Raw genomic sequence first — 72,089 nt, 5'->3', positions numbered from 1 at the left:
GGCAGACAAGGATGAGGCTTATACTTTTATCAGTATATTTCTTTATAAATACTATAACATTGCTGCTCTTAGTTCACATATTAAATTTATCCATCTATCCCTTCAACAAATACTAAAATCTACTTTTAAACAGACACCTCTTAAATATATAGGGAATGCAGACAATATTCCTTGACTCTGCTTAGCTGACATTTTAGTAATATAAGTAAAATTGAAATTTTTGTAATTATGTTTAAAAAAATAAAGAGTTAAAAAGTTTCCTCCCTACCCCTAAAAGATTACCTATGTGTCTCCTGGGGTACATGTAGCTCTCTCTATGCACTATTAACTCTTGTTAGTTCTATTTTTATTTGTTTTGTTTTTTGTTTCTTAGTTTTGTGCCCTTTTTTGTTGAGTTGATCCTCAAATTTTGGTGATTCCTAGGTATGCTATCTTTGTTTTTGCAACTCTTTTGGATAGCCTATACATGTGTATATATATATATGGAGAAGGCGATGGCACCCCACTCCAGTACTCTTGCCTGGAAAATCCCATGGATGGAGGAGCCTGGATATATGCTGTTCTTCTGTACAATAGGATCTTTTCTGTGTTCATAAAGAAAGAGAAAATGTGCTAAGATGAACGTGCCGTTCATTCATTTTCCGAGTAGGTCATCTTTTCCCCCTCCTAGCAAAGCCAGGACCTTTCCTTGACACCTTGAAAAATATCACATCTTCGGTGTACCTGTCTGGCAGCAGATGCCTCTACAGTGTGCTGCGGGACTAATTGGAGGAGAATAATTAGAGGACACTGTGCAAAAAATAGTTAACATAGCAAACCTGAAACTGCTATCCTTGAAAATTCTTGCTGGGAAGCTGGTCTTTGTCTGAGGTCCGGAAACTTGGCAGGTAAGCAATTTCCTGATACAAAACTTTCCTTAAATGACAAAATTACTCACTGTACCTAAACTCTAAAACAAAGTGGGTTGTGCTGAACATTTATTTTTCTTCTGAGTGCTAATTTGCTTCAGTCGTGTCTGACTGTTTGTGACCCTATGGACTGCAGTCTGCAGGCTCCTCTGTCCACGTGATTCTCTAGGCAAGAATATTGGAGTGGGTTGCCATGCCTTTCTCCAAAGGATCTTCCCAAGCCAGGAATCAAACCCATGTCTCTTATGTCTCCTGCATTGGCAGGCAAGTTCTTTACCACTAGCACCAGCTGGGAAGCCCAGTGCCCCCTGGATGTGCACCAGCCCACTGCCATTCCCTTCTGCAGGGGATCTTCCAACCCAGGGACTGAACCCAGGTCTCCTGTATTCTAGGCAGATTCTTTACCACCTGAGCCACCAGGGAAGCCCCATTTTCCTTCTGCTGCTGCTGCTATTGCTGCTGCTGCTAAGTCACTTCAGTCCTGTCTGTCTCTGAACGACCCCATAGACGGCAGCCCACCAGGCTCCCCCTGTCCCTGGGATTCTCCAGGCAAGAACACTGGAGTGGGTTGCCATTTCCTTCTCCAATGCATGAAAGTGAAAAGTGAAAGTGAAGTCGCTCAGTCGAGTCCGACTCTTAGCGACCCCATGGACTGCAGCCTACCAGGCTCCTCCATCCATGGGATTTTCCAGGCAAAAGTACTGGAGTGAGGTGCCATTGCCTTCTCCGCATTTTCCTTCTAGGGGTGTACAATTGTGGCACCACTAAGCAGAGGATGGCTACATGCCTGGTTGCCAATAAAAACCTTAGCCAGTCTCTAATGAACTTCCTGGAAAAGGTCAGTTTTCATTCCAATCCCAAAGAAAGGTGATGACAAAAATGCTCAAACTACCACACAATTGCACTCATCTCACACGCTAGTAAAGTAATGCTCAAAATTCTTCAAGCCAGGCTTCAGCAATATGTGAACTGTGAACTTCCTGATGTTCAAGCTGGTTTTAGAAAAGGCAGAGGAACCAGAGATCAAATTGCCAACATCTGCTGGATCATCAAAAAAGCAAGAGAGTTCCAGAAAAACATCTATTTCTTCTTTATTGACTATGTCAAAGCCTTTGACTGTGTGGATCACAATAAACTGTGGAAAATTCTGAAAGAGATGGGAATACCAGACCACCTGACCTGCCTCTTGAGAAACCTATATGCAGGTCAGGAAGCAACAGTTAGAACTGGACATGGAACAACAGACTGGTTCCAAATAGGAAAAGGAATACATCAAGGCTGTATATTGTCACCCTGCTTATTTAACTTATATGCAGAGTACATCATGAGAAACCCTGGGCTGGAAGAAACACAAACTGGAATCAAGATTGCCGGGAGAAATATCAATAACCTCAGATATGCAGATGACACCACCCTTATGGCAGAAAGTGAAGAGGAACTCAAAAGCCTCTTGATGAAAGTGAAAGTGGAGAGTGAAAAAGTTGGCTTAAAGCTCAACATTCAGAAAACACAGATCATGGCATCCAGCCCCATCACTTCATGGGAAATAGATGGGGAAACAGTGGAAACAGTGTCAGACTTTATTTTTCTGGGCTCCAAAATCACTGCAGATGGTGACTGCAGCCATGAAATTAAAAGACGTTTACTCCTTGGAAAAAAAGTTATGACCAACCTAGATAGCATGTTGAAAAGCAGAGACATTACTTTGCCAGCAAAGGTCCATCTAGTCAAGGCTATGATTTTTCCAGTGGTCACGTATGGATGTGAGAGTTGGATTGTGTAGAAAGCTGAGTGCGGAAGAATTGATGCTTTTGAACTGTGGTGTTGGAGAAGACTCTTGAGAGTTTGGACTGCAAGGAGATCCAGCCAGTCCATTCTAAAGGAGATCAGTCCTGGGTGTTCATTGGAAGGACTGATGCTAAAGCTGAAACTCCAATACTCTGGCCACCTCATGCAAAGAGTTGACTCATTGGAAAAGACTCTGATGCTGGGAGGGATTGGGGGCAGGAGGAGAAGGGGATTACAGAGGATGAGATGGCTGGATGGCATCATCGACTCAATGGACGTGAGTCTTAGTGAACTCCGTGAGTTGGTCATGGACAGGGAGGCCTGGCGTGCTGTGATTCATGGGGTGGCAAAGTGTCGGACATGACTGAGCGATTGAACTGCATGCACACAGCCCTTTGCACATGTTATCACAACTCATTGCTGAAGCCGTGCAGACTGTGTGACTACTGGGAGAGAATTCTTGGAAGCTTCCACTGGTTTCCTCCAAACTCTACTCATGCATTTTTCCCCTTCACTCTTTCTGCTTTGTAATTTTTCCCTGTAGTAAATCTTGGCCGTGAGTGCAATTATATTCTTAGTCAGATGGGTCATTCTAATGAATCATCAAACTTGGGGATTGTCTTGAAGATGCCCAATACAGGGGCCCGCCTACACAGCCACCCTAAATTCAGTGCCTCAACCAACTAATATCTCCAAATTCCTTCATTCTAACATGGTTCTCTTCTTAATAACATCCAGAGCCATTCTCAGATTTTGTAACATTCTTCTCCTTTGTGCTTTGCTCAGTGATTTCTTCTGTCAATTCAGCACCTCAAAATTTCTGGTCCAGAGAACAAGATGGCAGAGGAGTAGGTGGGTGTGGAGTGCATCTCTCTCCATGGATACATCAGGAATACACCTTCAGACACAGGGGTGCAGGCAGAGCACCAGGTGAGAGCAGACAGGAGTACCTGACCAGCAAAAAAAGAACACATAGAACCACTCAAAACTCAGTAGGATGAAGGAACTAGGGAAAACAGGAGTGTTACCAGGACTGAACATGCCCTTGGCAGGTGGGGGAAGCAGGGGTCCAATCCCTACGTCTGGGCAACTGTCTGAGTCAGAGGAGAAACATTTAAGGCTGAGAGTGAAACAGCTGATTTATGGCAGCCTAAATGGAATGAGCATCAGATGGTCCTTGCTGCAGCCATACATACCCCAGACAGGGAGCAGGTCTCCTAGAAGGTGCAGTGGGTGGGAACCGGAGCTTAGGAATCATGGAGCAATCCCAGGGTAAGGGCTTCTATTGACTGTGGAGAGACGGACCAAGGGGATATGAGGGAGGAGATTGTGGTGGGATATTCCTGTGGAGGAAAACCAGGCAGCTACAGAAGCAAGGTGATACTGCTGAGTCACACGTGGTGAGTGGAGCCATCACCATACCTCTCTCTCCCCACACAACAGCATCAGCAGCTGAACAATACAGAGGCTGGTCCATCAAGTGACTGACTCACCGAACTACAGAGCAGGACCCCAGGGTGCTCCTTTAAGTGACTGCTGCACTGATCTACAGAGTAGGACCCCAGGCAGGAGGGCCCCTCTAGGTGCCTGACACACCGAACAACAGAGGACCCCAGGCAAGAGAGCACTCTAAGTGCCTGAATGGCAGAGCTATGGAGAAAGGCCAGCCAAAGAGACTTCCGATTGCCAGCCACCAGAGGCTTGAAAAAAGGCTCTGATAGGGCTGTAACTCCTGTGGCTGAGGCACTCCGTGTCCCTGTACACTTGGTACTGCCAGGGTCCCCTCAACCCAAACAATTGTGCCACCTTCAAGCTCAACCCTCACTGGGGCAGAGCTGCCACAGGCAAAAAAAAAAGTCTTGTGTCTATGCACATGGAGTAGCCTCAGTTGTGTCCAACTCTTTGCAACCCTGTGGACTGTGGCCTGCCAGGCTCCTCTGTCAGAGGGGTTCTCCATGCAAGAGTACTGGAGTGTATTGGCCAATACTGGTTGTCATACCCTTCTGGAGCACAATATTTCCTGCTGCCCTGGCCACCAACTCCCCTGAGTACCTGGTGCTGCAAAAACGCCTTCAACCCAAGCAGCTGCACCACCTCCACACCTGGCCCTCACTGGGGCAGACCCAAGTCCTCCAGGGCAGCCCCAGGAGCAAACCCCAGTGGACAACCCACATGCAGAGGTGGAAATAAAACCACAGTTGAAACCCAGGGGCAGTGTTGCCAAGGAAGAAGACCCAAAACCTTCCCACCAGCTGTACAAGCTGCAGATTAAATCCACACGATCAACTAAGCAGACTCTGTGTCTACAAAATATATAAAAAACATTGAGAGCTCCCACAAATGAAAATGCACTAGTTCTGATAGTTGTGGTCATGGGAGGCAAGAACAGGAGTAGGAGCAGATTAGAATCTGAGCTGCCCCCACAGCAAGTTTGGAGATCAGCACGGTGTTAGGGGGTATCCTAGGGAGGTGAGGTGGACTGTGACTCCCAGCGAGGGAAAGGACCCAGACCACAGTGACTCAAGAAAAATATTTATTATTCTTATGTTTTGACTTGGTTTATAGTTTCTTTTGGATTTTTTTCTTTCTTTTCTTCTTTTTTTCATTGTTCCCCCTCTGTTGTAGTTGTTGATTTTATTGGCACTATGAAATCTAATTAAGCTTTGGAGTTTTTTTTAATCACACTTTTTATTGTTGTTATAAACCTCTGCTTCTGTAGAGTTCTCCTTTTTTTCTTTCTTTTTCTCTATCCTCTTCCTTTTATTTTTTATTTTTTCTCTTCTTTTTAATTTTTTAAAACCTTTTATTATTTTTTCTACATTTATTCCTTTGTTTGCTTTCCTTGCTGTTCTTTTCCCCTTGCAGTTAATCTTTAATGTATATAAAACTTCTTTATCTACCCCTATTTGACTTTGCATATCTATTCTTTCTTTCTTTTCACTCTTTTTTTCCCTCTCAACATATGTGTTAGTTTGGTTTTCATTGCTTTACTCCCCACTTGGCAGCTTGCTGGAGTTTTGTTTTCCAGTTTGTGCTTTAGTTAGTTTTGTTCTTAACTGGTAGATATAATTTTTGGTTTCCTTTGTTCACCAGGTCAATATACTGTATATTATTTTTGTTGGACTGTTTTGATTTTGATTATGGATGTATATGTATATATGCCATTATTTTAATTATTATTTGCCTGATTTTTTGACCGCCATTTGTCTGGGGTTCACCTTTGGTTTCTCGATTTTGGATATGTGTTTTAATCTCACTTAACACCAGAACAAACCACCTGTGGAGTCTTTGTTCCTGACAAGAGATCAAGCCCTGAGCCTTTGGAGTGGGAGCACTGACTCCAAGACCCTAGACTACCAGAGAGTTAACCCTAAGGAGTATCAAACAGTGAGAACTCCCACGAAGGAAATCACTTGAATACAAGACCAGGCATCACCCAACCACCAGTAGCACCCTTTGCAGGACACCTCATCCAAACAACAAACAACAAAAAAAATACAAACCCAATCATCAACAGACAGGACTACCACCTCACTCAGCCTTGCCCATCAGAGGAAAAACAAACAAAAAAACTCAGCATAAATCTCACAAACCGCTGCACCAGCCTTGGGGGACAGAAATGAAAAGAAAGAAAGAATTCAGCCTTGGAGCCTTGGAAAAGGAGACCTCAAACACAATAAGTTTAAAAACAAATAATGAAAAGGCAGAGAAACACTGCACAAATGAAGAAACAAACTAGAAACACGGAAGTCCAAATAAATGAAGAGGAAATAAGTAAACTACCTGTAAAAGAATTCAGAATAATGATAGTAAAGATGATCAAAAATCTTGAAAAAAAATGGAGAAAATGCAAGATTCAATTAACAAAGACCGAGACAAATTAAAGAATAACATACAGAGACAAACAACACAATTACTGAAATTAAAAATACTCGAGAAGGACTCAATAGTAGAATCTCTGAAGAAGAAGAATGAATCGGTGAGCTGGAAGATAAAATGGTGGAAATAAATTCGGAAGAGCAGAATAAGGTAAAAAGAAAGAAAATAACTGAGGATAGTCTCAGAGACCTCTGGGAAAATATCAAATGCACCAACATTTGAATTATAGGAGTCCCTATAATTCAAAGAAGAAGAGAAAAAGAAAGGGTATGAGAAAATTTTTGAATAGATTATAGTTGAAAATTTTCCCAACATGGAAAAGGAAATAGTCAATCAAGTCCAAGAGGCAGAAAGAGTCCCACACCAGATAAACCCAAGGAGAAACACACCAAGACACATACTAATCAAACTAACAAAGATTAAATACAAAGAAAGAATATTCAAAACAGCAAAGGAAAAGCAATAAGTGACATACCAGGGAAACCCCATATGTTTAACAACTAATCTTTCAGCAGAAACTCTGCAGGCCAGAAGGGAGTAGCAGGATATAAAGACCTGAAAGGGAAAAATCTACAACCAATATCACTCTACCCAGCAAGGGTTTCATTCAGAATTGATGGAGAAATCAAAAGCTTTTCAAGACAAGCAAAAGTTAAGAGAATTCAGTACCACCAAACCAGCTTTACACAAAAGTTAAAGGGAATTACATAGGCAAGAAATACAAGAGAAGAAAAAGATCTACAAAGTCAACTCCAAACAATTAAGAAAATGTCAATAGAAGCATAAATATCAATAATTACTCTAAATGTAAGTGCATTAAATGCTCCAACCAAAAGACACAGATTGGCTTAATGGATACAAAAAACAAGACCCATATATAAGCTGTCTACAAGAAACCCACTTCAGACCTAAAGACACATATAGACTGAAAGCAAGAAAATGGAAAAATATATTCCATGCAAATGGAAAGCAAAAGGAAGCTGGAGTAGCAATCCTCATATCAGACAAAATAGACCTTAAAGAATGTTACAAGAGATAAGGAAGGACACTACATAGTGATCAAGGGATCAGTCCAAGACGAAGACATAACAATAACAATCTTTGCATCCAACATAGGAGCACCTCAATACATAAGACAAACACTAACAAACATAAAAGGAGAAGTTGACAGTAACACAATAATAGTAGGAGACTTTAACACCTCACACACCAATGGACAGGTCATCACAACAGAAAATTAATAAGGAAACACAAGTGTTAAATGATACATTAGATGAAATGGATCTCATTGATATCTTCAGGACATTCCATCCAAATGCAGAAGAATACACCTTGTCAAGTGCACATGGAACATTCTCCAGGATAGACCCCATCTTGGATCACAAATCAAACCACAGTAAAGTTAAGAAAATTTAAATAATATCAAGTATCTTTCCTGACCATAATGCTATGAGACTAGATATCAATTACAAGAAAAAAACCTGTAAAAAACACAAACACATGGAGATTAAACAGTACATTTCTAAATAATCAACAGGTTACTGAAGAAATCAAAAGGGAAATAAAAAAATTTCTAGAAACAAATGATAATGAAAAAAATAACAACTCAAAACCTATGGGATAAAGCAAAAGCAGTTCTAAGAAGGAAGTTTATAGCAATACAATCCTACCTCTAGAAATAAGAAAAATATTGAATGGACAACCTAACTTTACACCTAAAACAACTGGAAAAAAAAGAACAAAAAAATAGCAGAATAAAATAAATCATAAAGATCTGAGCAGAAATAAATGAAAAAGAAATGAAAGAAACAATAGTGAAGATTAGTAAAACTAAAATCTGGTTCTTTGAGAAGATAAACAAAATTGACAAGCCTTTAGCCAGACTCATCAAGAAAAGAAAGAGAAAAGAATCAAATCAAAAAAATTAGAAATGAAAAAGGAGAGGTTACAACAGACAATGCAGAAATACAAAGGATTATGAGAGACTATTATGAACAACTACATGGCAATAAAATGGATGGCCTGGAAGAAATGGACAGATTCTTAGAAAAGTTCAATCTTCCAAGACTGAACCAGGAAGAATTAGAAATTATGAACAACACAATTATTGAAATTGAAGCTGTGATCAAAAATCGCCAAAAAACAAAAAGCCCAGGACCAGATGCTTCACAGACGAATCCTATCAAACATTTAGAGAAGAGCTAATGCTTATCTTCTAAAACTCCTTCAAAAAATTGCAGAGGAAGGGACACTTTAAAACTCATTCTATGAGGCCACCATCACCCTGATACCAAAAATGGACAAAGACAACACACAAAAAAAGAAAACTACAGGCCAATATCACTGATGAACATAAGTGCAAAAATCTTCAACAAAATTTTAGCAAACAAAATTGAACAACACATTAAAAAGCTCATACACCATCATCAAGTTGGGTTTTTTCCAGGGATACAAGGATTCTTTAATATATGCAAATAAATCAATGTGATACAACATATTAACAAATTGAAAGACAAAAACCATGTGACAATCTCAATAAATGCAGAAAAAGTCTGTGACAAAATTCAGCAGCCATTTATGATTAAAACTCTTCAAAAAATGGGCATAGAAGGAACCTATCTCAACATAGTAAAGGCCATATATGATAAGCCTACAGCAAACATTATTCTTGATGGTGAAAAACTGAAAGCTTTCCCTCTAAGATCAGGAACAAGACAAGGGTGCCCACTTTCACCACTATTATTCAACATAGTTCTGGAAGTCCTAGCTTCAGCAGTCACAGTAGGAAAAGAAATAAAAGGAATCCAGATTGGAAAAGAAGTAAAGCTCTCACTGTTTGCAGATGACATGATCCTGTACATAGAAATCCCTAAAGATATTATCAGAAAATTACTAGAGCTAATCCATAAATTTAGCAAATTTGCAGGATCCAAAATCAATAAACAGAAATCATTTGCACTTCTATATACAATGAATGCATTTCTATAACAATGAAAAATCAGAAAGAGAAATTAAAGAAGTAATCGCTTTCAACATTGCAACAAAAATAAAATATCTATGAATAAACTTTCTAAAGGAGAAAAAATAACTGTACAGAAAAAATTATAATACACTGATGAAAGAAATCAAAGATGACATAAACAGATGGAGAGATATTCCATGTTCCTGGGTAGGAAGAGTCAATATTGTGAAAATGACTATACTACCAAATGCAATCTACAGATTCAATGAGATCCCTATCAAATTACCAATGGCATTTTTCACAGAGCTAGAACAAAAAATTTCACAATTCATATGGAAACACAAAAGACCTCAAATAGCCAAAACAGTCTTGAGAAAGAAGATGGAGCTTGAGGAATCAAGCTCCTGACCTCAGATTATACTACAAAGTTACGTTCATCAAGACAGTATGGTACAGGCACAAAAACAGAAATATAGACCAAAGGAACAAGACAGAAAACCCAGAAATAAACCCATGTACTTATGGGTACCTTATTTTTGACAAAGGAGGCAAGAATATACAATGGGGCAAAGACAGCCTCTTCAGTAAATGGTGCTGGGAAAACTGACAGCTATGTGTAAAAGAATGAAATTAGAACCCTTTCTAACACCATACACAAAGATAAACTCAAAATGGATTAAAGATCTAAATATAAGACCAGAAACTATAAAACTCTTAGAGGAAAACATAGGCAGAACACTCAATGACACAAATCAAAGCAAGATCCTCTATGACCCATCTCCTAGAGTAACGGAAATAAAAACAAAAGTAAACAAGTGAGACCTGATTAAACTTAAAAGCTTTTGCACAGCAAAGGAAACTATAAGCAAGGTGAAAAGACAACCCTTAGAATGGGAGAAAATAATAGCAAATGAAACAACTGACAAAGGATTAATTCCAAAATATACAAGCAGCTCATACAGCTCAATACCAGAAAAACAAACAACCCAATCAAAAAGTGGGGGAAAGACCTAAACAGACATTTCTCCAAAGAAGACATACAGATGGCTAACAAACACATGAAAAGATGCTCAACATCACTCATTATCAGAGAAATGCAAATCAAAACTACAATGAGATATCACCTCACGCTGGTCAGAATGGCCATCATCAAAAAGTCTACAAACAATAAATGCTGGAGAGGATGTGGAGAAAAGGGAACGCTCTTGCACTGTTGGTGGGAATGTAAATTGATACAGCCACTATGGAAGATGGTATGGAGATTCCTTAAAAATCTAGGAATATAATCACCATATGACCCAGCAATCCCACTCCTAGTCGTGTACCCCAAGGAAACCAAAATTGAAAAAGACACATGTATCCCATTGTTCAAAACAGCACTATTTACAACAGCTAGAACATGGAAGCAACCTAGATGTCCATCAACAGATGAATGGATAAAGAAGTTGTGGTATATATACACCGTGGAATATTACTCAGCCATAAAAAGGAATGCATTCAAGTCAGTTCTGATGAGGTGGATGAACCTAGAGCCTATTATACAGAGTGAAGTAAGTCAAAAAGAGAAAGATAAGTATCGAATTCTAATGCATATATACAGAATCTAGAAAAATGGTACAGAAGAATTTATTTACAGGGTATCAGTGGAGAAACAGACATAGAGAACAGACTTATGGACATGGGGAGAGGAGAGGAGAGGGTGAGATGTATGGAGAGAGTAACAGAAACTTACATTGCCATATGTAAAATTGATAGCCAACTGGAATTTGCTGCATGGCTCAGGAAACTCAAACATGGGCTCCATATTAATCTAGAGGGTGGGATGGGGCAGGACATGGGAGGGAGTTTCAAAAGGGGGGGATATATGTATACCTATGGCTGATTCATGCTGAGGTTTGACAGAAAACAACAAAATTCTCTAAAGCAAGTATCCTTCAATTAAAAAATAAATAAATTTTAAAATAAAGACAGAAAAAAATCAATTATCAAAAAAAAAGTTAAGAAAAATAAAAAATTTCTAAGTGTAAAACAAAAAAAAAAAAGGAAAAACCTTCTGGTCCAAAGAGAGCACTTGTTGTTTTGCAACAATGATTTGGATTAAAAAAAAAAAAAAACTTCTCTATCATTTCTAAATATTTGGGATGTGCTTCAATTCATTTTAGCCATTATGTGTATAGGAATTAGTGCCAAGAAATATTAATACAAAAAATATATATACAGTAATTGTATATACACACAGGTATATTTATGTATTATACATTTTATGTATATTTTATTGTGACTTTTTTATTTCATTACCACATAACTTTTTAAACACTAGTGTTAGTCACTCAGTCATGTTTGACTCTTTCTGACCCATGGCCCATGGATGGTAACCCACCAGGCGCCGCTGTCAATAGAGTTCTCCAGAAGAGAATACTGGAGTGAGTAACTACTCTTTTCTCCGGGGGATCTTCCCAAACCAGGGATCAAATCTGCATCTCCTACATTACAGGTAGAATCTTTACTACTAAAAACTGCAAAAAAAAAAATGGGATATAGGAAAATAAGTATAACAGAAAGATCAGTTATAGCTAAGAGTACACCTGTTTATTGGAGACTAAAATGTTAAATTGTAATTACCATAGAAATATAAACAGCTGCAAATTCAACTGAATTCAACACATATAATGAATTGCCTCTTGAGAAACTTGTATGCAGGTCAGGAAGCAACAGTTAGAACTGGACATGGAACAACAGACTGGTTCCAAATAGGAAAAGGAGTACGTCAAGGCTGTATATTGTCACCCTGCTTATTTAACTTAGATGCAGAGTACATCATGAGAAACGCTGGGCTGGAGGAAGCACAAGCTGGAATCAAGATTGCCAGAAGAAATATCAATAACCTCAAATATGCAGATGACACCACCCTTATGGCAGAAAGTGAAGAATAACTAAAGAGTCTCTTGATGAAAGTGAAAGAGGAGAGTGAAAAAGTTGGCTTAAAGCTCAACATTCAGAAAACTAAAATCATGGCATCTGGTCCCATCACTTCATGGGAAATAGATGGGGAAATAGTGGAAACAGTGTCAGACTTTATTTTTTTGGTCTCCAAAATCACTGCAGATGGTGATTGCAGCAATGAAACTAAAAGACGCTTACTCCTTGGAAGGAAAGCTATGATCAACCTCGATAGCATATTCAAAAGCAGAGACATTACTTTGCCAACAAAGGTCTGTCTAGTCAAGGCTATGGTTTTTCCAGTGGTCATGTATGGATGTGAGAGTTGGACTGTGAAGAAAGCTGAGTGCTGAAGAATTGATGCTTTTGAACTGTGGTGTTGGAGAAGACTCTTGAGAGTCCCTTGGACTGCAAGGAGATCCAACCAGTCCATCCTAAAGGAGATCAGTCCTGGGTGTTCATTGGAAGGACTGATGTTGAAGCTGAAACTCCAGTACTTTGGCCACCTGATGCAAAGAGCTGACTCATTTGAAAAAGCCCTGATGCTGGGAAAGATTGAGGGTGGGAGGTGAAGGGGATGACAGAGGATGAAATTGTTGGATGGCATCACCAACTCGATGGACATGGGTTTGGGTGGACTCCGGGAGTTGGTGATGGACAGGGAGGCCTGGAGTGCTGCAGTCCATGGGGTCGCAGAGAGTCGGACACGACTGAGTGACTGAACTGAACTGAAGTGAATGAATGTCAATTCTATCAGTAGGTTCTATAAGTGATTTTAAGATGTCAAGCAATTGGTCTTTACAAATTAAGTCTGATCTAATAGAGTATTACAATACCCCAAAAGTCAACCACTTATGATAGGTTATTATGGAAAGAAATGAGAGAAAATAACACCTTATTAAATAAATGCTGTCAAAAATATTTCAATTAATTAACTGATTATGGACTCCAAATCAAGTCTGCCCAAGTTGGAATCCAACATCTATCACTCACTGGACAACACTGGGCAGGGTTGCAGCACTCTGTGCAACACTGGGCAAGCAGCTTAACCTCTTTTAGCCTCAGTGTGCTTATCTATAAAACTGACATAACGATTGCATTTACCTCAGAGAGTTATTAGGACAATTAAATGTGTTACTGTAAGTAAAGTGCTTGATATAGTGCCTGGGACATAAGATGCATATTAAGTTTCAGTTATTATGATTATCATTTCATACTGGCTAAGAAATCAGGAAACACATATTATAGTCCTATTTCATTCATTCATGCTTGAATAAAGGGTCTTTTGACTCATTTGAGTCTTTATACAAGTCACTCATCAACCTTCCTGGGCCTCTGTTTCCTCCCCCATGAATTTGAGGAATAAACTTCACAATTTCAAAGATTCTACCTGGTTCTAAAATTCCAAATTTATTAAAGAATTTTTCTTTTTAATTTGGAAACACCCATACGGTCCCCTCATTCTACTCTGTACATGTATGTGTGTTCTAAGTCACTTCAGTCATGTTGGATTCTTTGTGACCCTTCGGACTGTATCCCTCTGTCCATGGGGTTCTCCAGGCAAGAATACTGGAGTGGGTTGCCATGTCCTCCTCCAGGGGATCTTTCCAACTGAGGGATCGAACTTGAGTCTCTTATGTCCCCTGCATTGGCAGGCAGGTTCTTTACCACTAGCGCCACCTGGGAAGCCTGGGAATGTCCTCTTATTCTACTCTGTTCACTTCAGCCCCAACCTGAGTTCCTATGGAATACATTGTTTCTATCTGCCGTCCAACCTTTACTATATTTCTACAAGTGAGTGTGTGTTCTTCATACTGTCCTCCCAGGACAGACAATAATGACTAGAGACAAAGGGCCATTCTTTCCTCTTTGCACATGATAAATATTGATTCTTCATTCCATCGTAATGCATGTATTGAGTAAGTGCCAAGAACTGTTTCAGCTAGACATTGAGGAAAAAAGTAAATATTATCTGATTCTTGATCTCAAAGAATTCATTATGGTAGACCAACCAATGAAATGTAATTACAATATGGTGTGATAAATGGAATAAAGGATGGAGTGATCAAATATGCTTGAATGGCTCACAGAAAATTAATGTCTAAAAGACACGCGAACTGGATCTTAAAAGATGAATAGCAGTTCCTTAGATGGAACTTAAAATTAAATAAAACAGTCCCCTCATTATAATATATCTCATGCATATATGATAGAGCTATTGTATCAAATTGTGATGTAGTATTATACTGAAGCTGACAAAGCTTTGGTTTCCCTGAAGCAAGTGGGCATCAATTATCTGAACTAGAGATCTGTCTTCAGATATCTTTTTCTTTCCCAGCATGACCAATTCATCAGAAGCATGTATCATGATCAGCACTAAGATCTTGCTATCTGATTACCACTCTCCTAAAGAATCAGGACTTTGTAGAAATGGCTGGTACCAGGGCTGAGGCAAGAAAAGTACTGGATAAGTCTAGAATGTCTTACTGTGCACTAAAATAAGCAAACTCAAAAAATAATGGGGATTAACAAAGAAACATGAAAGTCAGCTTGAAAGAATTCCAAATAGTCAAATCCAGAACAACTTAGGCATCTAAATAATTTATCAGGCATTAAAATCCATAGTAATATATTTTAACACTTTAAACAAAATATGAATCCATAACATAAATTAATGAATAAACTGAAAGTTTGATGAGGAATAGGGGCATTGAACCATGAAGAAAGCTGAATGCCAAAGAATTGATGCTTTCAAATTTTGGTGCTGGAGAAGACTCTTGAGAGCCCCTTGGACTGCAGGGAGATCAAACCAGTCAATCCTAAAGAAAATCAACCCTGAATATTCACTGGAAGGACTGATGCTGAAGCTGAAGCTCCGGTACTTTGGCTACCTGATGCAAAGAGCCAACTCATGGGAGAAGACCCAGATGCTGGGAAAGATTGAGAGCAGGAGGAGAAGGATGAGATGGTGGGTGGCATGGCCAACTCAACGGACATGAGTTTGAGCAAACTGTGGGAGATAGTGAAGGACAGGGAAGCCTGGTATGCTGCAGTCCATGGGGGTCACAGAGTCAGACATGACTTAGTGACTGAAAAAAAAAAGGTATTTAGAGGGTGGCACAACTTAATTACAAAAAGGAAAAATGTAACTTTACAGTGGAAAGGAAAGTCTTCACAGACATCTCTTTTATCAAATGGTCCAGTTTAACCTACCAGCAATGGAACAAATTAAGATTTGAGACCAAATGATAGCATGCAATGAAAACACCATAATGTTACTTCTATTGTATTCCTGACAAAGATGTATAACCTAAAGCTAGTCATGAGGAAACATCAGACAAGCCAAAAAAGGGAGACATCTATAAAATAACTGGCTTGTATTCTTCACATGTATCAAAGTATTGAAAGTCAAGGAAAAAACTGAAGAACTATTCCCAACTGAAGGAGTCTAAGGAGTTATGACAACTCAGTTAAACAAGCGGTTCTGTGCTGGATCCTGCAAAGTCACTACTGGAACAACTGGCAAAGCCTACAAGGAAATGAGGATTAGGCAGCACATTAGATAGGGATAACCAGTGCCAGTGTTAGTTCTCTGACTTTGATGACTGTATTGTGGGTATATAGGACATTGCCCTTGTATGTAAAAAACACATACCACAGTTTTGGGAAATAACGGGAAAACATCAGCAACTTACTCTCAAATGGTTGAAGGAAACAAAGCTATTTGCCTTATATTTTTACTTCCCTGGTGGCTCAGATCGTAAAGCGTCTGCTTACAATGCAGGAGACCGGGGTTCAATCCCTGGGTTGGGAAGATCTCCTGGAGAAGGAAATGGCAACCTGCTCCAGTATTCTTGCCTGGAAAACCCCATAGACGGAGGAGACTGGTAGGCTGCAGTCCATGCGGTCGCAAAGAGTTGGACACAACTGAGCGACTTCACTTTCACTTTGAATTGTTTTGGAAATTTGAGCTTGTTCACAAATTTTTAAAAATAAAACAATAACAATGATGATTATGATGGTATTCTACAGTCTAAAACTTATCTGACTTTTTATTGCTTATCTGACTTTTAGGAAAAAAGATAAGAATCCTTAAAGTGAACTATAAGACTTTGCATGATCATCCTGTCGCCTGTTGACTCTTCTTTAGGCTCACTGCATTATCTTCTTCCTGTTCCTCAAACAAACCATGGACTTTTGAGGTACAAGTTCATGCTCTTGTCTTCCCTCTGCCTAAAACATTCTCTAATTCATTGCCCATATACATTAAATTTCTTTTTTATCGTCTTTATTTTGGTAATACCCTTACAAAACTTTTGCCTTTCCAAGGTCAGTTTTCCATTATTTATTCTCACAGTGCTGTGCATTTTCCCTTCATAATTACAGACTTCCTTGAATTAAAGATTAATGTGTCTTCCATTATCCTACCTCTCTGGGGTAGAGTTATACCTTTGCTCATCATGTTATCCCAAGGACCTAGCCCAAAGGACAATAAACAATACTAGTGAATAAATGAACTGTTTAAGATCAATCCATTCATTTGGGCCCTTGAATCTCTCCTATGTCTCCTTCTCTTTTCTCTCTTTTTTGGCTTCCTCTCTTTTTTGGCTCCTAACCAGATTTAAACATGTTGAAGTCTTTTCAAACCTACAGCATTTCCTCTCTTGAATCCACATCCTCCTTGAATTGCAGTAAGTCTACCTGTTTCTCTCTTCACTCAAACTTTCAGTAGATTTCTGTAGATTTACAATTTCCATTTCTTCAGCTCCCATCCAATCTCCAGCCCACTGCAACCTGAATTCCACCCTATCACCCACTAAAATTGTACTTTCTGTGGTGGCTATACGGAGAAGGGGATGGCACCCCACTCCAGTACTCTTGCCTGGAAAATCCCATGGATGGAGGAGCTTGGTTGGCTGCAGTCCATGGGGTCACGAAGAGTCGGACACAACTGAGCGACTTCACTTTCACTTTTCACTTTCATGCACTGGAGAAGGAAATGGCAACCCACTCCAGTGTTCTAGCCCGGAGAATCCCAGGGATGGGGGAGCCTGGTGGGCTGCCGTCTATGGGGTCGCACAGAGTCGGACACGACTGAAGTGACTTAGCAGCAGCAGCAGCAGTGGTGGTGGCTATAACCTCCAAACAACTAGACCCAATTAACAAGTTTTAGTCACTATCTTACCTTAATTTTTCTCACTAACTTCCTTGATGTTTAGTTCATTTTGAATATCTCTATCTCATTTTTGACTCTTTAATGAGCTCTTCTTTTTCAGATTACTCCACAAATTAATTTGTTTATTCAAAAATATATTTATTTAGTACCTACCATAGGCCAGGAACAACTGGGGATACAATAGTAATTAAACAAAAATCCCTTTCTTTGTGGAACTACATTCTTCTGTTTTTTTAATTAAGGTAAAATTCACTTGCAGTATTATATTAGTTTCAGGTGTACAACACAGGGACTTCCCAGATGGCACAGTGGTAAAAAAACCACCTGCTCATGCAGAAGACACAGGAGATGTGGGTTCGTTCCCTGGGTCAAGGATATCCCCTGGAGGAGAAAATGGCAACCCACTCCAGTATTCTTGCCAGAAAAACCCCATGGACAGAGGAGCCTGGTGGGCTATAGACCATGGGGTTGCAAAGCATCAGGCGCAGCTGAGCACACACACCTGTGCAACATAACATTTGACATTTGTATATATTGTGAAATTATCTCCATAATAAGAATTTCATAAAATTTGATCCTTGTGATAAGAGCTTTAGCAACTTTCAAATATGCAAAACAGTGTTACTCACTATAGTCACCCTGCTGTACTTAACATCCCTGGAACTTATTTCATAACTGGAGGTTTGTAACCTTTTGCCCCTTTCCCCCATTTCACCCTCCTCCCCTCAGCCTCAGCCAACCACACATGTATTCTCTATATCTATGAGCTTGGTCTTTTGTTTTGGGTTTTTTTAGAATGCACATATAAGTGAAATCACACTCTGCAAGCTCATTACTCTTAACATAATACCCTCAAAGATCATTCATTTGTCTCAAGTGGCAATATCTCATTCTTTTTATGGCTGAATAATATTCCACTACATATATATATTTTTTTTTTTTCCTTATCTATTCACCCTCCAGTGAACATTTAGGCTGTCTCCACATCTTTGCTATGGTGAATAATGTTCCAGTGAACATACTGACGCATATTTTATTTATAATTAGTGTTTTCATCTTCTTCTGATAAATACCCAGAGGTAGACTTGCTAGATTTGTGATAATTCTATTTTTAGCTTTTTGAGGCACCTCCATACTGATTTCCACAGTGGCTACACCAATGTAGATTCTCACCAACAGTGCACAAGGGCTCCCTTTTCTCCATGTCCACTCCGGCATTTATCTCTATAACAATAGCCATTCTAACAGGTGTGAAGTGGCATTTCATTGTGGTTTTGATTTGCATTTCCCTGATGATTATGTAATAGGGAAGAAACTGTGTATTCCATTACAAGTTAATCACGAAAGGGATGGTGCCTAAAAACTTTTTTTTTTTTTTTGCTTATAAAGAACCTTCACTGTGAAAAGTTTAGGATACAGTCTTTTTTTTTTTTTTTCCCAATTCTTTTTTTTTTTTAATTTTATTTAACTTTACAATATTGTATTGGTTTTGCCATATATCAAAATGAATCTGCCACAGGTATACATGGGAACCCTGCCTCCCAAATAATGAGCATTAGGCTACAATTCCTTTGTATAGCTCACAGCAAACATCCTGACCAGGCCCACCTGTGAATATCTACAGGCAGGACAAAATTAACACAACCCCTCTGGAGGTTGACCTGAACCAGGAAACATTTGACTTTACTCCTTCCACTTTTAGTATAAAAGAAGCCTAAATTCTAACTCAGGTAAAATGGATTTTTAGGACACAAATCTGCCATTTTCTCAGTCTGATGGTTTTCTGAATAAAGTTGCTAAAAAGGTGGTCTCTAAATTTATTGGCATGCTGTGCAGGAAGCAGTAAGTATGACCCTGGACTCAATAACAATTAATGAGCTGAGCATCTTTTCATGTACCTATTGGACATCTGTACTTAGGAAAAAATGTCTATTCAGATCCTCTGCCCATCTTTTAATTGGATATTTTTAAAATTTGTTTTGTGAGGTTTTTTTTGTTATTCAGTTGTATGAGTTTTTCATATATTTTTGAATATAAATGTTTTATCAAATACATGATTTTCAAAATTTTTCTTTCATTCCATGGATTGCCTTATAATTTTGTTATTTCGTTGACTGTAAGACATTCTTGATGTTAGAGTTTCCCAAGATTTTATCCTTGGTCCACAACTTTGCTTATTCTGCATACTTTTTCTGAGTAATCTTATTCATGCTCACGGGTCCAACTACCACAGATTAGTTGATAATCTCCTGTTTTCTTCTCTAGTCTAGACACTTTACATGAATTTTATACTCTGTGTCTTTATTTGGACATGATATCAGATCAGATAAGATCAGATCAGTCGCTCAGTTGTGTCCAACTCTTTGTGACCCCATGAATCGCATGACGCCAGGCCTCCCTGTTCATCACCAACTCCCAGAGTTCACTCAGACTCATGTCCATCGAGTCAGTGATGCCATCCAGCCATCTCATCCTCTGGCGTCCCCTTCTCCTCCTGCCCCCAATCTCTCCCAGCATCAGAGTCTTTTCCAATGAGTCAACTCTTCGCATGAGGTGGCCAAAGTACTGGAGTTTCAGCTTTAGCATCATTCCTTCCAAAGAAATCCCAGGGCTGATCTCCTTCAGAATGGACTGATTGGATCTCCTTGCAGTCCAAGGGACTCTCAAGAGTCTTCTCCAACACCACAGTTCAAAGCATCAATTCTTTGGCACTCAGCCTTCTTCACAATCCAACTCTCACATCCATACATGACCACAGGAAAAACCATAGCCTTGACTAGACGAACCTTTGTTGGCAAAGTAATGTCTCTGCTTTTGAATATGCTATCTAGGTTGGTCATAACTTTCCTTCCAAGGAGTAAGTGTCTTTTAATTTTATGGCTGCAATCACCATCTGTAGTGATTTTGGAGCCCAGAAAAATAAAGTCTGACACTGTTTCCACTGTTTCCCCATCTATTTCCCATGAAGTGGTGGGACCAGATGCCATGATCTTCGTTTTCTGAATGTTGAGCTTTAAGCCAACTTTTTGACTCTCCACTTTCACTTTCATCAAGAGGCTTTTGAGTTCCTCTTCACTTTCTGCCATAAGGGTGGTGTCATCTGCATATCTGAGATTATTGATATTTCTCCCAGCAATCTTGATTCCAGCTTGTGCTTCTTCCAGTCCAGCGTTTCTCATGATGTATTCTGCATATAAGTTAAATAAACAGGGTGACAATATACAGCCTTGACGAACTCCTTTTCCTATTTGCAACCAGTCTGTTGTTCCATGTCCAGTTCTAACTGTTGCTTCCTGACCTGCATACAGATTTCTCAAGAGGCAGGTCAGGTGGTCTGGTATGCCCATCTCTTTCAGAATTTTCCACAGTTTATTGTGATCCACACATCAAAGGCTTTGGCATAGTTAATAAAGCAGAAATAGATGTTTTTCTGGAACTCTCTTGCTTTTTCTATGATCCAGCAGATGTTGGCAATTTGATCTCTGGTTCCTCTGCCTTTTCTAAAACCAGCTTGAACATCAGGAAGTTCATGGTTCACATATTGCTGAAGCCTGGCTTGGAGAATTTTAAGCATTACTTTACTAGCATGTGAGATGAGTGCAATTGTTCGGTAATTTGAGCATTCTTTGGCATTGCCTTTCTTTGGGATTGGACTGAAAACTGACCTTTTCCAGTCCTGTGGCCACTGCTGAGTTTTCCAAACTTGCTGGCATATTGAGTGCAGCATTTTCACAGCATCATCTTTCAGGATTTGGAATAGCTCAACTGGAATTCCATCACCTCCACTAGCTTTGTTCGTAGTGATGCTTTCTAAGGCCCACTTGACTTCACATTCCCGGATGTCTGGCTCTAGGTCAGTGATCACACCATCGTGATTATCTAGGTCATGAAGATCTTTTTTGTACAGCTCTTCTGTGTATCCTTGCCATCTCTTCTTAATATCTTCTGCTTCTGTTAGATCCATACCATTTCTGTCCTTTATGGAGCTCATCTTTGCATGAAATGTTCCGTTGGTATCTCTGATTTTCTTGAAGAGATCCCTGGTCTTTCCCATTCTGTTGTTTTCCTCTATTTCTTTGCACTGATCGCTGAAGAAGGCTTTCTTATCTCTTCTTGCTATTCTTTGGAACTCTGCATTCAGATGTTTATATCTTTCCTTTTCTCCTTTGCTTTTCACTTCTCTTCTTTTCACAGCTATTTGTAAGGCCTCCCCAGACAGCCATTTTGCTTTTTTGCATTTCTTTTCCATGGGGATGGTCTTGATCCCTGTCTCCTGTACAATGTCACAAACCTCATTCCACAGTTCATCAGGCACTCTATCTATCAGATCTAGGCCCTTAAATCTGTTTCTTACTTCCACTGTCTGTGTCTTTACTTGGACATGATATAGGAAATGTGAAATAGATATATCCAAATCAGAAACCTTTATCTTTTCCCTAAATAGATCTTCATTCAGTGAGTGGTACTCATCCACCTAAAGCAGAAGTTAACCTTAGAGCTTTTCTTTATCTCCTACATCCAACTATTACCATTCTTGGCAAATTTACTTTTCTGTTTTCCATTTCTCCAGTAGCTACCAGAATGATCTAAAATACAATCTCAGTCCCTTACTTAAAAGCTTTAAGTAGCTTTCTTATTACCTGAAAGGTAGTCTATGTCTTCATCATGGCATAAAACCCACTGTAATGTGGTCCCTGCTTTATTCTCCAGTTTTCCTTTTTGCTTTTCAATTTACTCTAAAGATTTTGGCGGCTCACAGTGTGCCATAATGATTAACACTACAGTCTCTGGAGCAAGGCTGCTCAGGTATGAACCCCAGCTCTGTCAGATATTTACCTTGTTTTCCTCAACTGTGAACTGGATATAATAATAGTCCCTATCATATCAGAGAACTTGGAGGACTGAATTACATGTGTTCTTAGACCAGTTCATGGCACTCATTAGCTACTATTACATGAGGCTACTTCTAATATTTCTGCCTTTGCTCTGGCTACTTTCTCTTCTTTCTGGTCAGGTATTAGTTTAGCTATGGATCCTACATGCTCATCATTTTTTAACAAGCTGACATTTGATTTACTACACATGAAAATATTACCACTCATATTAAGGTTGCTGTCGTAAGTAGGCATTCTTTTCATTAGGATGTTTTTTCTTTTGATGGCTGCAAATGCATCTACTTCAACTGTTCTAGTTATATTGTGTGTGCGCTCAGTGTTCTCAGTTCAGTTCAGTCGCTCAGTCGTGTCCGACTCTTTGTGACCCCATGAATCGCAGCACGCCAGGCCTCCCTGTCCATCACCAACTCCCGGAGTTCACCCAGACTCACGTCCATCGAGTCAGTGATGCCATCCAGCCATACTTCAACTGTTCTAGTTATATTGTGTGTGCGCTCAGTGTTCTCAGTCACGTCCAATTCTTTGTGACCCCGTGGACTGTAGCTCGCCAGGCTCCCCTGTCCATGGGATTTACCACTCAAGAATACTGGAGTGGGTCGCCATTTTTACTCCATGGGATCTTCCCCACCCAGGGATTGAACGGGTGTCTGTTACCTCTTCTGCACTAGCAGGCTGATTTACCACTCCGGGAAGCCTAGTTATAATGCTGTAGACCAAAATGCAGTTTATACACCATATCATTTAGATGTAAATGGTGGGAGAGAGGAGTATGCACAACTCCCCAGTTTCCAGCTTGAATGACCAGGAAGTCGGGCAAAACAAAAGAACACTCACGTTTGTCGCCTACACACACACTCATAACTATTTTTATTGCTTCCAAATTGCCTACTGCCTCTTCACTCTAGACTGACACTGCTATCATTGTCACTACAGTTTAGTTTCCCTTTTCCTTCAAAATTTCCCCTTTCTGGCCCACTCACCCACCAAACAGAAAAGTACTGTTATGGGTCTGCCTTTCCCTTTAAGAACAGAGTCAGCGAGAAACTGCACGCCAAAACCAGCCCTCCAAATAGTTGCCGTAACCACAGCAACGGGAGCAGGAAGGGGCGGGCTACGTCGTCCTGCGTCCGGTCCGCGGCGCGCACCCGCCGCAATGGTGCGGGTGCGCGGGCTTCGTGGTTACAGCGTGTTCTTCAGCTCCGGGTTGAAGCCGGACCCGGACCCGGAGCCGGATTCCGCGCCGAGGGCCACGTCAACCTAAACCTACACCGCCCTCCCCACCCTGTTCGGCCCGCAGGTCCTTAGGCGAATCCTCCCAAGCTGCGGCCTCCACGCCTTTCCCACAATGCACCGCGCCAGGCCCCGCCCCGCCTCGCCTAGGAGACCGCCGCGCGAGGAGCAGACCCGAGCCGGCTGCGCTGGTAGCTGCCGGTGTGGCTGGTCCAACCCCATCACAGGCGCGGCGGCCCAGCGGTCAGAGAGAACGTGCTTCCCTCCGGAACGCATAGGTTGTGTTTGGCGGTGTGGGGTCCAACCCCGGGGATTGAGGATGGGGAAGTAGCTGCAGGAGACGACCCCGCAACACCGAGGTGGGCTTGGATCCGGGGCCGGGGCTTTACTGGAGCTAGTAGCGGCCTGGGCTCTCCGGGACAGGCGAAATGGCCTGTACGCTGGAATTCTCCCCCCCGCTCTTCGCTCTTCTGGCTGGATTTTTGTGTTCTCTCTCCCAGTCGTCTTTCCCCCTGCTAGCTACACCATCCTTTCTTCAGCGATTCCTGCTCAGCGGTTGCCGGCTTTTTGCTCCAGTTTCTCCCTTTAGCCTCAGTTATCCAGGTTTCTGTCTCACTAACCCTGTCTGAGGTCTCACACACCAGCAACCCTTGACTCCCAGTGACTCCCATCTTTTCCCACTCGCCGCAACCCATTCTGGAGTGGTGGCAGCAAGGAGTTCGTGTTGAATTTACCTGCAGCTTCCACCTGTCTCCGCACCTCGGCGCGTAGCAAGTCAGGCACGCCCACGCCTACTTTGAGCACCAGCGCTGGGCAGGGAACAAATAGCGCTTATCAAGTGGTGTTTGCTAATATGATCTCTTTTATTCTAAATGTTTTCTAGTCTGGATGTTTATTAATCTACATCGCTCTATTTTACAAAGGTTTTTTTGGTGACGTGAGAAGGAAGGATTAGAAATGAATCGAAAACTGTTCACAGGTGAGAAAAAAGTTAAAATAGGCATTTAGGATTAAATGACGAAAGGAGGAACTGAGAATGCTTAGAAAAGTTAGGTTTTTCGAAACATTATGAGATCTTTGGAACTGAAGTATATACAAATTTGCATGTGATTTGATTTTATTTTTATCCTGCCCAGGTTAGCGTGTCTGAATGACTGATTGCTTCTCTTTTTTTCCTATTTTTATTTATGCCAAATGTAAACTTTGTAGTGAAATTACACATAACTTGCAGTTATTATTCTGCTCGTTATATAAAATAGTAACTGCTTAGATAGAAGAAAAGCACCTTCTGAGAAAATTCAGAAGAAAAAACGGGCGACTTTGTACGTTATCTGTTACAGTGATAGAAATTCACTGCCGTTTTTGCTTCGGTTTTGTGAAAAATAACGGACTCTTTGGAAGGATCTGGTGCTGCTTTCTTGTACCCCCAAAGAATATTTCCTACAAGTGATATTTGGAAATGAAAACTGGATAGGCGTAAATGGGTGGAGAAATAACCAAAAAGGAAGCAGATCAAAAGGGCCGGTCTTAAACTGGGTAGAAGGAAGGAAGTAGCTCCTCACCTCCTGTTCACCACCACCGCCCCCCACCCCCCCGCCCCTGTTGTGATGCTTAGAATTGCTGCATTTGTTTGTAAAACGTTCTAGACGGCTGCAGCCGCACTAGCTCCCTTTTTTTTAACCTTTATCTAGTGCTGTCTTGACACGAATGATCGCATGAATCTGGCTACCTAGATAATGGAAGGAAGGAAGCGGGCCCCCAAAGAACAGAGCCTGAGGCACTCACCCTGATTTGCCATTTACTGGAGATTATATTACTGGTTATATTATTTAGTAAATAGTGCTGTTGATGGGTTGGGGGTTTTTTTGTTTGTTTTTAATGTAATTTACCTGATTTTTTCTCTTTAGATTAACATTTGGGGAGACAATTTATGATGCCTGTTTCACTTTTGGAGTAATGTGGACAGAAGTTCTCAAATTTGCATATTACATCAACTGGAACCAGTGGCATTATCTTAATGTTTATTTAAATCAGAACTTGTACAAGAAAAACAATGGGAGTCTGGTTAAATAAAGATGACTATGTCAGAGACTTGAAAAGGGTCATGCTCTTTTTTCTAGTAATGTATATGGCCATTTTAGTGGGTACAGATCAGGATTTTTACAGTTTACTTGGAGTATCCAAAACTGCAAGCAGTAGAGAAATAAGACAAGCTTTCAAGAAATTGGCATTGAAGCTACATCCTGATAAAAACCCGGTAGGTAAAAATTTCTTTTTAACCATCTGATTAATGTGTTTTAAATTAGTGCTCAGAATTCTTAAGAGCAATCACTACTAGTCAAAAATCATAATTCAAATCTGTACTAAAAACAGAGGAAGCTAAATATTCTAAATTTAGAGGAGTTAAAGGAATGTCAGTATCAAAATGCAGTTCTCTCGATTTGAAAACTAATTTCCAGCAGTTCTGTTACAGATGTTAATCATAAAGCAGAAGTAGTTTTCTTTGTAAAGCAGGTTAAAATCAAGTATTTTAGAACAGTAAGAAAAAGTATTTGCTTAGAACATATAGATGGTATGTCTTGCTAAAAACAGCAGCAATAGCTATTAATAGCATGCTTCCACTTTTTTCTCCTATGTACAAATCTAAAACCAGAGTCAGAAAGTATTACAAAGTAAAACTTGGCAGCCAAGTCCAGTTAATGCCAATCATAAATATTTGGTTATGTATTCCATAATGTAATCTTTCAAAACTTTTAATTCTTAAGATATTTTTATAATTTATCTCATTTTGTCTTTTTCTTAATGAGATTTGATAATCATCAAGAAGAAAGATTTAACTATAATTTTCTAGATAAAGTTTTTATTGTTAACTTCAGTAACTATTTTTAAAATTATTTTTACTTATTTTTATTTTTGGCCACACCACTCTGCTTGCAGGATCTTCCCTGACCAGGGATTGAACCCAGGCCACCACAATGAAAGGAATCCTAACCGCTAGGCCACCGGGGAAGTCCCTAGATAGAATTTTAAGTAGGATTATTTTATTTCCATCACATAAAGCCAAGCAATAGAATTGGTATTGCTCTAAAACTCTTGTTAATTGGTAATCTTTTCCTGAGATCAGCATTCTGTTGTGTATAGGATTTTCATTTTTTCAAATTTTTCTTTAAATTTTCAAATGTCATTACCTGAAAATTTAAAGTGGAGCTGGTGTAATAATAATAGAAATAAATAAACAATAAATGTCATGTGCATAAGTCATCGAGAAACCACACCCCATGCCCCACCCCATCCGTTGAAAATTTATCTTCCTTGGGAAGGGTCCCAGGTGCCAGAATGGTTGGGGCTTGCTGATTTAAATGAAAGCATTCTTCGAAAAGCAGTTCTATGAGAAACACTGACAAATGAAACATATCAGTCCAGTTTTGAGTTATTATTCTGGTATTAGTTCTTATGTCATTATATGATAGATTGTGTTACATACTTTTTTTTAGATTTTGCCTCAAATAGGTAACCTAAAATTTTCTTTGTGATTGTTTTAGAGGTCACACATAATATTTACAATATTGTTTCCAAGGGTTCATTAGTCTGTTTTTTCTGTTGCATCTATTAGAGGTCATAATTTTATGACCACCTCTGATCAGCCTCTTGAGGCATTAATTCTCATTTCTTTGTTACTTTTCTTAATTTTTTGTAGTTTTTTAAAAATACTTTTTTTACTTTTTAATTTCAATGTGTGATGCCCATTTCATATTAAACTACTCCTCATCTTGGTATCTACTCTCAAAGAATTCTCAGAATTAAATCAGTTGATTGTGTATCTGAAACAAATATTATATCTAATGTTTTTAATAGAATAACCCAAATGCACATAGTGATTTTTTGAAAGTAAATAGAGCATATGAAGTACTCAAAGATGAAGATCTGCGGAAAAAATACGACAAATATGGAGAAAAGGGACTTGCAGATAATCAAGGAGGCCAGTATGAAAGCTGGAATTACTACCGTTATGATTTTGGTAAGATGATAGATATTCCTTATGAAGTTATTTTTTATTCAAGTAAATTAGAAATTAATTTTGTTTCACCAGTTAGCTTATTTATGTAATTAATGTGCATCCCCTAGACCCTCTTTTTAATGCAACATGGGAGTGGAATTCAAGAGGAAAGTCAAGTAGTATGTAGATCCATGAGTAAATATGGAGGTGTTTTGGTCATAATCTTGTTAAATACTTAAAACGATTGCATTTAATTTTTAAAAATATTTGTATTAGAAGTTAACTATTGAAGCCTTCTAGTATTTTTAGAGCAGCATATTTTCCAGGAAAGATTGAAGTTTCCTTTAATAGTGGTCACGTCAGTAGAAATACCATCCTTCTTGGTGATGAATGATGGCTTGAGGTGTGACAGGAATGAGAGGGCAAGAGCAGGGAGAGTGAACAAGTAAAAGGGATGGAGGGCGGGGAAAGTAAACGCAGGTGTCAAGCGAAGAGGGAGCGTTCTGATACCCAGTGGTCATTTATTAGCCTCAAATGCAGGCTGAGAACTCAAGTATGCTTTTATCTTAGACTCAATAAAATATTTTCAGTTTACATCTGCAGTATTTATTTCTTGAAACTGACTTTTCAATATAATATTTTCAGGTATATTCCCTATCGTTTGATAGTCTATAACAAGTGTTACAAGTCAGTATTTCATAGGCTACGTCAGTATTTCACAGGCTAAGTCTGGCCTGCCACCTGGTTTTGTGAAGTTTTATTGGAATGCAGTTTTGCTCATCTATGTACATATTATTTTTCACACTTCAGGGCAGAGTTGCATAGTTGTGACAAATCATATGTCTCAGAAAATCAAATACTAACCTCTGTATATATCTGTCACTTAATATTTATTCATTGATATCTTACATAGTAATGAGAAACTTACATTGGTGTTATTATAATAAATAAATTTTATATTTAAGTTTGCTTCTACCTCTGCAAATACTCTAATTATATAAGACATTTAGTGATACAAAACATTTTTAAATGATAGCACATTAAAAAGAAAAACATGCAGTCTGAAGGTGAATGAGATCTGAAAGTAATATACTATTCCAATTTCCTGGTTTGGATATTGTACTAAAATTGCATGGTATGTCACCATTAGGGGAAGCTGGGTAAATGGGAGTCCAAACTATTTTTACAACTTAATAAAAGTCTATAATTATTTTCAAATAAAAGCTTCTTCAAAAAAACATAATAAAACTTTTCTGTGGAGATGAACTTGTGTGACTGTTAGGAGCCACACCCGCAACACAGGCACCTGTGACATATCAGGAAATGTCTTTTGATCACTCTTTAATAAATGTATCACCGCTGTTACTATTTACTCTTTGCTTTACTCCTAGAAAAGTAGAATAGATTCTTAGTGTTGCATATTCTTCAACTTGAGATTTAGAATAATCTTGATTTTTGATGATTGAAAGAAAATGACATTTTTAATGTGTTTATTTATATGATGAAGTTTTAATTTCATAATTTTATTTACTTCTAAAATTAGGTATTTATGATGATGATCCTGAAATCATAACATTGGATAGAAGAGAATTTGGTAAGTTTGTGCATTTATGATTTTCCAAAACTAGTTTAAGACCAGTCTCTTTAACTAAAATTCCCTCAAAGACAAATGTATTTAGAATTTAGAAGTTTTTCTAATTTTAGCAAGGTAAATGGTATATGCTGCTGCTAAGTCGCGTCGGTCGTGTCTGACTCTGTGCGACCCCATAGACGGCAGCCCACCAGGCTCCCCTGTCCCTGGGATTCTCCAGGCAAGAACACTGGAGTGGGTTGCCATTTCCTTCTCCAATGCAGGAAAGTGAAAAGTGAAAGTGAAGTCGCTCAGTCCTGTCCAACTCTTCATGACCCCATGGACTGTAGCCTACCAGGCTCCTCCATCCATGGGATTTTCCAGGCAAGAGTACTGGAGTGGGTTGCCATTGCCTTCTCCAAAATGGTATATATTGTATTTTAAATAATGTTTTATAATCATCATCGAGATTTTAACATAGTTTCTTTTATTGTAGATTTTAGCATATCATCAACTTTCCTTCTATTATGTTAATGAATGTTTCGAACATTCCTGTGTATTAGCTACTATTATTCCTCTTATTTGGCAGCTGAAACCATAGAAGTGCTAGCAACATCCTCAACATTCTATACTTGTGTTTGTGTATAATTGACATATTTGAGATAATGAACCAGTATCTATTCTATTTTTCTATATTTTTTCACATCATTAAAAAAAACTTGCAGAAATACTTCTGGTTTTGTGTTTCAGAGTTTTAAATAAGTATGTGGTCATTTTTGCAAGTAGATTTACTTTAATCTGTGATTTGTGTGAAAATGGATATAAAAATATACTTCTGTACTTTGCAGTGTACTTTAGAAAACGTTCAGTATTCTTAATACTTTCAAACTAGTACACTTTTAGTAAAATATTCTACTTTAAAACTATATTTTACCTTAAATCATATTTCAATTTTATTTTGCTTTGTTACAGTTTCATTTAATTAACTAAAATGACTTACTAGGTGCAAAATGTATATGTAATTTCTCATTTTAATAATGTGTTAAAACCAGTGGGTTTTGTACAGTTCCTTCTAAGCAAAGGTTGCATCATATTCGTATTTTCTACAACATAGTGAGTTCAGGTCTACGAGATAGCTATTCAGTACATTATTTTGTTTAAAGTCTTGTAGTGAATACCTGAATAAGTTCTAAGGAACATTAAATAATATCTTCTCTATAAAAAAAAATGAAAAAATTTTATTTGTATTATTGGTAGACAGAATTGATACTCATATCACATGCTGGCAGAATCATAACTTACTGGCAGGTAGTTGTATGAACCTATTGCTTTTTATGTCGTTATTGTCTCATCTGCTAGTCTATCAGTAAGTATTTTGTCCTATGGGACAGAAAATTTGGAATTAGAGATAGAGGAACCGAACAAAACCTGCAAGCTGATTAAATCATGAATTTACCCAGAATGAAAGACTTTCCTGATGGCTGTATCGTACATGGGTTCAGACTTTTTCAGATTAGTCATTACAGAGAAAAGGTTAAGAACTGCTAATAGTTCATGTAGAACTCCAAATAGTAGTTAAAAATAGATTACAGTCACAAAATCTTAGAGACAGTTATTCAGAAATAATTAAATGACTTCGACAGGTTCAGTGCAAAGTGGCCAATATTCCATTTGAACTCAAATACTACCCTGTGTGTGACTAGACTAAGACAGGGTGATCCCAGAGTTTCAGTTGAAGAAGCCAAGGGAGGAGGAAAAGGATGGATAGTCCTTATCAGTTTGTGCTTATGTAAATATCACATTAGCCTACTTGGTGTGGGTCTCTTCCTATTACCAGTAGTTTCTATTGGTTTGGTTTACCTAATTTATCTTTTGTGTAACTAATAATTATGAGGTTATTTTTAAGGTATTTTGTGTTCATTTGCTCCAGAGAGAAATTCTGTTTTCTTTTGACTAAAGTCACTAACAACCTTAGATCAGTTTTTTCCAGGGATTGAAATGATTGGAAAGCTGAGCTTTGGACTTATACAAGACTAGTCTCTTTTCACTTCACCTTTATATATAGAACCCTCTCTACGTGTGCCCTGAACTTCATTCTTCTGTCTCTTGTCTCATGAATCTATTGAAAGCTGCATAGTTTCTTGCCTGTCAAGAGGTGGCAAACATTAACCCCCTGATTTCTACCTCCTCCTGTTCCTAGGGGTCCCGTAATTCTTCAACTGCATTGGTAACTCTGATGCTTTCAACAGAAGTCTTCTGTATTTTGTCCAATTCTGCAATTGTGGTGGGAGAGTTAATCCAAATTACCTCAGTTCAGTTCAGTTGCTCAGTCATGTCTGACTCTTTGCGACCCCATGGACTGCAGCACACCAGGCCTCCCTGTCCACCAACTCCTGGGGTTTACTCAAACTCATGTCCATTGAGTTGGTAATGCCATCCAACCATCTCATCCTCTGTTGTCCCCTTCTCCCACCTTCTATCTTTCCCAGCCTCAGGGTCTTTTCAAAAGAGTCAGTTCTTCACATCAGGTGGCCAAAGTATTGGAGTTTCAGCTTCAGTCCTTTCAATGAATATCAGGACTGATTTCCTTTAGGATGGACTGGTTTGATCTCCTTGCAGTCCAAGGGACTCGCAAGAGTCTTCTCCAAGACCACAGTTCAAAAGCATCAATTCTTCGAATTACATAGTTCACTTTTATCAGGAGTAGAATTCAACTGTAATACAGAAAAGAAAATGTGATTAATACACTTGACTTTGAAGTTCTTATCCTTCCCATTAAACGTGATTTGTATTATCTTTTTATAAGTCACAGAAACGTTACTAAAAACAAGTTCTAGATAGTATCTGTAAAAACAGAGAATATCCTGCACTTAACACCAGTTATTTGGAGTAGTTACCCACACAATACATGCATTCTTTTGAAGACAAACTCAAGAAATGAAAGAGGAACTCAAAGCACTTCAGCTTTTTTTTTAAACATTTTTCTGGGGCTAACAGAAGCTGTTAGCTATAATTGTATAAATGTTAACAAACATTAGCTGTATAGTTTAGAAATTGAAAATCACATTTTGAAATATACTTCTTCTTTTCTGGGTCACTGAGTTGTACAAAAACATCTCATTGCGCTTTGATAATAGAATTTTACAGATATTGTCAACAATAGTGGGAACTGGGCAAATTAGAAGTACTCTATGAAAACAAAGTACCAAGGTGGAAAACAATTTTCTTGTAATGAGAACTCTCAGGATTTCTTTTAACAACTTTTATATGTAATATACAGCATTGTTGATTATATTGTACATTACATCCCTAGTAGTTATTTGTCTTATAACTCAAAGTTTGTTTCTTTGGATCACCTTCATCCAGTTACCCCTTTCCCCCACCTCTGCCTCTGCTAACCACAAATCTGATCTCTTTTTCTGTGAGGTTGTTTTTGAAGTATAATGACCTACAACACTATATTAGCTCTTGTTACACAGCACAGAGATTTGTCATTTCTATGCATTTCAAAATGATTGCTATGGTAAGTCTAATTACAATATGTCACCATACACAGAAACTGTATAGTTACTGAGGATACTCCTCACACTACATAGCAGTCTGTATATGTGTGTATGATTATTTTAATTTTCTGATCTCATAGGTTCAAACTCATTATAACAACCCTGCATTTTACTCCTCCCACCATGACATTCACAGATTTTAACATCATATTTTACATATTTTTGTATGTTTCTTAATTACTTATTGTGGATATAGATGATTTTTCTATTTTGTCTTTTAACCTTCCTACTAGCTTTATACATGACAGATTTACTACCTTTATTGTATATTTGGCTTTAACAGTGAGATTCTTTCCTTCTGTAATTTTCATGTTTGTAGTTGTAGCCTTTTCTTTTTTCACTTAGATAAATCCCCTGTGGCTGACTCATGTTAGTATATCACAGAGGCCAACACCATATTGTAAAGCAATTATCCTCCAATAAAAGAAAAGTTAAAAAAAATAACAAAATTAAAAAAAAAGAAGTCCCTATTTAAAAAAAAGAAGTCCCATATTTCTTGGAAATATGGTTTCATGGTGATGAACTCTTAGCTTTTGCTTCTCTGTAAAACTTTCAATCTGTCCTTCAAATCTTAATGACAGCCTTGCTGGGTATTCTTAGCTGTAGGTTTTCCTTCTCATCACTTTAAAGATGTTCAAAGAACTTAGGAGAAGATTGAATGAACAGAGTGAGAAGTTAGAAGTTTTTGAATAAAGAGTTAGAAAACATAAAGAGCAACTAAACAGAGGTGAGGAATGCAATAACTTAAGTAAAAAATACACTGAAAGAGGTCAACAAGTAGATTATATGATACAGAGGAAGACAGTGGAAACCACTGAAACTGAACAGGAAAATGAACACAGAATAGAAATGAGGACAGTGTAAGAAACCCCTGGGATGTCATCGTCCATACTGACACTTGCATTATAGAGATCCCAGAAGAATGGGGCCGAGAACATGTACGATTTTACCTCTGTTCCTACCAGTTGGTGGTCCAAGGCAGCATGGCAGTTATTTTGACAACCTAGATAGAGTGGTCTATTCATCAGACTTTATAAACTTTGCCAAAGAACAGCCAATAAAATCCTAATGTACACACTTTGCCTATAATTTTTCCCACAGACCCATGTATCTTGGCATTGAAATGTAGGTGAAAATTACTGCACACACTACTAATTAAACTGAATCAGTTATATGTATTTCGAATAGTGTGTGTGTTTTGATGTCTTAGTATGATTTATTATGACTTTTGGATTTTTCTTTTAAAATTGCTGATTTTAGTGTGGAATTATATAGAAACTCTTTAGCCAAAAGCAAATTGTCTTAAACTTTTTGTCTTGAATGTTAGAGCACATCCTTACAATCATAAAATTTTTAAATGAATGGATTTTGTTTGTATCAGGTCCTTTATAGGTTAGATTATAACATGTAATTGTGGAGTAGATATTATGTAGTGTTTGGTCTATTATTTTAGCAAATATATATTCATGTTTTGAATTGTTAAAAGCCTTGATCTAATACTTCAGATAACGCAGTTTTCCAAGGAAAATGTCTTATTAAGAGCAAAAAGTGAAAGTGAAGGTAGCTGAGTCATGTCTGACTCTTTGCAACCCCGTGGACTATACAGTCCCTGGAATTCTCCAGGCCAGAATACTGGAGTGGGTAGCCTTTCACTTCTCCAGGGCATCTTCCCAACCCAGGGATTGAACCCAGCTCTCCTGCATTGCAGGCTGATTCTTTATCAGCTGAGTCACAAGGGAAACCCCTATTAAGAGCAAAGGTTAGATTTAATCTCCACAGTCCTTACTGTCATGTAAGTCCCTTAACACATTCTTTTGTAATTGGAGTAGCTGTCAGAATTTGACTGTATGCTTAACCGGTGCTGCAGATAGAACAGCCTTAAACCCCAGTCTCTGTGGTCCTTTCTCCATTTCTGTCATCCACACAACCTCTCATGTGCGGTTTGACTGTTGCTTCCTTAGGTTGCTTCCTTTATTTTTACAGCTTCTTGGTGACATAGATCATGCAGTTCAAGACTGCATCTTATTGAAGTAGAGCTTGGAAGAGGTTTTTTGTTGTTTTTTTGTTTAAAGGTGGTGTTTGACAGTTGAAATAGTATGTTTTCTTCTTTTAAAAATGTATAGAAAAAGATAAAGGCAATTTGAGAGATATGACTCATTTTTTTCATTTTGATCTCAAGGAAAATTGTGAACTAAAACATGTACAAACCTTTAGTAAATAATTACAAGTTGTTTGGTTTATGTATTTTTAGATGCTGCTGTTAATTCTGGAGAACTGTGGTTTGTGAACTTTTACTCCCCAGGGTGTTCACACTGCCATGATTTAGCTCCCACAGTAAGTATTTTTTACATCCTGATTATTAAAATTTTACTATTTACAGTGTATCTATTATTTGAGTGTTTTTAAAAATATGTTAGGATTTAACAATCAGAAATAGCTATCATATTTTTTCACATGTTTATGGTTTTATTTCATGAATATATTCTCCTTTAAGGAAGTATAGTTTGAAGAATGTTCAAGGAAACGTAAATTATTTTATCAGAGAACTACTTTTTTTTCCCTCATAGTGGAGAGACTTTGCAAAAGAAGTAGATGGATTGCTTCGAATTGGAGCAGTTAACTGTGGCGATGATAGAATGCTTTGCCGAATGAAAGGAGTCAACAGTTATCCCAGCCTTTTCATTTTTAGGTCTGGAATGGTAAGATATAAAATTGGCTTTTTTTTTTTTTATTTGATGGAACATTATAACAAGAGGAATACTAGAGAAAACACAATATGTGAATTTGTAGACTCTTTTGGTTTTTCTTATTTTAGGTGCTAACTATGCTCTAGTCATAATAAACATTTTTGATTATACTGTAAATACTTTTAGATGCCATTACTTTAACAAAATGAAATGTTTGCCAATTTCAGTTTCCATCTTAAGGAATATAATGATAACCAATATGCATGTTGTACTTTATAATTTACAAAGTATTTTACAGGTGTTTTCTCTCATTGAATATAAAATTCTAATTTCCCTTTCTTTCCCCAGTGTTAAGTGATAAATCTGAAACTAAAACAATTATAAATAATATTATTCACATATCTGATAGGGAATCTGTACAATCAAGATTCTTAGCATGTCATTTAGAAAAACACTTTACCATTGAAAGACATATCTTACTTATTCAGAATAATGGAGAATCAAGGTATTTGTTTGAGTCTTAAAAAGTAAAAGATGTTTCTCTTTTTATAAATGAAAATATAGGCTGCAGTGAAATACCATGGTGACAGATCAAAGGAAAGTTTAATGAATTTCGCCATGCAGCATGTTAGAAGCACAGTGACAGAATTATGGACAGGTAATTTTGTCTTCATAATTTGCTTAATTTTCAAGGATACTTTGAATTGGTATTTCAGATTTTTCAGTAGTAATATCAGTGTTCTGATCATATTATCTTTTCCATGCTTCTTAGAAAGGAATTATGTCATTTGTTCTGAACTCTGCTAAATAATAGGCCTTTCATAAATTTAACTTATACAGAAATGAAAACAAGTTTGATGTAGGATATGGATATGAGATGGGGCTAGGTGAAAAGGCAACTTTGAAAGTGCAACTGAATATTTAGTAAAACAAGTGTTTTATTGATTTCGTAAGTATACTATATCAGGTGTAAATTTATGCCTATTCAATTTAATTTTGAAGTTTAAGAACTCTTCTAATCTCAGGCATTTAATTCATCAAGTGGCTTTAGAGGAGTTATGTAATTACTCTGTACTACCCATGAAATGATAGTATTCACTTCTAAAGTGAAAGTGAAGTTGCTCAGTTGTGTCCGACTCTTTGCGACCCCATGGACTGTAGCCTACCAGGCTCCTCCGTCCATGGGATTTTCCAGGCAAGAATACTGGAGTGGGTTGCCATTTCCTCTCCAGGGATCTTCCCGACCCAGGGATCGAACCCAGGTCTCCCACATTGTAGGCAGACGCTTTACCATCTGAGCCACCAGGGAAGCCCTAAAGGGATGCTCATATCATTCAATGACCCCAGTTATGTCTCCAAAGCTGTTAAGTACTAGGGCTGTAGCCATAAACTGTATAATCTTTGCCTTCTGGGACCCCATTATTAAACCATTAAAATACAGAGTAGTGACTACTATGATAGAGGTAAGCTTAGGGAAGCATGAAGGATATGAAGGAATTCAGGTGGGGAAAGGAGGAAGGGTTAGGAAATTCTTCCTGAATGAAATCAGATCCAATCTGTCTTGAAAATGAAGAGGAATCCTTAAAAGGTCACCGTATTTGGAAGCTGGCAATATTTCATGAATCTGACAAAAGATGGGTAAAGAGTAGAGTGGTTTGGGGAAGGAATGACCAACTGAATGGGTAGACAAAGCTCAGATCACAAGGGGCCTAACTTGCCAATTTGAGTTTCTTTCTTAATAATGAATTTAGATTTTATATGATTGGGAAAAAAAAAAGTCAGGGTAGGAATTTGACATGCTCAAGAGGATTTTTAGGAATCCTGAAAACTACTCGAGTAGATTGGAAATGGGTGAGATTAGATGGGAAATCCCATTTAGAAAATGGTTTCCATTGTGGAGTAGTAAGTGATCAGAAATTTTCTTTATTTTCTTTTAAGGAAATTTTGTTAACTCCATACAAACTGCATTTGCTGCTGGTATTGGCTGGCTGATCACTTTTTGTTCCGAAGGAAGCGGTAATATTATTTGTTGTTTTGTTATGATGAAGAGACCATGACATTTGATTTTTAGGTGACAGTCTTTTTTTTTCCCATAGCTTTATTGAGATATAATTGACATAGAACATTGTGTAACTTTAAGGTGTACAATTTGTTGATCTGAAACACTTACATGTTAGAAGATGATGACCACCATAATACTAGCTAACACCTCTATCTTGTCACATAATTACCACTTCCTTCTTGTCATGAGAACATTTAGGATCTGCTCTTTGAACAAGTTTCAAGGATTTAATACAGTATTATTAGATATAATCACTATATGCTGTATATTAGGTCCTCAGAAGCTACTAGTCTTATAATTGGAAGTATGTACTCTTAGACTAGGTGAAAATCTTAAGTATGCTACTATAATTGATTATTGTCTATTTTCAGAGTACAATTTATACTTTTTAATTTAATGTTACAATTTTTATTTAATGAATATCTTTATTATTTTACACATACGGCTGTATAATTATTAATTGCTTTTTTTAAGTTGAAGTATGTATTTACAATATTGTGTTGGTTTCAGGTGTACAGCATTCAGTTTGCTTTTTTGTGGGATACCTTCCATTATAGGTTATTACAAGATATTGGGTAAAATTCCCTGTAGTTATACAGTAAATCCTTCATATCAGTTTTATGTGTAATAGTTTGTATCTGTTCATCCCACATCCCAAATTTGTCCCTTCCCTCGTCTCTCTCCCTTCTGGTGACTGTTAGTTTGTTTTCTATGTCCAAGTTTGGTTCTGTTTTGTATATAGATTGATTTGTATTATTTTTTAGATTTCACATATAAATATCATATATTTGTCTGACTTCACAAAGTATAATATTCTCTAGGTCCATTCATGTTTCTGCAGATGGCACCATTTCATTCTTTTTATGGCCAAGTACTACTCCTTGTATCCATACCACATCTTCTTAAGCTAGTTGTCTGTTAATGGACGCTTGGTTTATTTCCGTATCTTGGCTATTGTAAATAGTTCTGCTTGAACACACAGGTGCATATATCTTTTCAAATTAAGAGTTTTTGTCATTTCTGGATATACTCAAGAGTGGAATTGCTGGATTATACAGTAGATCTATTTTTAGTTTTTTTGAGGAACTGCCATACTATTTTCCATTGTGGCAGTACCAGTTTATATTCCCACCAACAATTTGGTGAGGTTCCTTTTCTCCACACTTTCCAGCATTTATTTGTAAACTTTTTGATAATAGTCATACTTACTGGTGTCAGATGAACCTCCTTGTGGTTTTGATTTGCATTTCTGTAATAAGTAGCCATGTTGAGCATCTTTTCATGTGCTGGATATCTGTGTATATGTCTTCTTTGGAGAAATGTTTGTTTAGGTCTTACGCCTTTTTTGTTTTTTTTGGCTGCACGACACAGCATGTGGGATCTTAGTTCCCCAGCCAGGGATCAAACTCGTGACCCCTGCATTGTAAGTGTGGATTCTTAACCTCTAGACAGTCAAGGAAGTCCCTGCCAATTCTTTGATTGGGTCGTTTGTTTTTTCATTATTTCTGTCATGTGAGCTATTTAGTATTTTAGTTATTAACCCCTTTCGGTCACATCATTTGCAGATATTTTCTCCTGTTTCTTAAGTTGTCTTTTCATTTTACTGATGACTTCTTTGCTGTGCATACTTAGAAAACCAAGCTTGTAGGTTTGGTTAGGTCCCAGTTCTTTACTTCTGCTTGTTTATTGTGTTTGCCCTGGGAGACTGATCTAAGAAAATACTGCTATAATTTATGTCTGAGAATGTTTTGCCTGTGTTTTCTTCTAAGAGTTATTTGATGTCATGTCTTATATTTAGGTCTTTAAAGCTTTTTTTTTTAATTGAAGTATAGTTGTTTTACAGTGTTGTGTTAACTACTGCCGTAATTAAGTGATTGAGTATACATGTGTATGCATCCTTTTTCTCTGTTCCTTTCCATTATGGTTTATCATAGGATACTGAATACAGTGCTCTGTGCTGTACAATAGCACCTTGCTGTTCATTCATTCTGGGTAACCCCAACCTCCTACTCTGTCCCTCTTCCCAAACTCTCTCCTCCATGGCAGCCACCAGTATGCTGTCTATATTCGTGACCCTATTGCATAGATAGATTCATTTGTGTCATATTTTAGATTTCACATAAAAGCCATATCGTACGCTGTCTTCCTCTTTCTTCTGAGTGACTTCACTTGGTATGATGATCTCTGTTTGCATCCATGTTACTGCACATGGCGTTATGTCGTTCTTTTTTATGGCTGAATGGTGTTCCATTGTGTGTACATTCCACATCTTTATCCGTTCATCTGCTAATGGATATTTCGGTTGATTCCATGTCTTGGCTGTTGTGAATAGTGCTGCTCTGAACATAGGGCTGCACGCATCTTTTGGGATTGGAGTTTTGTCTGGATATATGCCTAGGGATGGTATTACTGGTCATATGGTAATACTAGTTTTCGTTTTTTGAGGAAGCTCCATAATGTTCTCTATAATGGCAGTCCCAACTGACATTCCACCAGTAATGTCAGAGGTCCCCTTTAATCCACTCCCTTTCCAGCATTTGCTATTTGTAGACTTTTTAATGATGGTCATTCTGACTGGAAGTGGTACCTCACTGCAGTTATCATTTCCATTTCTCTAATAATTAACAATATTGAGCATCTTTTCATGTGTCTATTGGCCATTGGTATTTCTTCTTTGAAGAAATGTGTATTTTATGTCTTCTGGTCGTTTCTTGATTGGGTTGACTTTTTGCTGTTGGGTTTTATGAACTATTTGTACATTTTGGAAATTAAGCCCTGGTTGGCTGCGCTGTTTGCGGATATTTTCTCCCATTCTGTAGGTTGTCTTTTTGTTTTGTTTGTGGTTTCTTTAGCTGTGCAAAAGCTTTTCAGTTTCATTAGGTCCCATTTGTTTACTTTTGTTTTTTTTCTTATTGTCTCGGGAGACTGACCTAAGAAAACATTGGTATGATTTATGTCAGTGAATGTTTTGCCTGTGATTTCTTCTAGGAGTTTTATGGTGTTACATCTTCTATTTAAGTCTTGAAGCTGTTTTGTTTATTTCCGTATATGGTGACAGGGTGTGTTCCAGCTTCACTGATTTACCTATGGCTCTCCAGCATTTCCAACACCACTTGAGGAAGAGATCATCTTTTCCCCATTGTATATTCTTGCCTCCTTTGTTGAAAGTTAATTGACCATAGGTGTGTGAGTTTCTTTCTGGGCTCTCTATTCTGTCCCATTGATCCATATATCTGTTTTTGTACCAATACCACACTCTTGATTACTGTAGCTTTGTAGCATTGTCTGAAGTTTGGTAGGATGATGCCTCCTGCTTTATTTTTCTTTAGGATTGGTCTGAACAATTCCTTGTCTGATTGCTGTGGCTAGGACCTCCAATACTTGAATAGAAGCGATGAGAGTGCGCATGCTCATCTTGTTCCCGAATTTAGAGGGAAGGCTTTCAGTTTTTCACTGTTGAGTATTATGTTTTTGCCTGTGGCTTTGTTGTAAATGACCTTTATTTTGTTGTAATGTGTTCCCTTTACATACACTTTTATGAAAGTTTTTATCATGAATGGCTGTTGAATTTTGTGAAATGATTTTTCTGCATCTATTGAGATGATCATGTGATCATATGGTTTTTGTCTTTTTTGTTAATATCACATTGATTGCTTTGCATATGTGAAAACATTCTTGTGACTCCGAAATGAATCCAACTTGATCATGGTATATGATGCTTTTTCAGTGTTGTTGGATTCAGTTTGCTAATCTTTTGTTGAGGATTTTTGCGCCTATATTCAGCAAAGATTAGTTCAGTTTAGTTCAGTTACTCAGTCGTGTCCAACTCTTTGCAACCCCATGAACCACAGCACGCCAGGCCTCCCTGTCCATCACCAGTTCCCGGAGTTTACCCAGACTCATGTCCATTGAGTCGGTGATGCCATCCAACCATCTCATCTTCTGTCATCCCCTTCTCCTCCTGCCCTCAATCTTTCCCAGCATCAGGGTCTTTTCAAAGGAGTCAGCTCTTCGCATCAGGTAGCCAAAGTGTTGGAGTTTCAGCTTCAACATCAGTCCTTCCAAAGAAAACCCAGGACTGATCTCCTTTGGGATGGATTCGTTGGATCTTCTTGCAGTCCAAGGGACTCTCCAACACCACAGTTCAGAAGCATCAATTCTTTGGCGCTCAGCTTTCTTTATAGCCCAACTCTCACATCCATTAATGACTACTGGAAAAACCACAGCTTTGACTAGACAGACCTTTGTTGGCAAAGTAATGTCTCTGGTTTTTAATATACTATCTAGGTTGGTCATAGCTTTTCTTCCAAGGAGCAAGCATCTTTTTTTGTGGCTTCAGTCACCATCTGCAGTGATTTTGGAGCACTGTTGCAGTTGTTTCCCCATCTGTTTGCCATGAAGTGATGGGGCTGGATGCCATGATCTTAGTTTTCTCAATGTTGAGTTTTAAGCCAGCTTTTTCACTCTCCTCTTTCACTTTTATCAAGAAGGCTCTTCAGTTCCTCTTTGCTTTCTGCCATAAGGGTGAAGAGAGAGTGAAGAAGCTATTTAAGATTGTACTGTATTTTAAGAATTTGCCATATGTGTTAATCAGATAGGTCCATTACATTTTATTATCCCAAATTATGAGATTCCTTGGTTCAAAGGGGCTGTTTGTTGATAGGAGGAGCTATTTTAGAATAAGATCTTAAAGAGGTGCTTGAGAAGGAATGCCTTCTTTTTTCCTTGCCTAGAAATCCTGAGACACTAAGGGGAGAGAAGAGTAGAGGGAGGAAAGGGAGGGGAAGGGAAGGGAGGGAGAAGAGGTCAGGAGGAGGGAGAAGAATGAGACCTTGACCTCTGTGTCTACCTAGTGATAAAAGTCTCAGTATTTACCAGCACAGCCCAGTTATTGCCTTAGAATCAACATCATGGTTTGCAGCAAATGAAAGTATAGATTTAATACTTAATAGCTGAAATTTCCTCATAAGTTTCTTTTCCCTCCCCAGATTGTTTGACCTCACAGACACGTCTCAGGTTAAGTGGTATGTTGGTAAGCATCAATTATTTTGCAAAACTGTATCACCATGTTAAGAAACACATTTAAAAACTGATTCCAGGTATTTTCTTTGCTGGTTTCTTGAACATTTAGCTCCCTTGTTTGTAATCTTCCTTGTTTTCTGATCAATATATTCATAGTTATAAGTAGTTATAAGCATCTTTCTGATTGGCTGTGTTCAGTATATTTTAACATGTAGTGCTTTCATTCACTCCTAAATATTCCATAATTATGAGTTCCTCTTTAACCAGAGAGTTAGTGTTTTTGTCATTTCCAAACCTTAATTTTTTGTTGTTTTGTTATTTTACTTACTTAGCTCTCCTCATTATGGTCAGGGAGTACAGTCTTGTGTGTTGATACTTTAACACTATTAAAACTGTCCTTGTGTGTTGGGAGTTTGCCAAGATTTTGTTTGTTTTGCAAAGATTGTTAGTGTTCTATGTATGCTTTAAAATGTTTCATATGTGAGGTGTAATTTTTATATCTATTTGATCAAATTTATTAATCATATTATTCAGATCTGCATCATTTTTTGTGTTCTTTTTAAAAGTTTAATTTTTATGGTAGTGCAGTTGTATTTTTGCGAACTATAAATCCTTTTTAACTTTTTTTTCAACTTACAATATTATTTTTTCTTTTCATTTTAGGATGGTCTTGTTAATGTGGGATGGGTGGACTGTGCCACCCAGGACAACCTTTGTAAAAGTTTGGATATTACAACAAGTACCACTGCCTATTTTCCTCCTGGAGCCACTTTAAATAACAAAGAGAAAAGCGGTATTTTGGTATGAATCCCTTTAATTTCTTTACATATAAATACATAACACATGTATTCAAATATATCATTTTGTAAACAATGAGCAAAAAAAAAAAAATGAACCAGTTTATATCATCCAATTATGGAACGCTTAATTTATTTAGAACAAATACTTAATATTTGGGATTCTGTTTAATACTTCAGTTTAAAAAGTTAAACTGTAAGGATTATTTTTAAACTGCACTTTTAACAATCCCAAAGGTAAGGAATACATTCTTGGGTTAAATGAATATTTATTGGTTTCCATTTATTTCTATATTTTCTAATGTTAAAATATAGATTATTGGTAGGTTTAGCTGGAATCTGGTATCTGGTTTTTTTAAAGCCTCCTGTTTGACTCTGATATAAACTTAGTTTGATGATCTACTGGTCTGGTTCACCTTCCTAATTTTATAAATGAAGAAGCTGAGGTTCAAGTAGCTGTCAAGGAGCTGAAACAAATACTGGGATATCAGACAGGTCTCTAGAGAACCCACCCACAAAAAAAGATTCTAATATAAGACAAACTACCTGTAGTTTTCTGTTTTTCTTTTTCTTTTTTTGATATTGACATAGATGACATGTATTCATTATAGAAATTCATATTTGATATATAAATGTGTAAAGAAAGATTTGAAATTCATTAAAACTAAATCACCCATAGGCAAGCACCATCAAGTCTTGGTACATGCCCTTCCAGCTCTCTGCCTATATGTGTGTGAAATTACGACTTCATGCAGGCAACTCACCAGTTTTGCCTTTGGCCCAGGCCTCTGCTCTCCATTATAGACGTGGTTATTCTCCAGCCTGTTCAGTGTCTCCCCTGGGATATTAATTAATTTTTCAAATTTAGATGTCTGTAACTATATTCCTGATATTTCCCCATACATCTGTTCTCCCTAGTTTTTTCCCCATCTCAGTTAATGAAAGCTTCATCTTTTATGATTAAGGCCAAATACCCTAGAGTCATTCTTGATCCCTCTTTTTCTCATACCTTATAACCTATACCCTATTCATCAGGAAAATAGTTGGATCTCTTTAAAATCTTTCATAATCCACCTCATTGTACTTCTCACCTTATATATTTATTCTTTCCTTATTTTTCTCTTGCAGTAAATTTTAAGTTTGAATTTTTCACTGACATATCCTAAGGGCCTAGAAGAGTACCTGGCACATAAGTACTACATATAGTGCCAGAATCCTGGAGTGGGTAGCCTTTCCATTCTCCCGGGGATCTCCCCAATCCAGGGATCGAACCCAGGTCTCCCACATTGCAGGCGGACTCTTTACCAGCTGAGCTACAAGGGAAGCCCATTCAGTGCCTGCTTAAGTGCTTTATACTGTGTGTGTATGTGTGTGTGTCCCTGAATAGTAGTATATACAATAATTCCTGTGAATGTGTGCATCAACAATCCTAGAAACTAATTCATTGACTAAATGTAACAATGAGTTTAACCAGTCCTCTCTGGATAGATACTGAAATTTCTACTTTTTCATGATTACAAGCAGTGTTATAATGTACTGTCTTGCTCACCTTTGTGCAATTCTTCCATTATCTATTTAGAATGAGATGGCTGTAGCAATTGCAAAGTCAATTCATGTTGCCAGATTTCCCAGAAAACCTGGGTTTATTTTACACTGCCATTAGCTCATGAGGATTACCTGTACTCTGGTTAACACTAAACATAGGCTCTTGCCTTCAGTACAACAATCTCATTTTTCAGTGAGATCTTGGGACTTTTTGGTTAAAACAGCAAGCTCAGAAATGATCTCAGGAAACATAAGTAAGTGATATTAGAAGTGTGATAACACAGGGTGATGAATTAAAGTCCTTGTCCCTCCTGAAAGCATTCAAGTTTTTAAAAAATGTAAAACACTATGCTAGCTAAATACGTTTGGCAGGTGAAATTTAGAGGCTGCACAATACCCTTGTAAATAAAACTACCAAATTTTACTCTAAAACAGGTTTGTAATGAAGTTCTAGTGAATTTATAAATTACATAAAATTTTTGATGAATGTGAGTAAAGTGAATGAGCTTTATAGTACTGAAACATGAAAAGTTTTCTGTTTTGACCTTTTAAGCCCTTTGGTAACAAATTATTTCATATATTTTTGAGAGTATGCTACAGATTTTTTTTTAAGCAGAAAAACTGAGTTTTCTATTCTTACAGACACTGTTTGTATCCATTTGATTGTGTTCTCATGTTGAACATAATTAAACTGAATACAGTAATAGTTTCTACAGGTTTTTAATAGAGTTTTATCTTTGAGGTAATATTTGAATTGTCAAGAAAATAGTTTAAAGATAGACAGTAAACTGATCAACCCCTGTATACATTTTCTTGGTGTAACTTTTGCTACACTTATGGTAATAGCAGCTGCTTCCATGAGAATTAGACTGGCAAAGAGAGTTCCATGAAAAAAATATGCTGAGGATAAAATATGGACAGAAATAGACAGCTGTTAGAATTGAGATGTGTCTATTTCGGTTGTTTGTGTTTTAAATAAGAGACCTAGATCTAAAGTGTATTTAATTTTAAAATACATATTTTACATACATACATTTTACCCTGCAAAACTCCTCAGTGGTTTGGTTCAGGGACTTTATTTCTAAAAACCTCTATAATAAACAAGGTCCATTCCAGTTTTCCTGTAAGTTTTTCTTAATTCCTTCCATTCAGTTCAGTTCAGTTGTTGCCAGTCATGTCTGAATCTTTGCGACCCCATGAACCGCAGCACACCAGGCCTCCCTGTCCATCACCAGCTCCTGGAGTCCACCCAAACTCCTGTCCATTGAGTTGATGATGCCATCCAGCCATCTCGTCCTCTGTTGTCCCCTTCTCCTCCTGCCCTCAATCTTTTCCAACATAAGGGTCTTTTCTAATGAGTCAGCTCTTCGTATCAGGTGGCCAAGTATTAGAGTTTCAGCTTCAACATCAGTCCTTCCAAACACCCAGGACTGATCTCCTTTGGGATGGATTGGTTGGATCTCCTTGCAGTCCAAGGAACTCTCTAGTCTTCTCCAGTACCACAGTTCAAAAGCCTCAATTCTTCTGTGCTCAGCTTTCTTTATAGTCCAACTCTCACATCCATACATGACTACTGGAAAAACCATAGCTTTGACTAGACGGATCTTTGTTGGCAAAGTAATGTCTCTGCTTTTTAATATGCTGTCTAGGTTGGTCATAACTTTTCTTCCAAGGAGTAAGTGTCTTTTAATTTCATGGCTACAGTCACCATCTGCAGTGATTTCAGAGCCCCCCCAAAAAAGTGAGCCACTGTTTCCCCATCTATTTGCCATGAAGTGATGGGACTGGATGCCATGATGGTAGTTTTCTGAATGTTGAGCTTTAAGCCAACTTTTTCACTCTCCTCTTTCACTTTTAGTTCTTCTGCACTTTCTGCCATTATTAATTGGGATATGAAGCATCTTGCTGCTACTGCTGCTACTTACTTGCTTCAGTCATGTCCAACTCTGTGCAACCTTATAGACTGTAGCCTGCCAGGCTCCTCTGTCCATGGAATTCTCCAGGCAAGAGTACTGGAGTGGGTTGCTTTGCCCTCCTCCAGGGGATCTTCCCAACCCAGGGATCGAACCCTGGTCTTCTGCATTGCAGGCAGATTCTTTAACACTCAGCCACCAGGGAAGCCCATAAAGCATCTTATTAGATCGTCAAATATTCTATTGTTTTAACAATTTTTAAAAAATTGTTAAATTTCTAACAATGTTTAGAAAATTGTAAAGCACTGGCATTCTGTAAAACATGGTTAGCATTAAAATTAGATTGAATATGATACAGCTTTTCCCGCCAGTGAGCCAGAGGTCACTCAAGGTTATTTTGAGGACCATCATAGAATACCCAGCACAGTTAACAGAAAATTCCAGGTAAGAAAACACCTAATAATGACATTTATTTTGCATCACTATTTTTAAAGAACAACCCAGTTATATAACTCTTTAATAATTGCCAAAATATGATACACTGTCTTTTTTTGAAAAGGAAAACATTTAGGATAAATAGCTTGAAAACTGTATTACTTCTTTGGTTTTTTTCTTAAAAAGTTCTTTCTCTGAAAACTGAAAAACTAAGACACTGAAATACTCAAATGTTGATTTAAAAAATAACAATATGATTCTCTTATTTTAGTTTCTTAGTTCATTGGATGCTAAAGAAATTTATTTGGAAATAATGCATAATCTTCCAGATTTTGAACTCCTTTCAGCAAATTCACTACAGGTAATTTTTTTTTTAATAATAAATAGTAACAAATATTGATAAATTTTATCAGTTGATTCCAGGTTAAACTCTAATGCCAGATTTGCTGGGATTGCAACTTGAGAGTGGATCTATAGCTTTGTGTAACTAGTCCTGAAGGCAAGTTCAGGAGGAGCACCAGAAAAGACAAGATACTGATCACAAAGCAGCTTTGAATCTGTGCGGGGGCTCTGTGTTCCTCCCTACAGAACAGTTTGTGTTGTTCACTGAGAATTACAGAGCAGCTTCAGAAGCATTCAGTTTGTAGTAGAATCAATTAGTTTCTTCTACTTATTGATCCCAGAGTTTTATAAGTCTATATCCCTTTGAAACTTTATGTTAAATCTGAAAGCAATCTGGCTTCCCCACCTTTCATCTTTTTAGCTCTGTGTCATTAAAACTGTTTTTCTTAACACAGTCATCTACCTTAAGATTTTATGATTCAGTGGCTCTTTTCTTTCTGTAATACTGTATAATTGGTTTATATAGCATTATTCCAAATAAACTACAAAATAAGAATATGACTGGGTCTGAATTTTAGACAGTATTTTGAAGTAATGGGTAGGATAGTTAAAATTAAGTCAAAGAAAGAAAGACTGGCACTCTTAGGATTTTGCATCTCTGATGTTTCTTTCCCTTTATCATTTTCTTTTTTAATCACTTTTAAGGATCGTTTAGCTCATCATCGGTGGCTCTTATTTTTTCAATTTGGACAAAATGAAAATTCAAATGATCCTGAGTTGAAGAAACTAAAAACTCTACTTAAAAATGAACATATTCAAGTAAGAAAAATTTATTCTGCCTACCCTTCTGCTTTTGTGCTGTCTTAATTTAGTACATAAAGTTATGTTTTAAATAACATTAAAGATGTTTAGTTGAATTCTAAATTTAGAAACCCCTAAATGCTTTTGTTCTTCTATTTTGTTTTTTTCTACTGAAAATTAAAATGATATCTGAAAAAGTTAAACCTTCATTACTCTTGAGCAGTTGGTATGTGATAAATCTATATGATACAGTTTTTCTGGAATGCAGAAAACTATAGCTTTTTTTAAGTACTTGTTTCTTTATATTAGTAATTCATGTTCATTATTTTTAATTATGATATTATAAATAAGTACAAAAATGAGTTAGAGATTTCTAAAAATTATATATATTTTCACCACTGTTAAGAATTTACTGTTAAAACTGTTGAGGCTTTGTAAATGTGGGTATGTGTTGGCACATATGTATACATGCGCACCTCTGTGCATATTGTACACATGTAAATTTATGTGTATGCTTTTATTCTCTTCTGTAAAATTTTCCATTTAGTGATTAAAACTTTTCTGCATACCAGTGTAGTATATATTGATACGTATATTTTTGTGTATGTATATGTATCAGCATCCAAAGACTAAGCAGCCTCTCCCTGTATGGCTACACTATGGTTGTTTAACCTATTCTCTCTTACTGGTAACTTTAAGTTGTTTCCATTTTTATATCAAAAAAGATACACTGGAAAAATGCACTATGAGGAATTTTTTGAACCAAGGTTATATTTTCTTAAAAGTTTTTTATCCTCATTATCAGAGCCTTCCTTCTTACTGACAGCTTGGGAGTGAGTCATTTCCTCTCTACACCAGAGCCAGCCCTGGTATTACCATTCTTTATAATCAGCACTGTTTGGATAGGCCAAAATTGATATGTTAATACTACTAATTTTTATTTATTTGCTTTCTACTTTATTTTCTATGTATGTCTCTGCCCCATTTTCTTTCTCCTGATGGGATGTTTATCTTTTATTTCTTAATAGGAATCCTCTATCTTAAATGCTGCAAATATTTTTTCTTGGTTTATCATCTGCCTGCTGGGTTTGTTCCCACACTGTATGAAATCTCTCTGCTTCTGCGGTCTTAAAACGTTCTTTCTCTCCCCCTTGTCAAGATAATATAAATATCCTCTAAGTTTTTAGAAGGTTGGGCTTCATAAACAACTTAATATTTTCTTGGTAATTTCCACTCAGGTTTTTGAGATCTCCAAGAGACATTATTTATACTAAATGTAGTTTCAGTGTTAAATGTAAATTAATGATTCCTGTTTCTTATTTTCGTGGTCCATTAACTTGTTTAGAAGCTGTGTTGTTTTTATAGAAATGTCATTTTTGGATTATCCTTATGAATATTTAATTGAATGGATAAGATTCTATTTTCAACATATTGAACTTTCTCTTTCCTTTAGATTGGCAAGTTTGACTGTTCCTCTGCACCAGACGTCTGTAGTAACTTCTATGTTTTTCAGCCATGTCTAGCAGTATTTAAAGGACAGGGAACCAAAGAATTTGAAATTCATCATGGTAAGAAGGGGAAAAAATGGTTTAAAAAATTTCTTCATTTTTTAATTTTACTTTTTACCTTGTTTTATATGGACATGATTATTATAAAATAACTTTGCTTTCATTTATTAGTAAACGTTTCTTAAAGGGAAAGATATTTTGAATTATATATAGTTATTTTATCTTCTTTATTCTTTTTAAAATAAATCCCTTTCTTCTACCTAATATTTTGATCAGTGTTTCAGTACGAACTCTAGTGACTTGTCAGGCTAGTAAAGAATTTAAGGGTCTTGCTGGTTGACAAAAATAAGCAACACCTATTGTTTCCATTTCAGTGTACCTAATGTAGCATCTCAACCATTATGGGCAATTTCTAGATAGTCTATTAGATGTTTTTCCAACACTTGATAACCAAACATCTCCGTTAACTGCTTTGTTAGTTTTCTTGAATTTAGAATTTGTATTTCTGCATTTCAGCTTGTTCAGGACGGTAGCCCTGCATCATGTAGGTACAGTTCCAGTTCCTGAAGTTTGGTATACATCATTGTCTCTGTCCTGAAAAAGGTCAAGTGTAGCAAAAGATAGACACAAACTACCAACATTAACAGTTAGTAAATAACAGATATTGATACTGTGCCTGTAGGGTGACAAGCATTCTTATAGGTGTTAGGAATGCAAAATTGTAAGATATGAACTCTGCTCTCAGGAAGTTTAAAATATCATCTAGTGTGGGGGCTGCTGAGAAAAGGGAGATTTTTAGGAAAATATGAAGGACATTGTAATAGTCATTATAAATTAAGAGATCAAATAAAGAGACTTTGCATCAGGAGGTGATATTTGAATTAAGGTGACATTTGAACACTCAGTTTCCCCAGGCAAATACAAGAAAACAAGTGAAGTCCCCTAGACTGAAGGAACTATGTGAGCAAAGACGACAAGATAAATTTAACAGTAACTACTGTTTATTCAGTGTTTTTTATAAATGAGATGTTTTCCTAAAGGTATTTGCATATTGTGCATATCCATTTATATCTTCACAGCAAGGCAGAAAACAGGCTCAGAAAGATAAAATAACTGGTGCAGGTAGATGTTGTATCCAAATATGTCTGACTCCGAAGCCTAGATGTATAGCTGCACTAAACTATGCAAACCATATCATCTAGTGCAGGGGGTGGTGAGAAAAGGGAGATTTTTAGGAAAATATGAAGGACATTGTAATAGTCATTATAAATTATGAGATCAAATAAAGAGACTTTGCATCAGGAGGTGATATTTGAATTAAGGTGACATTTGAACACTCAGTTTCCCCAGGCAGTAGATGATACAGTTTTTCCAGCACTTTTATCCTCGTAAAAGTGCTGGCAATGACCTAAGGTTTCATAGTGTTCTGTTCTTTTCCGCCTGTGAAATATTTCTCAGATTCCTTCTCTAGTCTATGCTTGCTGCCTTATTTCAGGTCCATCATCTCCATCTTGTCCAATATCCTCCAGTATAATTATCTGCCTCATAGCATTTTTTGTTTACAATTGTTTGTTTTCTTGGGAGATTTATTACCATAGAATACCTGGAATTACCATAGAATACCTTCATATGTCACTTTTCTGCCTTGAGTCTTCTGATCTCGTTAGGAATAAACTTCAGATTCCCTAGCATAGGAGCAATGACTTTGTCTCAGTCACCACTGTGTTTCCAGCACCCAGAATGGCGGTGCATAACAGGAATTCAGTAAACAGTTGTTAAAAGTTAACCTGCCTCTGCCTGGTTTTCCAACCTCATCTCCCACCTCTGCCGCTGCAAATAATTCTAGCTCCAGCTACTTGTGAATCATTGAAAATACCATGTTCTTTCACTCCCGTGCCTGACATAGATTTTTTCTTCCTCCTGCAATGTAATCATTACCTCTTGGCCCTCAAAATATTTAGCAAACTCCAAGTCACCCTTCAAAACTTTACTTAAAGCATTTTCTCCCTTGCTGCTGCTGCTAAGTCGCTTCAGTCGTGTCAGACTCTGTGCGACCCCATAGACTGCAGCCCACCAGGCTCCCCCGTCCCTGGGATTCTCCAGGCAAGAACACTGGAGTGGGTTGCCATTTCCTTCTCCAATGCATGAAAGTGAAAAGTGAAAATGAAGTCGCTCAGTCGTGTCCGACTCTTCGTGACCCCATGGACTGCAGCCTACCAGGCTCCGCCATCCATGGGATTTGCCGGGCAAGAGTACTGGAGTGGGGTGCCATTGCCTTTCTCCCTTGGAATATACCATAAATACCCAAGTACTTCCTTTTGTGTGTTATCACTAACTTTACAGCATAACTTGAATTATTTCTTTGGATTTAAATAGATTATTTATGTGCCAGGTGCAATATTAGAGAGTAGGCAAAGAATAGGTACTATCCTTATCTGTATCTTAAAGAACATTATGAAGTAGAGAAAACAGACAAGTAGATGGGCAACTTTTTGAATGTCTGACGTGAGGAGTATTAATCTATTTTCGAGGAGTAAATTGCCCCCAAAACTTAGCAGTTGATTTATTTTTTTGTTCATACTAGAACATGCAAAACGTTTTTTCTTTTTTTTTAATTTATTAATTTTAATTGGAGGCTAAATTACTTTACAGTATCGTAGTGGTTTTGCCATACATCAACATGAATCAGCCACAGGCTCACATGTGTTCCCATCCAGAACCCACCTCCCACCTCCTTCCCCATCCCATCCCCCAGGGTCATCCCTGTACACCAGCCCTGAGCACCTTGTCTCGTGCCTCGAACCTGGACCAGCAATCCACTTCATGTATGATAATATACACATTTCAGCGCTACCCTCTCAAATCATCCCACCCTCGCCTTCTCCCACAGAGTCCAAAAGACTGTTCTTTACATCTGTGTCTCTTTTTCTGTCTCACATATAGGGTCATTGTTAACCATCTTTCTAAATTCCATATATATGTGTTAGTATACTGTATTGATGTTTTTCTTTCTGGCTTACTTCACTCTGTATAATAGGCTCCAGTTTCATCCACCTCATGAGAACTGATTCAAATGCATTCTTTTTAATGGCTGAGTAATACTCCATTGTGTATATGTACCACAGCTTTCTTATCCATTCGTCTGCTGATGGACATCTAGGTTGCTTCCATGTCTTGGCTATTATACACAGTGCTGCGATGAACATTGGGGTACACGTGTCTCTTTCCCTTCTGGTTTCCTCAGTGTGTATGCCCAGCAGTGGGATTGCTGGGTCGTATGGCAGTTCTATTTCCAGTTTTTTAAGGAATCTCCACACTGTTCTCCATAGTGGCTGTACTAGTTTGCATTCCCACCAACAGTGTAAGAGGGTTCTCTTTTCTCCACACCCTCTCCAGCATTTATTGCTTATAGACTTTTGGATCGCAGCCATTCTTACTGGCGTGAGATGGTACCTCATTGTGGTTTTGATTTGCATTTCTCTGATAATGAGTGATGTTGAGCATCTTTTCATGTGTTTGTTAGCCATCTGTATGTCTTCTTTGGAGAAATGTCTGTTTAGTTCTTTGGCCCATTTTTTGATTGGGTCATTTATTTTTCTGGAATTGAGCTGCAGGAGCTGCTTGTATATTTTTGAGATGAATTCTTTGTCAGTTGCTTCATTTGCTATTATTTTCTCCCATTCTGAAGGCTGTCTTTTCACCTTGCTTATAATTTCCTTTGTTGTGCAAAAGCTTTTAAGTTTAATTAGGTCCCATTTATTTATTTTTGCTTTTATTTCCATTACTGTGGGAGGTGGGCCATAGAGGATCCTGCTGTGATTTATGTCAGAAAGTGTTTTGCCTATGTTTTCCTCTAGGAGTTTTATAGTTTCTGGTCTTAGGTTTAGATCTTTAATCCATTTTGAGTTTATTTTTCTGTATGGTGTTAGAAAATGTTCTAGTTTCATTCTTTTACAAGTGAAAAGTTTTCCCAACACAACTTGTTAAAGAGATTGTCTTTTCTCCATTGTATAAACTAAGCAGTTTAAAACAATGAACACTTATTAACTCAACACAGTTTCTAGTGTTCAGGAAGCTGAAAACAGCTTAGCTGAGTGGGTCTGGCTTGGGTTTTTTCATGAGGTTGCAATCCCAGTGAGTAAGGACTATAGTCATCTGAAGATTGGACTGTGGCTGGCAGATTTGGCTCCAGACTGACTCATGGCATAGCCAGGAGGCTTCGGTTCCTCACCAGGTGACCTTTCTGTGGGGCTGCTTACTTATCCCAGAATGAATGATCAGAGAGACACACATACACAGAAGCAATGATATCTTTTATAATCTGTTCTCAGACAGTATAAACCAGCACACTCAGCATATTCTATTGATTATATACACCAGCCCTGGTACAACAGTTGTATGGGTCATTGAAGGCGATCTTGGAGATACCTACCCTGATATGAGCATGGGTTACACTTAGGAAGAATACATGGAGTAATTTTCTGAGGTTAGAGAAAGCAGTCTCTTCATTGAGATCTAAGTAAAAATAATGGTTATACAAATAAAGAGGTGTTAAATACGTTCCAAGCACAGGAACCGTTAAGTGTATTCTGGGACTCTGAAATAAGAGAGAGCCTTATTCATTTTTAGAAGGCAAGAATTTTAGGATAATTGGAATGTGGAGTGTGGAAAGGAATGAGACTTAAGGCTGGAAATGGCACTGGGGTCCCAATAGTGTGTTTCATCTGTCAGGTAATAAAGTAGTTTGGACTCTATCCTGGCAACAGAGCAAAGGCTTTCATGGGTTTAAGCAGAGGTGTGACTTAACTAGTTCTACATTTTAGAAAGTTAACTGGATGCCTAGAATTGGAGGGAGGGAAAGCAAGTAGAAGTCTGATGTAGTCATTTATGTAAGACAAGATTGGTAATGTAGATGAGAAGTAGACAGTTTTTAAATGAATGCAAAATCAGTATAACTTGATGATTGTGTTTAAATGTAGGGAGATAAGAAAAGGAAACTCAAGTTTCTGACTTGGCAACTGAGTGACTGACTGCACCATTCTGTAAGAAAGAGAGCACTGGGGGAGAAGGTGACATGAAGTACACACCCTTGGTTCACAGTTGAATATAGGCCTGGTCTCAGGAGAAGAGTTTGGGCTAAAACTCTTTCATTGGTAATTGAAGTCTTGGGTGAGGATGACCTTGTCCAAAAGTGAATACAGAGACAAGATTGGGGTCCTATGAATCATTTTTAAGACTGTCAAAGAAAGAAGAATTTATGAAGCAGTTCAAGCAGCAGTAGCTAAAGAGTGAGGAAAGAGCAGGACAATGTGGTATCATTTATCACCATTTAAATATTTAGGAAATGTTTCTTTTCTATTGGCCTATGAACTCCTTAAAGAGAAAGTGTGTATCTCTTATTTTGCATGTGCTATGGCATTTAAAACAGGACCTGACACATAATAGGTGCTTTACTTAATATTAACTATTGAGTGAATAAATCAGAGGGCACATGGGAAAATGGATTATGTTGTGGTCCTAAGAAAGCTAGTATTTGCGAAGCCAAGGAGTATATTCTTTAAGCAGTGGCCTTTAAGCAAGGGGACCACATGATCAGATTAATGTTTTTGTAACTTGCCTCTGGTAGCAGTGTAGAAAATGAATTAGTTAAGGAAGGCAGAATAGAAAGACCAGCTTGGTTATTTCAGTAGGCTAGACTACATTTAGGCAGTAGCCTAAATCGGGGTTGGAGATGGTAAGAGATAGAATGGTTGGAGCTGTGATACAGGCAAAGAGAGAAAGCAAGAATCACTCTAGGAAATCTTTTTAGCACCTAGTGGATGATTACACTATTGTCAAGGTAGGAAAGGTGAGAAAAGGAGCAAGTTTAGGGAAGAAGAACTCAACTTTGATTTGTGTATATTTTGTTTGAAATGTCCATATGACATCCAGGTAAATATTTCCACTGGGTAACTCAGGTCTTGAATTCATAAGAGAAGTCGAGGTTGAAGAAACCGACTTCAGAGTTAGGCCATAACAGTAGTTCAGGCAAGCAAAAAGAACTCCAAGAACGTTGGGAGGAAATAATTCTCCTACTGAGGATGAAGGAAATTTTCAAAGAGGTCTTGACGTTTTATCTGATCCTGCAAGAAGCAGAGTGTAAAGCAAAGGTTTCTCTGGCAGAGCAAACTTAACGTAGTATACAGAACACTAAAACCTCCACCAAATCAATTTGTTCATAAGTTTATCTTCTCTTCAATATTTCAAGTATAAAAGCTTTGAAATGTTTCTATGGATAAAAAGACAAAGTGTAGATTTTAATTTTTCTCTTTTTTCTCTGTTTCAAAGGAAAGAAGATTCTATATGATATACTTGCCTTTGCCAAGGAAAGTGTCAATTCTCATGTTACCACACTTGGACCTCAAAATTTTCCTGCCAATGAAAAAGAACCGTGGCTAGTTGATTTTTTTGCCCCTGTAAGTTATATTTATCTGTCATATTTAAACATTTTCAGGTTTTCTCTTGTTATGACAAAAAAAAAAAAAAAAAAAGCATTTTCTAGGTAACCTTGAACAATGAATATTAGAATCATGTTACTCAATTTGGCTGCTGTTACATACTGTTTTTAAGAAAGGCTGACATACTTGCCCTTCCAAGGACTGAGTATATAAATGCTTAAGATTTGTAACAGTAATAAATATTGTTTATCTTAGCATATTGCTTGTTGCAAAAAAATGTGGTTTTTTTGGTTTCATTTGGCTTGGTGCTTATGAATATTTTTTCTTCAATAGTGGTGTCCACCATGTCAAGCTTTATTGCCAGAGCTGCGAAAAGCATCAAAGCATCTTTATGGTCAGCTTAAGTTTGGTACATTAGACTGTACAGTTCATGAAGGACTCTGTAACATGGTAAGGCAAAGTATAAATATTTCTTCTAATGTTTTCGTAAAATGTTTCAGCAACCTCACACTAAAGCAATAAAATAACTTTCAAAAGTAAATCTAACATTTAGAGTAGTAACATATTACTTAAATAATTTCATCAAAATGATATAAAATTATGATTGGATTAAACATAAATATTTAAGGTTTTTTTTTAATTTAATATTACCTTTTTCAATCTATGGGCGTGTCTGGTCACTCAGATGGTAATCTGCCTGCAATGCAGGAGACCCGGGTTTGAACCTTGGGTCAGGAAGATGCCCTAGAGAAGGGTGTGGCTACCCACTCCAGTATTCTTGTCTGTGGACAGAGGAGCCTGGCGGATTGCAGTCAATGGGGTTGCAAAGAGTCGGACAGGACTGAGAAACTAACACTTTCACTATGCTTTCTTTTTGGCAACCCATAGTTTTTATTCTTTGTCTTCTAAATGTAGTTTATAGAAATTAAGCAGGCTTTTTTAAACCTTTATTTACATAACATACTTTCTTAGGTTAATAAATGTTTACTGTTCAGTTTAGGAAGAAATAGAAATTATAAAATATTTTTGGGGGGGGAATCCTAAATCAGATCAAGCCTGCAGATATTAGTGTATAGGAAATCCAGTTACAGGACATAGTAAGTGATATGCGGGTATGCATACAATCTTCAAATCCCAGCATGTAGAGAACTTTTTGGGACAAATAGCAGTTTACTGGACATACACATTGAAAGAAGGAAAAAAGATATTAAAAGGACTGATAAGACTGTCATTCAAATACAGTGTTCAGGCCTTGTATTCAAACAAACCAACTCAAAAAAAATATAATTGGAGAAACTTGAACACTGAATTTCTGATGATTTTCAGTAATTATTATGATGAAGGTATACAGATAGCCAACAGGTCTATGGAAAGTTGTTCAACTCTGGTTATTAGAGAAATATAAATTACCACAGTATCACCTCACATTGTTTAGAATGGCTGTCACCCAAACATCTACAAATAGTAAACCCTGAAGACGATATAGAGAAAAATGAGCCCTCCTACACTGTTGATGGGAATATAAATTGGTACAGCCACTATGGAGAATATGAAGGATCCTTAAAAAACTAACAATAGAGCTACCATATGATCCAGCGATCCTAACCCTGGGTATATATCCAAAAAAAACAAACTCTAATTTGAAGAGATACAGTTCATAGAAGCACTATTTACAATAGCCATGATATGGAAACAGCCCAAGTGGCTATCAGCAGACAATTGGCTTAAGATGTGTGTGTTGGGGGCGGGGTGGGGAGGGCGGTGTTGTGTGTACACAAAGGATATTACTTGGCCAAAGAATGTTATACTTAGTGAAGTAAGTCAGACAGAGAAAGCCAAGTATTATACGGTATCACTTATATGTGGAATCTTAAAAATTACACAAATCAGCCTGTATACAAAACAGAGACATGCTCACAAACAAAACAAACATTGTTAGCAAAGCCTGAGGTGATGAGTTACAAGTATGAGATTAACAGATACACACTACTACACATAAAATAAGCAACAAAGACAGTGTACAGCACAGGGAATTATATTCAATATGTGGTAATAACCTATAGTGGAAAATAATCTGAAATATATATATATATAACTAAATCATCTTGCTGTAGAACTGAAGCCTACCCAATGTTGTAAATCAACTATATTTCAATTTTTTTAGGAAGTAATGTGTTTTAAAACCATAATAGAAATAAATGTAGGGTGAAATCCTTATGCATCTATGTGAGGAATAATTCATTCCACAGAGATGCTCATGCCTGCCAGTGCACACATCCACTGAGGATAAAAGTTATGAATGATTTTAGCTTCACTGAATGTTAAACTATTGCCAAAGAAAGAGACATTATAAAGTCGAAACAACAGACTGAGGAAGTATTTGCAGCACATACAACTGACAAAGCCTTACTGTCCAGAATGTTTAAAGACTACAGATCAGTTTTTTAAAATAGCAAAAGAATGAGGTTTAGACATTTTATAAAGGCAGAAATTCGATAAATGTGAAAAACGTTCAACTTTACTGGTCCTCAAGAAAGTACAAATTATTACGATGGTCATATACCCTCCCTCCGTCAAATTAAAAAAATTTAGCTGACCAGTGTAGTAGCAAGTACATGAATAAATAAATTATCCAGTCATACAGTAGAATAATCATAGAGGATTTAAAACTAGATCTGTCTTTACCAGCATGTTTGGTAAATCTCAAGACTATAATGAAAAAAGTAGATTGTAGAATAGTATACAGAGTGTGATAAAATTATAGAAAGTTCATAAGTGCTCGGACATTACAGTATACTGTTCAGGAATACACGTGCATGTAGCAAAAGTGTAAAACATCAGTGGATTGGATACATGCTTATTTCAGGATATTGGTTACTCCTAGCATCAGGAAGGGAAGGAAATGGGATCAAAAAGGAGAACCTCCTAAAATCTGCCAGAACAGCAGAAAAGTTAATTGTCCTTAAATGTAGCGGTAGAGATATGTATTTGTTAGATGAGTCTCTCTCTATATCATGTTTGAAATTTCATTAAAATAAGTTTAAAAAATGAAATAAGTAGGGCCTTTGGTTTTAAATGTCTTGTATGGGACTTCAAAAAGTTACTAAGCAAAAATGAAGAATTGTGTTCAACAGTAATTTGAATTCCTATAGTTTTTCTACTTTTCATCTCAGTTTTTAATTTTCTGTAGATAATTAAGCAGAGTGTAGATATTTAAACCTGGAAATATCAAATATCAAGGTATCAAATTCACCTGGAATAGAGGCTAGGATTCCTTACTCACTAATTGGTTAACCTTCACCAAGTCCCTGAGCCTCTCAGTACCTCAGTTTCCTCATCTATAAAGTTGATTCAGTAATTTTAGCTTCCAAATAGACTTGTTGTGAGGAACAGATGAGAAACTACATTTCAGTGCTAAAAAGGTGCTCAACACATAGTAAGGACTTGTCAAATGTTAGATAAATGTTTTTTCCATCTAATGGGTTATTTGTGCTCATTTACAAAAGTTTGATAAATATTTCCATTGCTTTTTCTAAAATTATTTTTGAAGTTCAGTTTGCTAATGAGTGCTGGTCAGCATTGAGGATTCATATAGTTCAGCTACAGCAAATTTAGAGATAGGGATCTGTTTATAACCTTTTAAAAAATAAAAAGCTTGAGAAGTGCTTCCTGAATTAGTGCTCATGTTAATTCTGAGGAAGGAAATTATAGTGGTTTATGTATGTATGTGTATATATATACACACACACATGCCATAAAAGCTGTTTTGTGCAAAGAATAAAAAGTGACCTCATTTTTAGCACATGATTCATAATTCTCTAAAAATGGCTGTGTGCACGTGGATTATTAGTTTATTTCCTTATTCTTGCTATTTTTATGTCCTTGATTTTCTTCTACTTCTGAACAAATTGGAGGGTTTATTATGGTTTAAAAAATAATAATAAAACACTCAAACTAGACCCCAGTCTGCTCTTATCCCATCCATCCTGGTTCAGGCGAGTAGGAGAGGACTGCACTCATAAATGCCCGTGCTCGGGCCAGGGCCAGAAGGTGCAGAAGGTGATGGTGCAGCCCATCAATCTCATCTTCAGATACTTGCAAAATAGATCGCGGATTCAGGTGTGGCTTTATGAGCAAGTGAATATGCGGATAGAGGGCTGCATCATTGGTTTTGATGAGTATATGAACCTCGTATTAGATGACGCAGCAGAGATTCATTCTAAAACAAAGTCAAGAAAACAACTGGGTCGGATCATGCTAAAAGGAGGTAACATTACTCTGCTACAAAGTGTCTCCAACTAGAAGTGACAGATGAAGTGAGAAATTGTTTGGCAATACCGTTGGTTTTTTTAGGTGTCCTTTGTTAGAGATGTAGTTCTAAAACATGTATTCATATTGTTCTGCTCACCCTTATGTTATTACCAGATGACAATAAATGCTGTGGGACTGTTTTTATCAAAAAAAAAAAAAAAATGCCCGTGCTCACTTCTCAGTGTTTCGGTGCCTATGGATTTTATGGCAAATGGAGTAACTATACATAAGAATCAGCTGCTGAGGATACAGCAGTAAATCTATTTCCTTTGTTCAATTTGGCTAGGCTAAAATTTTTCAGTCATCAGTTAGGCATTGAGTCTTTTAAAATCTTGTTGCTGTTACTTAAGGCAAGCTGGTTATAAATTTGAAGCAAATAGGTAAAATATGTAGAATCTTATGTTTAATTTGTATTTTCATTCCTAACAGTATAACATTCAGGCTTATCCAACAACAGTGGTATTCAACCAGTCCAACATTCATGAATATGAAGGACATCACTCTGCTGAACAGATCTTGGAGTTCGTAGAGGTATTTTAAGTTATAGCCTATATAGCTATAAATCCTTCCATGTGTGTATATACTTCATATGAGTATTTAGTAATGTTTAATAATAGGATTTGTTATTTTTATGCCAAAAACATCTTCTGACAAAATTATTTTTTAGCTTTTCTACTCTTTTATTAATAGACTTATTCTCAGAGTTCATAGCCAGTGTGTGTTTTGTTTGTTACCTAGTATGGTGCCTTGTACTTGGTGGACACAGTTAAATACGTGAAATTAAAACTTCTACATAAAGCCTTGTCACCCCTCTCCCGCCCCCGTTTTCTCTAATCTACCACAGATTATTTCTTTTGGGTCCCATATAGATTAGATAGCAGTGAATCCCATTCTTGGATAGTTCCAAGAAATATGTGGCTAAGGACAGTCTTACCTCAGCCACCAATGGAAGGATTCTGCACGCCTCAGCAGCTTATGCCAAGCCTGCTGTGTTCTTAGCCCAGAAGTGCTCTACTGGAGCATCTACCCACCTTTTTTTTTAATCACTACAAATCTTAATTGACTAAAATAGTTAACAGGGGACTCCTAAAAAAATGAGCAATCGTAGCTTATTATCTATGCAGTTGCCCTCCCAGCCTCTGTCCTACTCTTCTCTTCCTCCTCCTGAAAAATAATAGCTTTTTGTTTTGTGTTGTTTGTCTCCCCAGGGGAAGCTAACATGATTAGTATTACCCAGTCATGATAGACTGAAGCTTGTTATTAACAAAACAGCATTTGAAACAAGTGATCTGAGGTTGTGCAGCATCTCAAGTGGGAATGTCAGAAAAATAGGATAGTAGGCTTTCCATTAATAATTAAAGGGTCCTTTCCAAACCAGTTATTGGTTCCAAAAAGAACTCTGTGGCCTATGTAGACATCTGGGCAGCTCTTGAATCTCTTGCCTCATCTACCTACAACCTTAAAGTTGCCACTTTTCTCTGCCTAAGATGGTTTTAGTGATACATAGAGATAAGAAAATATTCCTTGATTTAATAAGACTGATGAGCAGAATCCAAACTTAAAAAGTAAATTAAGGATCATTTCTTCCTTTTTTAAAATAATCCACTATAGATTCTCTTTAAATATCCTAATGTATCCTTTGATCATTCAAAAGCAGAAACTTTTCCAAGTGACATATACCAACAATTTGCCCAAGACTATGTGAACTACTCTTTTTTATATCTGTTACAATGAATGGTATATTCTCTTTAGGATCTTATGAATCCTTCAGTGATCTCTTTGACACCTACCACTTTCAACGAACTGGTTAAACAAAGAAAGCATGATGAAGTCTGGATGGTTGATTTCTATTCTCCATGGTGTCATCCATGTCAAGTCTTAATGCCAGAATGGAAAAGAATGGCCCGGGTATAGTAAAAGAATTTATTGTCCAAGTCTTAACATTTACTAAGAATGTTTATTTAACAAACACTTTGAAACTGAGATGAATGAACCTACCACCAGATTGTCACTTAATAAGAGTTTTGATCATTTTTTATATAACGATTAGATTTCAGCTCTACTTCTGTCTGGTGCTGAATAGTATACAATAATGACCCTTTTTTCTGTGTCACTTGGTTTGACCAAATTTCTGCCAACATCAACACAAAGATCCTCTTTGTTTCATATTAATATTTTTTCTACCTCTTCATTGTTAGAGCTTAGAAATACAGTTTCTTCACAGTATTATAAGATAATAAAGAAAAAAATGGCCTTGATCAATTGAAATAGTTAGATTTTTAAATTTCCTACAGAGCATTATAAATCATGAAAGATTGGAAACAAATTATTTAAATATCAGAATGGAAAACGCAATTACTATTTTATTTATAAGGTAAAAAATTAATAAACCTAAGAGTTAACATTCTTTCTAGTATTTAAATTCATAATAATATAATTTTCCACTCTTTTCAATAAAATTTTTAAATTCGGGCATGACTCAGTATGCTATCTGCAATCCACATTTCCATTTTAAAAAGTAATTTTAAAGTACTGTTGCAAAGAAATTCATTAGTTCTTGGTTTCTGACACATCAAATTTTAGATATATGTAATTTTCCCCATGTAATAGATGAATGAAATCAGTTATTTAGTTTACAATAATTTTAGTAAGTTTTTGACTACAAAATTAGATTTCCAATTCATTACTGTAAATGTTCTATTATGTTTTAAGCCCTTAACCATTTGTATTTGGCAAAAATCACTGGTAGATAATATAGTAACCATCTAACGGTAACTACTTCTCTATTGTAAACATAAAAAATTGTTATGGAGGTAATTTAATTCTAATTACTTTGATCTATTCATTTTTTTTTCTTTTATAGACATTAATTGGACTGATCAATGTGGGCAGTATAGACTGCCAACAGTATCATTCTTTTTGTGCCCAAGAAAATGTTCGGAGATACCCTGAGATAAGATTTTTTCCCCAAAAATCAAATAAAGCTTATGAATATCAGTAAGTATTCTCTAAAATTTGAAGGCATTTATATAATCATTTATTTTTATACAGTTAAAATTTTAAAGTTATGCTAACTAAATAAAAGTTAAACCACCCAGTATTTTGGGAGAACCCACACCTTATTTAAAATAGTGTGGGAATGAGGAATTTACAAAGCGAAAAGTGGACTGCCTGGGCACACCGATTGTGAAGCTGACAGTCTGGTATAGAAGGAAATGAGAGGAGGAACATTTATTAAGCCCCTCTTTGGTTTCAGGTACTGTACTAGAGACTTTTTGCTCACATTATTTCCACTTGTCTTCACACATACTCTTGAGAAGTAAGAATTATTACCCTTCCTATTACAGATAAATAAACTGTTTCACAGACCTTGGATAACTTTCCCAAGTCACACATCTGCGAAGGTTTGAGGTTGGGCTTTGAGCTCAGATCGGTGTCACCCATGCTGTTTCGACAACACCATATGGCATTTCAAGTAGGAAACTCAAATACAAGACAGAATATAATAAATATTATTAAAAAGTAGAAATGAACCATGGATTTCAGAGAAAAGGATCACAACCATGAGAGGAAATCATGAGGCTGCATTTATGCTGTCCCTGTTGACATGTGTCTTAAAAAGTGGATAGGAATTTGATGGACTGTAATAACCAGGGTAACGGTTTCAGAACCAAAGCCTTGGAGATTTTGAGTTTTGCCATTACTGTAGGTCTTTGGGAGATGTCCAGCAGACATCTAAACATTTAGGTCTGTTTTGAGCGCACACACACACAAAAACGTCGAGACTAGAAAAAATATGTTTGGAAAGCAATGTAAGCCTTGTAAGCTTAGTATTTGTGGCTAAGGTATATCTGAGAAAAGAGGTGCCAGATAAAGTCAGTCAACTAAACTTTTAAATTGCTACAAAGGAATTGTTTTCTGAACATACCCAATAATAGAAATAACAGTTTACAACTTACATATTTTTCTTCTTTCAGTAGTTACAATGGTTGGAATAGAGATGCTTATTCTCTAAGAATCTGGGGTCTAGGGTGAGTAATTAAATTATGTATAATTGTATAAATTATATTCAGTGCTCTTTACCTTCCTCTTATGTCTGTGGCTAAATTTACTCAGTTAAGGTTCTAGCACTTTTCTCCTAAGTAACACTTACTTAGGAAAGTTCTAGCACTTAGGAAGGACTAATTTACCAAGATAAGGTTGTGCTTTATTATATTGTCGTTCTTTGAAGTCTATTTTTAACTTATAAAGATTTGCAATAGTCTGTTCTAGATGTTTGCTTTGACTTGTATAATAAATAATTTTGATTCCTTGTCACAGATTTTTACCTCAAGCATCTATAGATCTAACACCTCAGACTTTCAATGAAAAGGTTTTACAAGGGAAAAACCATTGGGTGGTTGATTTCTATGCTCCTTGGTGTGGACCTTGCCAGAACTTTGCTCCAGAGTTTGAGCTCTTGGCTAGGGTAAGTCTTATCTATCTACTGAAATAAGTTGTAGTCACACTCATGTTTTAATAATTAGATAAGATTTTGTAAATAATAATTTTTTCCTTAAAAGTTTCCTCTGAATTTAAAAACTCTGTTCCATTTCTGTGATTTTGATCTTTGCAGTAGGTTCTTGCTTCTTCACTAAAGCTTGTAACTACCTACCTACCTATCTTGATTGAAAACATCTACTTAACCAAAATAGCCAGAAACCTCACTTCTTCCCTTGTTCTTTATTTTCTTCCTGCTGCCCTCCAGGCAGTCACTAGGTCCTGTCACTAGATCCTGTCAGTTCAGTCTCCTAAACTTCTTTGAAATCTGTCATCCCTCTGCTAGCCTGTTGGTCACGCCTTCATCATCTAGACTTAGTTATATGCGCCTCTTAACTAGTCTCATACTGCCAGTCTTCCCTCTTCAGTTCCACTGTAATGATCTTTCTGAAATATTGCCTTCTCTAGCTTTCTGTTAACCACATTTCTTGACATGCGTTCTTGATTACAGCTGTCTAATCTGACCCTCCTGACCTCTTTAGCTTTTTCCCTCTCCCTGACAGTATACTGCAGGCACAACAACGTACTCCAGGTTCTCTGAACAAGTGCTTTTACGTACATGCTGTTCCCTCTCTAAAATGCATTTTCCTTACTTTGGCCATCTGGATTGTTTTTTTGTCCCTAATCTACAAAACCCAGCTCCAGTGGGATTTCTGTATTCTCTCCCCTTCCCAGTACCCCTTCAGGATGCTTACACATTGTATGTTAACTATATCTGTCTCCTCCAGAAACTGTGAGCTTCTTGAAAGCAGTATATGTACCTATCTGTATATCCCCGGTGTCTTAACTCGATGAACACTTACAAAATGAAAGTAAACGTGGTTTATTTTGGTGTTTCTGTCATAAGTCCTAAATTGTTAGCTTCCCCACCTCTGTACTCAAGGAATTTTGCCTTTGGCTACAGAACATTCATTAGAATGAGAAAGCCAGCTCTAGTTCCACCAGCCTGAAACAGAAGCTGAGCATCCAGAGAGATTTCAAACTCCTGTGGAGCCATAAGAGATAGTTTTAGTTATTGACTGGTTTTTGAAATAAAAGGTTATTCTTTTTTTTTTTTCTACATATTATATCTTTTTTTCCTCTTATGCTTCTTTTTCTCCAGTAATCCTAACAAAAATGTTTTATTCCCTTATCTCTTAAGTACTGAAAAACTTAATTTAGCTATTTTGTAATGCAGCTGTATCTTGAATATAGCAGAAATTATTTAAAAGGTCATTCAGCAAATCCTGAGCACCAAGTAAAAAACACTATGCCAAACATTAGGGCTGAAAAAATGGAAAGATGAATATTGCATGTTTTTTAAATGAGATTTTAATCTATTGGGAAGGTAAAATGCAAATATATATAAATCAGTAGAATCTTTAGTGAAATTAGAGCAAAACAGGAGTATGGGGAGCAGGTCAGAGTCATACCAGGAGACAAAAGGCTCCCCGGAAAAGGTAGTGTTTGAGATGAGAATTGCAGCATGGCTAGGACGGTGGCCCTTGGAAGGGCTGACTCAGGGGTGCTCTAAACAGAGAAGCCAGGATTTGCAGAGACGCAGGGCACACAGACCGCGGAGCCGGCGCAGGCTTGTCCTCTGTTGGTCCAGTGTCACCAGAGGATAGAGATAAAAGGGGCGTGGCCAAAACTGAGGCTCTTGGCCAGGCAAGGACAAGATGGTTTGGTCAGCTTGCCTGCACTCACACTGTACACTTTTCCTCGCTGCTCATACTGCTCAGAATGTATTCTATAGACGCATGGGAGGAGAGCTGTTGGATTTGTCAGGATCCACTTTATATTGTAAAAGGATCACACTGAACAGACTGAACCTGGCCGTCAAGACGAGAGAAAGATCAGAGCACCAAAACCAGTATAGTGTCCTTCTGTAACTGAGAGTACAAGCCAGCTAGATTTCTCTGACCTTCACTATGAGCGAGAGAGAGAGAGAGAGAGAGAGAGAGAGAGTGTGTGTGTGTGTGTGTGTGTGTGTGTGTGCGTGCGTGCGTGCGTGCACACGCGTGCTTCTGCATGCAGCCTTGCTGGTGCCCTAGCACAAGTTAGTCTGCCTTTAGTACCCCAACCTTGGGGGCAAAATTACAGGTAGCTGGGATATTGTAATTGTCCTGAAGTGAGAGGTGATAACCTGAACCAGGATTATGGCAGTGGTCATACAAAGAATGAAACAAATATGAGAGATAAGAATGACTAGGATTTAGTTAGTGTTTATTTGTGATAAGTGTAGGAGAAAAAGGAGTCTAGCGTGGCCCTAGTTTCTGGCCTGAATTAAGTGAACAGTAGGACAGAAGGGCTGATAGGTTAAGGGAGAAAGGAGTCATTTTAGAAATGGTATCTTTAAGGTGCTTTAGCTGAGACAGGCCAGTACATAGTTGACTGCAATCAAGGGAATGTTGGGGTTCAGCAGCATATAGATGTATAAAATCTCCCTGGGAGATTGTTCACAGTGGGAAAAAATGCTGATGAAATACGGAACTCTGGTTGGACATTTCGAGGGGCAGATGTAGGAGGAGTGCCCCTTGCTGGAAATGAAGAACAGTAACCAGAGGAATCGGGTAGCCAAGAGACTAGCGATAAGTGCCAGGAAAGAAAAGAGGAGAGAAAGGAGTGATCAGTCATGTCAGATAGTCACTAAGAAGACTGAAAAGTGTTCATTGAGTTTGGTCAAGTAGAAGTCATTGGTGAACTTACAGCAGTTTCAGCAGAGGGAGCAATGAGAACAGAAGCTAGCTAAAATGTGTTGATAGTAAGTAGATGATGGGGAAGTGGTCAAGGAATAAATTTGAAAAAGAAGCAGGGTGGCGGTTAGAGGAATCAGTGCCATTAAGGAAGGGATTCTTTTTTGGTCATATGTATATATGCTAAACAACAGCAACAGTATATGCTCACGAGTAAGTAAGAGCTCTAATGGGAAGGGACCAGAGAATGTTGAGATAGTCAGCCTTCCATGGGAGGAAGTTGCTCACCTCAGCAGATGAGACTGGAGATAGGAGGAACAGAAAGACAGAATCTCAGACGTTTGTGGGTGACAGATGCGTTGTGGGTGACAGGAAGAAGGTGAGGTCCTTCAGGGTAAAGCTTCTCAATTTTCTTGATAAGGCAAAGGAGAGTTTATTTGCTATTGGAGGGGCCGTGCTAGGTAAATAAGAGTTCAGAGCTAGTAAGAATTTGGAAGCAGTCTTGCTTAAATGGAAAAGATTAAAACTATGTTGTTTTGGTTTGGGGTTTTTTAAGTAACAAATCCTTGCATTTATAAATATTTAGAATTTTTAGTATCATATTGCTCTGTGGTTGCCAGAGTAGTAGATACCAAAGAGAATAACAACAAAAGCATATTATTCTTTTTTCAGACACTTAAAGGAAAAGTAAAAGCTGGAAAAGTAGACTGTCAGGCTTATGCTCAAACTTGCCAGAAAGCTGGTATCAGAGCCTATCCGACTGTGAGATTGTATCCTTATGAAAGGGCAAAGGTATGTACATGCCTTCCTCTGTGTCCCTTTTCTTTAGCAGGTAAAGCGTTTCTAGTTTCTTTCCTTTTGTCGTTTCTCACTGTGTCGCATGCCACTGAAACAGCTGCTTTTCACATACACACGAAGTGATTTTAAAATTTTGTTCTGCCTCACAGTTGATATGATGGTCTCCAGGGCCTTAAAATTTCTGAACTCGTGAATAGGGAACTACTAAATACACATACCAAAACACTAACAGTGGTTTTGTGTGGGTGGTAGAATTCAAGGTAATTGTTTTCTGTGAAGTTTTGTGTTTCCTATTTTTATAGAATTAACATATATTACCTTTATGATTAGTTCTTCCAGGAAAGAAAAAGAAAAAAAGAGAATACTGTCATAACTGAAATAGCCTTAGTACCTGAAAATTTATCTTGAGGAATATGCATTAATGGTTTAGACTATTAAAGTTAGGGTTTTGTGATTCATTCATAATTTCTTTTTTTGGGCCACTGACACTGTGGTTTTTAACTTTCTTTTTAAAGACAGTTTAACCCATTAGACCTAGCACACAGTTTGAAGTTCCACCAGGAAGAAGGAAACTGGTGGCTCCAGATCCAAGTCTTTATGGTCACTATTACAAAAGTGTATACCTTTCAGCCAGTGTAACTGCTAACCAAAAGGATTCACGACCTTTGCCATCTTCCTAAGTAAAAGACTAAGACATTTTTGACAATAAAGCTGTGATAGACAAGTATTTGTTATGCATACATTTTCTGGTAAAACATTGAGATAAATAATTTCAAATGTTTTGATACATAACTTTTGAGAAAGTATATCAGATTAAGATCTTGTGCAATTTATTTGTGATTATAATACATTTTGAAATAGAGCTAAAGAAACTAGATGATGAATTTCAGAATTCTAGACTTGTCAGACACCTACATTTTTCAGTGAAGGATTCTTATTTATGATGAAGGTACCTCTCTCTCAACAAAGTCTGGGGTAAGCAGAACTCAGAGTAAAGGAACTTTATACCAAAGCCTGACTCTTCATTCCTCTGGCTTCTGAGTTCTCAGAACACCTTGAGAATTAGATATATAAATAGGTGTCTTATTCAGGTAGAATGATGTTAGGGAAATATCAGTATAATGAGCAGTCACAGAATTAACCAAGCCATACAGGGGACTGTTTGAAAACATGATGTCACCATATGTCCGAATGGAAAGGCAGGGGTAGAATCCAGAAGTCCAGCAGACAAGGCCACAGCAGAATAAAGATCAAAGTGAGAAGTACCAACCAGGTGAGCAGCTATTCACAGAAACAGAATCCTAGCACACAGTTTGAAGTTCCACCAGGAAGAAGGAAACTGGTGGCTCCAGATCCAAAACAAACAGACCTGGATGTATTGACCTGACCCTTCCCCCTGCTTTTCAGCCACCTTCCTGCCATAGGCAGATGAGAACCAGGAAATACATGGCTTTGCATGGTTGTAATTGGTCAAAGTTTTGTCTGTGCCAACCAGTGACTTTAGAATGTTTTGAGTCCTCTGGGGACATCTTTTCTTACACAGTTTAGATGTTTTGATACATTTGGAGTTAGCAATGCATTTTAACCAATTAATTACATGTTTCCATAACAGTATTGTTAGTATTTATTTCTGGTAAGTTATTGGTTGATTGCTTTTACCAGCAGCATTTCCTTGAAGAAGTTTTAAGTTTTAAACATTTAATCAAGTTTCTTAAGTGGAAATGTCAGTTTTGTTTAGATACTTAAAAGGTTATAAGAAGAGTATTTTCAATTTTAGAGAAATACTTGGGGAGAGCAAATAGACTCCAGAGATGCAAAAGAGATTGCTACCTTAATATATGAAAAATTGGAAAAGCTCCAAAATCATGAGAAAAGAGATAAGGTAAGGACTAAATCTAGAACTGACTTTGACAGACATTATTTAAATGTGTTCTTACTGTACAGTATATGTATCAAACAGTAAAGCGAAGCTTCAAAAAACAGTAAGGTGGTTAGAAACTTTTTCTTTGGAAACTATGAAAATCAGAATGTAGCTTCTGAAATGCTTAGAAATTTGGACAAGTAAAGCTGTTTAACAGAAAAATAGTAACTATGGTCATAAATTTTGGTCAAATGTAAAAGCATTGATTTGAGCCTTAAAACACCTCTTGGAGAGCAAGTTTTCTTTTGTTCTTGGTATAGTCAGGATATATTAGGAGCCGTATTCATCTTGACCTGCCCCACCCCCTTGAATTACTAATCTATCAAGAAGCGGTACAACCTCTTTCTTGCTCTTCTAAAGAGGGCTCTTCATGTTCTCCTTTTTTAAAATCAGTATCATTGTAAGACAACTTAGAAACCGACCAGCAAGTTTACAAATGGTAGAATCCTTTCTGAATGGAATTTAATACATTCACGTATAAGGTTTCTTGGATTCTTTCCCCTGTAAGGTGAAAGGACAAAAGAAGAGCACAGCTGCTAGAGGGCCAGAGAATATGGCTTTACAGAGCCATGTTAGAACGATACCCTCACATACGAAGCTTTACAGCCTACTTCAAGAATTCTATTTTATCCAAATCTAAAAGATAGAAATGAAAGTTTTTTTTTTCATTTTTTGTGAACAATTTTTTCTGACATTTTGGATATGTTAGTTTTCTCACAATGTTTTATCTTTAGAATTCTGACTTTTAGCTCATTAGACATTTGAAATCAAACATTATTAGTCAAAAGTAGAATAACTGAAGTTAAAGAGCGTGCCAAAGGATGACTTGAAAGTGGTAAGTTATAATTGTATTACATGCCATGGGCAGGTGAGAATTGTGAGATAGCCTTTTCCCACTGTTAGACAAGGAATATTTCCATGTGATCTATAAAATAAGAATATTAAGTAATTATTTTTGAAAAAGTAAAACTTAGGTCAGTTAATTATTTTTACCTTTTAACATTAGATGTTTAAGAGAAAAGAATTCAATCACTTTTACATTATTATTGTAGGACGAACTTTAATGACATTGAAAATGAAGAAAAAATTGAAAAGAAATCGACAGATGACATCAGAAGATACCTTTTCAGAAAGTTACTTATATTCCTGATGGGAATAAATGAACCTTATCTTGGACTTAATATTGCACTGCCTGAATCTGTACAACATTGATATAAATGAAAGGTCTGCAGACTTTTCTATAAACGGCCAGATCATAAATATTTTAGGCTCTGTAGACCATGTATGGTTTTTTGTTACATATTCTCTGGTTTGGTTTTGGTTACAACCCCTTAAAAAATGTAAAAACCATTCTCGACTCAGGGCTGTGTACAAATAGGCCACAAGCC

The 72,089-nt window shown here is 37.2% G+C and overlaps 2 protein-coding genes across 2 annotated transcripts; both read left to right on the top strand.

Annotated features, from left to right (window-relative positions):
• The first annotated feature begins 23,948 nt into the window (after nt 1-23,948).
• Nucleotides 23,949-71,877, top strand: DNAJC10 (DnaJ heat shock protein family (Hsp40) member C10). The gene is given in 24 exon segments (NM_001099121.2): nt 23,949-24,137; nt 24,702-24,757; nt 25,686-26,035; nt 27,634-27,796; nt 29,319-29,369; nt 35,160-35,242; nt 35,476-35,607; nt 36,160-36,253; nt 37,534-37,611; nt 42,646-42,689; nt 43,343-43,480; nt 47,641-47,730; nt 48,417-48,530; nt 49,966-50,080; nt 56,348-56,475; nt 56,791-56,907; nt 61,198-61,299; nt 62,521-62,676; nt 63,632-63,765; nt 64,746-64,799; nt 65,089-65,236; nt 68,655-68,774; nt 70,558-70,662; nt 71,754-71,877. Coding segments are annotated over 22 exon segments (2,382 nt in total). The 5' UTR covers nt 23,949-24,137; nt 24,702-24,757; nt 25,686-25,831; the 3' UTR covers nt 71,766-71,877.
• On the top strand, nt 60,370-60,908 carry LOC107132237 (small nuclear ribonucleoprotein E-like; the record flags this gene model as incomplete). Its single annotated transcript, XM_059877856.1, has 1 exon — nt 60,370-60,908. A coding segment is annotated over one exon (390 nt), but the record flags the coding sequence as incomplete, so codon positions are not given.
• Nucleotides 71,878-72,089: the final 212 nt, after the last annotated feature.

This window comes from Bos taurus, chromosome 2, assembly GCF_002263795.3.
Source record: "Bos taurus isolate L1 Dominette 01449 registration number 42190680 breed Hereford chromosome 2, ARS-UCD2.0, whole genome shotgun sequence".
Classification (NCBI taxonomy): domain Eukaryota; kingdom Metazoa; phylum Chordata; class Mammalia; order Artiodactyla; family Bovidae; genus Bos; species Bos taurus.
The sequence above is the reverse complement of the archived record's forward strand: the minus strand, read 5'-3'. Positions and strand labels throughout refer to the sequence as shown.